This window comes from Cibotium barometz, chromosome 24 (genome assembly GCF_041138505.1).
Source record: "Cibotium barometz isolate CiBa-2024 chromosome 24, ASM4113850v1, whole genome shotgun sequence".
NCBI classification, from domain to species: domain Eukaryota; kingdom Viridiplantae; phylum Streptophyta; class Polypodiopsida; order Cyatheales; family Cibotiaceae; genus Cibotium; species Cibotium barometz.
Genome location: NC_141069.1, coordinates 28008854 through 28080942, shown reverse-complemented (window position 1 = coordinate 28080942; position 72089 = coordinate 28008854). Strand labels below are relative to the sequence as shown.

The window sequence follows — 72089 nt, the reverse complement described above, 5'->3', positions numbered from 1 at the left end:
ATCACATCCATTTCTCATTACATCTCATTCGTTCACATCTTATATTATTCATTCACATTCTGATTCACATGACATCTCATCTCATCCATTTGCTCATATCGACTTCATATCCATTCACATACATATTCGCATTCATTATTCCACATACATATCCACATTCGTACATCCACATTCACATCTACATCCATATATCCATTTTCACATCCACATCCACATCCACATCCACATTCATACATCCACATCCACATCCACACATCCATATCTACATCCATACATCCATTTTCACATCCACATTCATACATCCACATCCACATCCATACATCCATACACATCCACATCCATACATCCACATCCATATCTACATCCATACATCCATACACATCCACATCCATACATCCACATCCATATCTACATCCATACATCCATTTTCGCATCCACATCCACATCCACATCCATATCTACATCCATACATCCACATTCATACATCCACATCCACATTCATACATCCATACATCCACATCCACATCCACATCCACATCCATATCTACATCCATACATCCATTTTCACATCCACATTCGTACATTCACATCCACATTCATACATCCATATATCCACATCCATATCTACATCCATTTTCACATCCACATTCGTACATCCACATCCACATTCATACATCCATATCCACATCCACATTCATACATCCACATCCACATCCACATCCACATCCATACATTCACATCCATATCTACATCCATACATCCATTTTCACATTCCGCATCCATACATCCATATCCACATTCCACATTCATACATTCATACATCCATATCCACATTCCACATTCATACATCCACATCCACATTCACATCCATACATCCATATCCACATTCCACATTCATACATCCATATCCACATTCCACATTTATACATCCATATCCACTTATAGAATGTAAGAGAATTCTAATTTTTTGATATAAAGATTCTTTACGCATCTAATTAGGCATAAAGATAACTCTAGCAGGAATAACACTTTTATAAAAATCCTTTTATGCATCTATTTATGCATAAATTCAATTTTAAGAAAAATAACACTTTCGAATTAAAAATAAACCTTTTATGCATTTTACTATGCATAAATTTCATTTTAATGAGAATAACACTTTCAAAATAAAAATAAATCTTTTATGCATCTATCTATGCATAAATTCAATTTCAATGAAAATAATACTTTCGAAATAAAAATAATTCTTTTATGCATCTATCTATGCATAAATTCAATTTCAATGAAAATAATACTTTCGAAATAAAAATAAATCTTTTATGCATCTTTCTATGCATAAAATCAAAATTGATAAGAATAACTCTTTTGGATTAAAAGTAAAATTCTTTATGCATCTATTTATGCATAAAATCAAAATTGATGAAAATAACTCTTTTGAATTAAAAATAAAATTCTTTATGCATCTATTTATGTATAAAATCAAAATTGATGAAAATAACTCTTTTGAATTAAAAATAAAATTCTTTATGCATCTATTTATGCATAAAATCAAAATTGACGAAAATAACTCTTTTGAAATAAAACTAAAATTCTTTATGCATCTTTCTTTGCATAAAATCAAAATTGATTAGAATAACACTTGTTGGATTAAATTAAATTCATCTTTCCATGCATAAATCCAATTTAGTAGTAATTACACTTTAAGAATGAAACAATTTCTCTTATGCATCTAATTTATGCATAAAATCCATTTATGATAAAAATCACACTTTTAATATTAAAAAATTTTTTTATGCATACAAATCATTTATGATGAAAATCACTCTTTTAATATAAAAGAATTTCTTTCATGCATCCATTTATGCATAAAAATCATTTATGATAAAAATAACACTTTTAATATAAAAAATTATCTTTTATGCATATGTTTATGCATAAAAGATAACACTTTTAATATAAAAAATTATCTTTTATGCATATGTTTATACATACAAATCATTTATGATGAAAATCACTCTTTTATGATCAAAATAAAAATTTCAATATGCTTCCTTCTATGCATAGAATTTAATTCAAAAGAAAGTAACACTTTTTTAATAAAATATTTTTAGTAAGCATTTTTCTATACCTAGGATGAAAAATAACACTTTAAGAATACATATACGATGGGAATTACTCTTTTGAAATTTAAAAAAGAAAAAGAAAAACTTATTTTTCATAATTTAAAAAAATTTCGCCATAACCTCCTTTGTATGGCTGACCATTTTTTAATTTTTAACTCTCTAAAATTAATTAGAAAATTCACCAAGACTTTAAATCATTCTAATGTAAACATTTTCTACTCAAGAGAGAAACATTATGAAAAACTTGATTTTATCCATTAATCATTCATCTAGGATAAAGAATGGTTGGATTTACTAAAGAAGAGAGTGGAATGCCTTTTTTTCAATGAGGCATAACATCATATTCAATTTAGAGAAGACAAAAATCATAAAAACCATAAAAATTAAGCATACATGGGAATTTATGTACTTCCTTACTTCCATTCATCAATTAACTTCAATAGCATTAAAAAACCATTCCAATTAAGCTTCTCAAGCTTGAGACGGGTTGAGAAGAGAGAAACATTGAGAAATTATGGAAAAAGATCAAAATTCACACTTTACCTTGCAAATTGCTTGATTCTTTAATCACGGTAGAGCCCCCCAACCAATCAATTGGTTTGGTATGCTGATGGAGCCACCAATGGAGATTGAAGAAGGAGGGAAGCTCTAATTTCTTCAATTTGGAGAGAATTTTAGAGAATAGTAAAAATTATCATTATTTCAGCATAATTCTAACATAGTATAATTCTCCTATTTTTTTACAAAGGGCTCAGGTTCTATTTATAGGAGAGGGAGGCTCTAACCAAGACCAATTTATTTCTAGAAATTTTTAGCTTCAGTTCTCGGTTGAATTTAGACCAGATTTAAAACTAGTTTGGTTCTTTTTTTATTCGATTTGGTTCCTTTTTTATTCGGTTTGATCCAAAAGAGAGGAGAGATAAAAATATCACATTATTTTTGAGTATAAAACTCATTCAAGCATGTGAAGTAGGCACCTCCTTGAAGGGACTCCCCTTCCTTACACATGTGTCAAAATGGAATCATTATACCCAAAATATCTCATTTTTTTAGTAATACTCATAGTTTTTTACTAATAAACCTTGTACATAGTCAACTCTTCATCTTATGTGAGCATTTACCCATTTTTGGAGGGATTTTCTTTATTTCTTTCATTTTTCTCCTCCACACATTTGGATGAATCTGACTGGCCCCTCAAAATCTTAATTTAAAATTTTTAGAAAATCTAGACCGCCAAGATAAGGCCTTTTGAACAGATTATAATTTATTTCGAATGCACCTTCTGAAAATCTTTTTGAACTTCTGTTTTGGGGAAACATATTTAAATACGAAGATATATTTTTTCATCCAAAAATATCCAAAATCTAAATAATCTCTCTCTAGAATATTTTCTCTCTCTAGACCAAAACAGGTAGAAACAAGATCTTTGATATTTCTGAAGAGGGATTTGACTACAGGGGAAGATACTTAACATCCTCAGAGGCTAGGGAGGAATCTTACAAGCATTCCTATCATGCAGCATGTGAGTGGTAAGCAAGTGACTTCTCCATACTCTTTGCTCTTGGGTCCAAAGATCTGCACTTGTGAAGGCCGAGTCTTGTATTTGGTGTGCCAGCAGCGTATCGAGGCCTTCTATGGTTTTTTTGAGAAAGTGACGAGCGTCAAGTTTTTACAAGAACAATCCTTCTTCAACTATGCCTTGAGCTTCCAAACGTCTTCGTTTATACTGGGACTTGTGGTCTCGTCGGGTCTCTTCCTCTTCTTAGCTTCTTGAGCTTCTTGAGATTCTAGGTGTGCTGAGGTGGCCTCTTATGATCCTAGAATAGGCACACCAGTATAGCAAGTGGACATTTTGTGGTAGAGATCACAGCTAGAAAATACTCCAACCAGGGTATTGGTTGGCCAACACTTTTCAAAGACTATGCATTATTTGTTAAGGGTTGTTGATGAGTGCCAACATTTCACTAAGCCACAAAAGAAAGACATGATGCTATTGCATCATGTCATAGTTGAGCAACCTGGGGCTTTGATTTCATCGGGCCAATAAGTCCTGCTGCATGTGGCACACAAGCACACGTCATTATAGTCGCCAACCACTAATTATATTACCAATGGGCCAAAGCAAGAGCTTCAAGGAAAGCGGATGCTATGGCAATGGCTAAATTTCTTTATGAAAACATCATTGCACTCTTTGGATGTCCACTAGAGTTAGTGAGTGATTAAGGTAAACATTTCATCAATGATGTCATCAAACATGTCACTACTACATTCATGATTACACACCGTAAATCTGCACCGTATTATACACAAGCCAATGGCCAAGCAGAGAGCACTAACAAAGTCCTTATTTCAATCTTACCTAACACTATGGAGGCTCGATGCCCTGATTGGGAGTCTAAAGTCACCGTAATTTTATGGGCCTATTGCACCTCGTACAAGGTTGCAATTGGATGCACATCCTTTAAGATGGTGTATGGACTGGAGGCAGTAACGCCTAAGGAGTTCATGATTTCCCAGCTTAAGAGTGGTTATGACTAAGAAGCTTGATGGTAATGAACTGGCTAAACAGTTGTTGGTTTTGGACCAACTCGAGGAGGAAAGACAACTTGCCATGTAGAATATGATAAAACTGAACCGTGACAGTTGTGGCAAATCTACCATTGCTGAAACTTAGGAAACAACAAATATTTTTTATGAAAAGAGTGTTAGAAAATAAATATCTCATTGTTGTGGTATCATTGAAATTGTTTGGCAAAAACAATTTAAGACTCCAAGAACATGTGAATCTATATAATTTCTATATATACAAAATATAAACTTTTTAATTAAAAATCAAATATTGAAGAAAAAGAGAAAAATAACAACTAATATTTTGAACTTTTTTATAAAGTTGCTATTATGATAGTATAGAAAACAACAATTCAAGTAAACTTGACATCATAAAATAAAATATAAACTAATTATTGATATCAAGGTAGGATAGACTTACCTAAAATTGATGAGTTTTTGCTAAAAGTGAAATTTAAAATTGATAAAAATGTTAACTATAACAAGTTCAATAATAAGTTTTACAATCCTCTAATAATAAGTTTTACAATCCTCTAATAATACGGATGTGACTAGATACAATTACTTTCTCACGTAGTAACTTAGATTTAAGGTAGTGAAGACTTTAACTATAATAAGTTTTACAATGCTCTAATAATACGGATGTGATTAGATTACTTTCTCATGAAGTAACTTAGATAGAAGGTAGTAAAGATGAGTAAGAAATTTCTCATCAGATACTGTTGGGTCATCTTCTATGCTATAAACTCTGGTGTTGCCCGCCGATAGGTATCTTGACGAAGCATTCCTGGTGGTTACGTGTCCAAATCTTTGACCATTTATTATCTTGTTTATTATTAAAAATTTACAGCAATTACTAAAATAGAGTGCCATTCCGTTCAGATAATTAGGCTAATCAGCTACACTCTAACATGACTTATAGAAGTTTTGTGGGCGGATAGGGGAATATTATTTTATTGATTTGTGTTGATGAATTGCACGTGGATCATTGATATGGCGATTGGAATGCATGTTACTTCAATTCAATGGAAGAATCGACGTTGCGGGGGAATTCCGTGAGTTTAATGTTATTTTTTTCTATTGTTTATGGTTTAAAATGAGCATGAATGGAATTTTTTACAAAAATATCACATATTTTATGGTGGATATTTTTGGTAGAATGGATTCCTTGAGTTTCTAGAAATTTTAGAAATTTTTTCCCAATTTTTTAGAAAATTTTTGAGCATTTTATGATTAAAAATATATTTTTTATATATTTTTGCGAGTTTTTCTGCGGATATGCGATCAAATTTCTGTCAATTTTCTACTGAAATGCAGTAGGGGACAGCATGTTGATGCATGAAATGCTCTCCCATGTGCGTGGGTCCTCTCCGCCTCTCAATTCTGATTTTTCCTTCTTTTTTTCGTGAGAATTTCTCTTAAAAAGGTTTTTTTAAAACATTAATCATAATTAATATTAATTATGATTAAGATATGTTTAATTAAAAAGTTTAATCAAATGATTAAAGATAATCCCTGTTAATAGAGAGAGAGGGGAGGAAATAGAATGGAAGGGAGAAGAAGGAGGGGAAAGAGGGGAGAAGAAGGAGAGGGAAAGAAGGGAGAAGAAGGAGTTTTTTTTACTCCCTCCCTCTCTCCTTCCTTGCGCGCAGAGACCGGAGAGGTGGGGGGCTGCGCTGCAGCCAGCCGGCGAAAAAAATCGCCCCCCTTAAAAAAATCAAAACCAAGCAAAAGCTTAATTAAGCTTTTTTTATTTTTTTAAAATAAGTTTTTTATTATTTAAAAAAAGCTTTTGATAATATTTCAAAAAAAAGCTTGAAATCAGCCTAAAAATAGTGAGAAATTATGGGATTTGAGGAAAAAATCTTAGAAAAATTTCTAGAAATTTCTTCTTGAAACTTTTTGGCTTTTCATCTTCCGGAAAACTTTTTGGCTTTTCATATTCCCGAAAACTTTTGGCTTTCCGTTTTCCCGAAACCTTTTGGCTTTCTGAATTTCGGAAAAACATTTGACCTTCTGTATTCCGGAAACTTTTGACCTTTCACATTCCGATTTTTTTTTGTCTTTTCATTTTCCCAAAACTTTTGGCTTTCCGTATTCCGGGAAAACTGTTGGAATTCTGAAATTTTTTGACCGTTCGTATTCTAAATGCGTTCGGGATAATTTAAATTTTTTTAAAAATTCCTTAAAATTAGTGAAAAATTAGACAAATGTTATTTGAAATTTTGAAAAAATGTGGGGTTGGTGTTTGGCATGTGGTGTGTCCATTCGGGCGCCCGTGACCATTCAAATTCCTTTAAAAATATATTTTTTGACTCAATAAATTAGAAAAATCCATTAAAATTATAAATTTTCATTGGATTTGAGAATTGTCGGGCGAAAATTTCGTGAAAGATGGGATTCTCAGGAAAAATTAGGAATATTCTAGATATTGTTTGTAAAAATTCTAAAAATTGATATTTTTAAAATATCAATGGTATTTTGGCAAATTTAATTGTTAAAAATTTTCTTAAAAAATATAAGTTTGAAATGCCATAAGATAGGTTTGGTGAAATTCAAAATTATCATATTTTGAGGCCCTATAAAATTAGAAAAAATTAGAAAAAATCATGATAATTCTTTTTCTCGAGAATTTAATATTTTCGAGGGTTATTTAATGTTGAAGTACATTTTCTCGTGCTGCTGACATTAGATAGATGCGGGTTATTCGTATATTATTAATACGATTATATCTCGTATTAATGGATATTTATGTTTAGATTAATTCTAAACGATGTATTCATGATTTTTTACCATTGTTTAGCCATTCTTTTTGGACATGTTCCTTAATTTCTTTTGATGGCTATAATTTGCGTTCAAAGTGTGTTTCACCTTTTCCATGATAACTTTTTGCACTTGTTTAAGTGTGGTTTGTGCTTAATTTCTTAAGCCTAAGACAAATTATATCATGGGTTAGTTGATCGGTTTGTTTTGGTGGATTTTATTGGATGTTTTCCAAGTTTTATATGGACTCATCAGGTTCTGCCTAGATCACTTGTGTCTAGGGGTTTTTTATTGAGTGCTACACACATGTGTTTCACTTGTTTACTTTAGAGTTTTGCTTGAACAACACCATGTTCATATACTCCAGGGATTGATGAGTTGGCCACCAATTTTAATGCTTCTTTTGGCATGATTAATGTCCATTAGATGGTATGCATTGATTTTTATGATCAAGTATGGTTTTCATGGATTTAAGGAGCTTTTGTGCTTTATCCATGGTTTTATAAGGATCTTTTGATCTTTTGGATAATTTCATGTGCCTTGAAGGTAGCATTTGCCTTCGTTTTTTACACATAATTTTGGAGTATATTTCTTGTACTCTTGTACATATTCCAACTCGGATACCTAGTTGTTTATGTATCTAGGTGAGTTATTTTTCTACCCTAACTATAATGTGTTTTGGGTAGTTATCATTAGAAAGGTGCCAATAATTCAATTTCTTTTCTAATGATGTACTCAGAAGGAGTTATTCCTTGATGTAGTCTCAAGTATATAGAGACAGGTTTAGTATGTGAAAGTCTGGATAAGGCCATCTTATTCCTTTTATACAGGATTTTATTCATATTTCCTAGACGACATACTAGGGAGTTTCAAATTGTTAAGGTATGTATGGGTGGTATTATGGTGGTATGGGACGCTAGTGATCCCTCACATATATTATCTTATGGAATAATTTGGGCTCAAGATTGTTGCTTTGTTTACATCACTTAGCATGTTGTCCTCAATATTCAAAGACAGTCTCATTTTCTAAATTCACTAGAAGTTATAGTGTGGACATTCTCTAGATAAACTTATTTTATCTATAGCCTGCATGTTTTGATGAGGGTAATCTCTTTAGAGTTCAAACAAGTTTATCTTGTTGTGTTCGGATAAGGACATTTGGATTCTTCCTTTATTGGCATTTCTTTCTATAGTTCCGTACTTTAGGTGATTTATATAGTCAACCTGATTGTTTTACGGATGGACATATGTGACTCATCGAGACGCTGATGACTCTCTATGTTGATATGGGTAACTCGGGACGTCGATTATTCCATATGCAGATGTGGGTATATCGGGGCGCCGATGAATCTCTGGTTTCTGTTATTATAATATCATGTTTTCCTACTTTATTCCGAATGTTTTACAACAACGAGGAAGTTACTTTGAATGTGAATTGCTCTGATCATCCGCAATCTGATGGGCAAATAGAGCGTATGAATCAGATTGTAGAGTATATGTTTCGTGCATATGTCTCTGGAAAATCATCATATTGGGAAAAATATCTTCCAATGATGGAATTTGCCTATAACAGTTTTAAATATACGGCTATTGGTTTTAGTCCGTGCATACTTATGTATGGGTATCAACCCAGAGCACCTATTGATGTCGGTCTTAAGGACATCGAGCTTGATGCATCGAGGGATTTCTTGTGTGATATGCAAAAAATGCTGACCGAAGCTCGGGATTCTATCAGGAGTGCTCAAGATAGAGTACGGTTTTATGCTGATAGGGGACGCTCATCTCGGTCTTTTAAACAGGAGCATTGGTTTATTTTAATGTTCCTAAAGATTCTCAGACTTTGTTAATAGAAAAATGCTCGAATTTATCTCCTGGATATTGTGGTCCATTTTCGAGTTATACATCGGCACGGTTGCGTTTGAACCTCCACATGCTAGAGTTCATCTAGTCTTTCATATCAATAGATTGAAAGGGAAACTGGGAGGTGAGGATAACACATTTACTCCTCAAGAACTCGTTGAAGTCGAAGAATTATCCTATGTTCCACATGAACCTGATAAGGTTCTTGAATTCAGGGAAAGGAAAGTTTCTAGTTGACTAATCCCTGAGGTTAAAATTAGGTGGAAAGATAGGGAAATTAAGGATTCGACTTGAGAGTCGGTTGAGATTGTTTAGCGCAGTTCTCCCTCTTTTCATTGCAAGAGTGCAATGTTTTGAGAGAGGGTAAGTATGTTATATGTACATTATGTGTGCTATGTTATATGCACATTATGTGTGCATATACTAGGAGGCTAACCCACATTAGGCTTGTGAGCATGGGAACAAGTTCTAGTGGAGCATGGGTTAGGACTAACCTTAAGGGTTAAGGTTAGGGTCAGGCATCCAAGGGTCACACATGGGAAATGGAGAGTCAAGAGTCACTTGAGGGCCCTCCTATATAATAGGGGCATGGGGCACACTCAAGGGAGGCTTGGAGGCTTGGGCTTATGAGGCCAAGGCTATGTTATCGAGAGCCAAGAGTCACTTGAGGGCCCTCCTATATAATAGGGGCATGGGGCACACTCAAGGGAGGAGGCTTGGAGACTTGGGCTTATGAGGCCAAGGCTATGTTATGCTCTCTTGTTAGAGGTTCATATCTACTCATCTACCATTTCACACTATAGCTACATGCTATTGGATTGGAGTTATACCTCTTGATGGTATGGGACATCAAGGTAGAGGTATGATGTATTTCATTATTATTCATGTGTGCCTCCCTTGGGCTCGGGGGTGGTTGGGTGGTTGAGTTTATGCATGATTTATGCATGTTTATGCATAACAATTATCTAGAGAGATCTTAGGGTTTTAACAGGAAGGTCTCTAAACTAGGCAGGACTTTGGGGTTTGTACAACCTTTCAAAGAAGAAGTTATGATCATGTACTTATGTTAGCACGATTCCATGTAAACTCACATGTACACAAAAAGGGCAGGATAATAATTTCTAGCTCATCTTCTATTATCTCCAATACAAACTAAATCAAAGGGAGATAAACTTGCAAATGTCATAAACTTTAGAACATCACTAGTTTTTGAGTTTTTTCTTTCTAACAATGGACTAAATCCATGAGATAATTTCATTAAGTCTTATATAAGTACCTTCATAAGGTATATAGGGCATGCATCTCTTAAACTTGAACATATGTCCCTATGGTCATAATTTTTCAATCAACACATAATAGAAAGCCTCTAAAAAATTTGCTCTTAGATTTGCACAATGGAAATTCCTTCCTAGTTGTGCCACTATCTCTTAGCTTTAGAGGTCTTAACTTATGATTACATAAGTAAAGTATAACTTAAAACCTTCACATAAAAATTATGCTTGAGGTTTTGGGAAACTTAATTTTGACTTCACGAGCTTTAAACTTTGGCATGACTGAAGGCTTTTGGAGAGCTTAAATAATAAGGTTTTTAAATCTTATAACTTTAGAAGCTAGGCTTTATAGCTTAAAATACCTATACTATTAGCTATTAACCCATACATCTTAGCTAACTTTAGCTTGCTTTGAAATGCTAGTGGGCAACACAAAATGGAGAGGAAAATAAAGAAAACAAAAAGCCAGATGGGGGTCAACACAAGATTGTAATATAAAGCATTTTTTAAAACTTTATAAGTTTATGCTTTTTAAATATTTGAACTAAAGCTTTTTAAGCAAAGCTTCCCCACAGCTGTAGTAAAACATTCTGCAACAACGCTATGTAGAGGAGAAAAGGAAAACAGTCACCTGTGTGCCTGGAATTTTTGTCGCCCACCAAATGGAGAGAGAAGAGAAGAACAAACAAATTTAAATCTTTGATAGCCTTGAATTTCCTATTAATTAAGCTTAAATCCAAAACTAAGGCTTGTAAAAAGAAAATTGCTTTTCTCCTTTAAATTAATTTTTTGGCAAACTCCCACCATCCATTATAGATTTCTGACTCTTCTACAAGTTTAGCAATCCAACAATTGAACCCAATCCTCCTTTTGTATGCCAATTTCATCCATACAAACGGATCAACAAGAGGTTAAGAGATGGGAAAAAGCATTTTTTATCAAGAAAGGTAGTTTTTAGTTATAGATAAGAAGGTGACATAAATTAGGAGCCCTTGATCTAGTGTTAAGATCCAATGATCCATAAAATTCACATAAACCATTAAATCCCTTTACCCAAAGGTCTCTATATTCAATATTCTTTTGTCCAAAAGACTCAAGAAAGCACATGCTATTGCCCCCACGACTCAAGAAAGCACATTCTTTTGTTTGAAAGACTCAAGAAAGCATATACTATTATCCCCAAACCTTAAGAATTATTTGTACACTCCACGGATTAAATTGATAAAGGCTTGCAGGCTTTTTAAAACTATTTTTATACCCTTTAAAATAAAATAAAATAAATCTACCAGAGATTTATGCATATCTTAAAATTTTGGATTTAAACCTTCAACATATCCTTGTACTTGCCAAAGTGTTGATACCATTGAAAACATGAATCTTTCTCCAAGTAAAAATTTAAACCATATTCTCACAATACAATTAAATTAAATAGAGAAAAATAATAGAAGCATAGAGAAGCATAATAGAAGCATAGAGAAGATGAACGTAAAGACTTGAAAATACTTCACCACAAAAAACACAAGCATTGGGTGCAATATCCCCCCTACATGTGGTGGCTCCTTCTCCCACACGTGATATTTATGTCATAATCATATATTTATACATGACAAAACCTTTGCCCAATGATAAATACTAATGGGCCTATACACATAACTACTTGTGCACACATGCACATAAAATAATCTTATGCACAGATAAAATAATCTTGTGCACATTTGCACATAAAATAATATCGTACACACTTGCACATAAAATCTAGCTACATGATAGGCTAAAAATGATTAATAAAATTATAATACATAAGAAATCGACAACCATAATATTAAACCACACGTACCAACTGCATGGTACACACGGGCCTCCTCGATATAAAATAAGAAATATAATTCGTAATACTCAAGAGTAATTCTCATAACACACTGGTATAAAGAATTTGACAATAACAATTTGTTGTTTGTTAAATTTCTCATTTATTATATTGGCATTATGGGATAGTAATGATGTTGAGAGATTGGATAATCAAGATGTTCATATGGACTAATTAGACACTCAGCCATAGTTCTCATGACTTCATTTCACTACACTGATTAGACCTTTATAATTTAGATTTAGTAATACTTAGAAACTCTCCATTCATACATTTATTTGCACATTCACTCTACAAACTCAGTGCATGCTTGGGCGGTTTTTCCACACTTATCCAAATTTCATCAACTCATATAAGCAAACATGTAACTGAGATCAGTTTTGCAAACCCAAGCAAGAGGGATGTTAGGAAGTCCACTTTATGGTTAACAAGGGACGCCTAAGATAATATTATATCATGCCGGTAGTTGGTATCATAAGTGATACTACATTAATACTCACAGGCTATGATTGTTGGTATATGCATTTGGGGCTATGCTAGTGTTCTAGGTATTTGCAATGATTCACTGTGTTAAATACTGAGCTAGTGTAGTATGTTAAAGTATATGAGAGAGAGAGAGAGAGAGAGAGAGAGAGAGTATTAAGATGTAGTTATGTTAATAATATTAAATTGTGTGTGCGTGTGTTACTACGAGATATATATTATAAAAATATTAAATCATGTGTGGGTGTGGGTGTGCACGCGTGCATGCACCCCCATCACAAACCAAAAATGTGTATGGGAATTATTTTATAATGTTAAAGTATATGAGAGAGAGAGAGAGAGAGAGAGAGAGAGAGAGAGAGAGAGAGAGAGAGAGAGAGAGAGAGAGAGAGAGAGAGAGAGAGAGAGAGAGAGAGAGAGAGAGAGAGTATTAAGATGTTATATTAATAATATTAAATTGTGTGTGCGTGTGTTACTAAGAGATATATATTCTAAAAATATTAAATCATATGTGTGGGTGTGTGTGCACGCACGCATGCACCCCCATCATAAACCAAAAATGTGTATGGGAATTATTTTATAATATTAAATTGAGAATAATGACATACAAAATAGGAGAAACAAAAATTCAATTGGGAGCTTCATGAAGGTGAGTCTGTATTACCTACATCCTAAACAAACATTAAGTTAGCAAACCCAAAGGGACTATAAACATGCGTGTCTCACGGTGAAAACTCAATAAGGATACATATTTGCCTATCGTAGTAGTAGCATGGAGTGAATTGTAGTAGCCTCTCCCTTTTAAGCTTCATCGTCGAGACTTAATACAGGTTGTTTTATGGAAACGTTTCTCCCACATGGTGGGTGACTACTCTTTAATAATCGTGAAAGAGTTGCACGAGTGAATCTAAGGTGGTCATTTTGCTAGATTTGTGAGTGCTTGGGTACTATTTACCAATATGCTCGCCTAACCTGCTCACCTTTGACATGTAGTAGTAGCATGGAGTGAATTGTAGTAGCCTATCGTAGTAGTAGCATGGAGTGAATTGTAGTAGCCTCTCCCTTTTAAGCTTCATCGTCGAGACTTAATACAGGTTGTTTTATGGAAACGTTTCTCCCACATAGTGGGTGACTACTCTTTAATAATCGTGAAAGAGTTGCACGAGTGAATCTAAGGTGGTCGTTTTGCTAGATTTGTGAGTGCTTGGGTACTATTTACCAATATGCTCGCCTAACCTGCTCACCTTTGACATGCAGTGCATGGCCAATTTGATTAGCCTGGTAGTTTGCTAATAGGTAGCCACTTTATGCTTGTAAACTAGTCCTTAGTAATTTATGTGGGTTTCAATGCCACGTTTGAAAGTATTTCTTATAATACCATGTATATATAAAAGTTAAGGTGTTACTAATATAGTTTGATGTGCAAAGGTCTACCTTGATTTTTCCACTAAGAAAGCATAAAACATCATAGAAGAGCTAGAATTGCACATGGTACTCACAATAGCACATGTCACAAACGAGTGGTTGGGTATTATTTACCAGTATGCTTGCCTAACATGTTCACCTTTAACATGTAGTACATGCACAATTTGATTAGCCTCATAGTTCACTAATACATAGTTACTTTATGCTTGTAAACTAGTCCTTAGTACTCTTAACATTTTTTTGAAAGTGTGGGACCACCCACACTTGAAGATGGATAAAGCCTGTACTTTGTCCAAAGGCCATGACATCAAGGACATTCTAGCCCTCGCCACCACTACTAACACACCCAAGAAACCTTGCACACCACACCACCACAAACACATAAGATTATTCTCATTACTTGTACTCTTAATGTGTCTCTGATATTCCCTCTAACCCTCCCAAGACCTTGGAGTCCCTTGACACTCTCTCTAATAACGATACAAGTAATGAAGACTTAAATGCTTATAACAATAAACATGTATATGTATAGTAACGACCAAAGGAGACATCACCAACGACCAAAGGAGACATCACCAACTACCATAAAAAGTAAGCCAAAGGAGACATAAGATTATTCTCATTACTTGTACTCTTAATGTGTCTCTGATATTCCCTCTAACCCTCCCAAGACCTTGGAGTCCCTTGACACTCTCCTTAATAACGATACAAGTAATGAAGACTTAAATGCTTATAACAATAAACATGTATATGTATAGTAACGACCAAAGGAGACATCACCAACTACCATAAAAAGTAAGCCAAAGGAGACATTTCCAAAGGAAGAATACTATGTGGTGGTGGACTGACAACCCCCATATTCAAGAATATGTTGTCCATTGTGTATACATACGTGTTGCCCCCAAAAGCTTGTGGAAGAGTTCCTTAGATGTACCATGCAACATCATACCCCACCACGAGAGCTCTTCTAGATCTAGAGGAGTTTGTACACCCTAAAGCACCCAAGAATCCATGGTAGGAAATACTTGAAGACAAATCTTCTATGCATGATGTGACATTGTATGACATGTTATAGATCCACATGATGGTGACAAAAATGTCATTTTTGATGGATAGAGAGCCTAACATCCTAGGAGACAAGAGGTGTCTATGGAAACCCACAAGGAGTATCTAAGGAGATAATACTTGAACAAGTGAAGGGCATCTAGCCAGAGGGGAGAAAGAAGTATTGTGATAAATAGGTGTCCTAATTGAGATCCCTCTTTTACAATTCTTTATGAAAGTTTCCTTAAGAAGTACTATAATCACAATAGGGTAATAGGTGTCCCAATTGGGACCCCTCTTTTACAATTCTTTATGAAAGTTTCCTTAAGAAACTCAAACCCTGTTCTTAACAATTATATTAATCAAATCTTCGCCCTTTAATATTTTCCACTTAGTAATAGTTTACACAAAGTGCATTCTTACGAAAGTTTCTTTAAGAAACTCAAACCCCATTTTTAATTAAATCTTCACCCTCTAATATTTTCCATTCAACATTATTCTCGTCTCCAAACCTTCTTTACCACTTGTCATTCTTCACTTTTTGCCTCTCATCCAAACCTCCTTCTACCATGTCTCCTTGTACCGTATATCCCCTCTCTCTTCACACCACGTGTCACCATCTCCTCTTGCCATGTTGGTGCAACCTCTTTTTGATACATGTTAACACTTCCTTTTGCCATATTGGTGCAACCACTTTGTGATACACGTCAACACCTCCTTTTGTCATGTGTCATCCCATGCCACCTCTTCGTGCCACTTTGTTGTGTCCTCCTTTTGCTTTGTGTTACATCTCCTTCTACCATGTTTCATAACCACATTGTGTGATGTGTGTTCCCTCTTCCTTTGCCACGTGTGATGCCACTGCCCAGCATGTTTCATCCCTCTACTTTAGCTAGTTGTTGCAACCTCCTTTACCAAGTAACATAAGCATGTCACCCACATGGCATATCACTCAGGTGGCCAACTTCTAAGGCTTAAACCTTTTGATTCAATCCTAGAAAAAAGCAAAGTATAGATCTTGATGAGATCTTTGCAACTCCTATATCATCCTATAGTTATCTAAATTTACTAGGAAGTAAATCCGAATTTAGAAGATATGATATTTGATAATTATTTAATTCTATATTTTGTCACTAAGAAAAGATGATTCTAGATAGATTATGATTTGAAGCTGATTCTTAGAAATATTAACAATAGCTAACCATCTTTCTAATATTCTTGACTTAATTAGTTATAGAAGATTGAGATTGAGATTGAGATGAGATTGAGATTGAGATTGAGATGAGATTAAGATTCATTTTTTAAAATAAAAAGCATGAGAGTGAGATTGAGCTCAAGGGTTGGCAGGTGGTTATGAGCTCTCAAGAGTAACTTTCTTCAAAACTCTATTTTCTTGAAAATTTGGTTCATAAATTTATATGATTTGGAGCTCTTTTCCTTTTTCTTCTTTCTGATGAGATATAGGGTACAACACTCTCTCTTTCTCTTCATGAGATATAGGGTACAACACACCCGCTTTCTTTGAGAACACTCTCAACTTTGTCTTTTTGTTCGATCAAGGAATTTTGTGAATTAAAGAATCACATCAAAATGTCCACAACTAGGATTCACCATAATTTAAAGTGCTTTAGTCTAAACTTAATGTGGAATTACAAAACCTTTGTGTGCATAATGCATAAATGTGAGTTCTTCCTAAGTGAATGAATGCATTACTTATAAGGTCACAACAGTTCATGTTCAAGAGTAAACAAGTGTGAAAGCATAATCAAATGTGTGTGAATCCCTCCAAGAAAATCTTTCCAATTGAGTGCTTGTGATGCCTAACATTATGTGAAGTACTATAGTCAAGGCTTCTTACATAAGTGTACATTAGGCTTAGCATATTATGAAGCATTCCAAAATTTGTATGTGATGCCTCCATCATAATGCAATGTGCTCTAGTCACAAAATTGGGAAATAGGAATCCTTCATGATGAGTAAATTCGATGATGTTAGTATAGTCTACCCCAATCATAATAAAGAGTTGCAAAGTTTTTTTAAAAAAGTGGGATACTTCTAATACCCTTCAATATGGGAGTCTTTATGTGGGAATTTCAATACCCTTCAATATGGGAGTGCTTTAGTCTTGATATAAAAAAGTGGGATACTTCTAATACCCTTCAATATGGGAGTCTTTATGTGGGAATTTCAATACCCTTCAATATGGGAGTCTTCAATATTCTTCAATATGTTGAGTGCTTTAGTCTTGATATAAATATAAATGAAATTAAATATATGCAATGCTTATCTTTATACAAAGTACTTTAGTTTATGCGTTGAAATCAAGAGTAATGTCTTTGATGCCTCTATGACAAAGAGAATTGTCCTTCATCATAGTGCATAATTATGACATAGCATTATCAAATGGATGTGATGCTTGATCTCAATGAATAGACTAGTTTAGGGTAGTGCACAATTATGACACTATAAGACCAAGGTCATGTTCCTAGTTAGTTGGGCTATGAATGCTCTCCAACTAACATTTATACTTGTCTCTTCTATTCACATTGCTAAAAAACCAAGATATCTTTGCAAAACAACAAGGATTTTCATTAGTTTGATAAAGTCAAATAAACAACTTTTTTATTTTTCGTTTGATGGGTAGCTCTATGCATTAACTACCTTGAAGTTTTTGTACCTTGCAGTTTTTGTAGCTCATTACATGTGGCCATATCGAATTCTACTGTAGTGTGCATTTTCTAAAAGGTTGTATTTGCAAGTTTTCAGCTAGAAGCCACATGTCAAGCCTGCATTAAGGAGCCACCATTGAGGGGTCTAGATGCGATCTTCCGCCAGCTTAAAAGGTTTTTTGCCTCTTTAGGCTAGACTAGTGAGACGAAAGGTGCAATATATAGGGGGAGATAGGTGTAGTTGTCAGAATTGAGTTAGCTATGCTGGGACGTGAACCCGAGTCCATGGATTTAAAGGTTGCAACATATCGGCTATAGCCCATTCATCATCTCAAACTTGATGTCTTGTATTATTCTCTACTTGTGAATGTCAGAGAAAGGTGTCCAACTTAAGGGGAAGGGTCATAGCTTAAGACGAGAAGGTTGCTAATATGGCCTCAATTTAATCTTGTTTTGTAGCCAAATAAGGCCCCAAAACGTTTTTTTGGTAGTGTGGTGAAATCTTCCTCTAATGTGTTTTGTAGCCTGGTCATGGGGTGAAAGCTTCGTATGATGGCATAGTCTTTCATTCCACCCCTTAAAAGGAGAGGTTTCCCTCTAATACATATCATTTGTCATACTCCTCTCTTCTTCCTCTGTGTTCTCTGCATCTCTGCTCATTTCCCTTTACATTTATATATTGATATTCTCCCCTCATGCTGGCCTCTTTTTCTCTGCGACCTTCCTCTTACCGACCTAGCATCGCCATAGCCAGGCCTCTGTACTGTTGGATCTTTAGAAATCGACTGCCGCCATTGGGCCCAAATCAGTTATACTGTGTGTTCGATTCTGTGTCACGTAGGGTTTTTGATGGGTATGCGGATCGCATAGTTGGGGAAAGAAGAGGGTGCTATGGTGGGACTACCGCAGCAGCAGCAGGAGTAGGCGAGAAGGCGAGAGAGGGGTTGTGCAGGGGCGGCCAGGTCTTTTATGGAAACACGGAGCCGTAAGCGGGCGGAGGCCACAGGACAAAGGCCATCGCCCAACAACAACAACAACCACAGCAAGAGGGCCCGCCTTTCTGCCCCCATCGCCCCCCTCCCTCGCCCCCCCCGCCCCATTAACAACCGGCTACAGCCCATCGCCACTGTCTCTCGCTTCCAAGAGGTAAGCATGGACTCTCCCTCCCTCCCTTCCTCATCTTCTGCTTCCAAAACTGCTAAAAAAGAGCTCGATAAAGACGACGATCAAGGCCGCAAACCGTCTTTCAGAATGGATAGAGAGAAAGAGACCGCCGACAAGGGCAAGGAGAAAGAGCAGCGTGGTGGTGACCGAGAAAGGCCGGCACCCGTCGGTGATGATGACCATAATGATGTAGAGGGCAACAGTAGCCTGCAGCATAACCTGGCCTCTGCTAGCAGTGCCCTCCATGGGCTCCTCAGAAAGCTTGGGGCTGGCCTCGATGATCTCCTCCCATCCTCTAGCCCTCATCAGAGCAGCAAGCTTAAGAGAATCTTGTCGGGCTTGAGGGCAGATGGTGAAGAGGGGCGACAACTCGAGGCTCTCTCGCAGCTTTGTGAATTGCTCTCCATTGGAACCGAGGAATCCCTCGGTAGCTTCTCAGTGGACTCATTTGTACCAGTCCTGGTGGGTCTCCTAAATCACGAGTACAACCCTGACATGATGCTCTTAGCAGCACGGGCGCTTACACACCTCTGTGATGTGCTGCCGTCCTCGTGTGCAGCTGTTGTACACTATGGCGCTGTACCGTGCCTTTGTGCCCGCCTCCTGACCATCGAGTACATTGATCTGGCCGAGCAGGTATGAATAATCCTTGATATATACTCTGGTGGCTGACTGCGTGATAGCTTCTTTGGAAGCGCTTTCATGAATAATTTTTGAGTTTTGAGGAAGAAACGGTTCTTTCAGTCTCTTCAAGCTCTTGATAAAATATCACATGAGCATCCGACAGCGTGTCTTCGGGCAGGAGCGCTGCTTGCAGTTCTATCTTATCTTGACTTTTTCTCCACTGGAGTTCAGGTATAAAACTAAGGGACCAGTTTTGCATTGTATGAAAAAGTCGCGTTGTAGAAGGTTAGGTTTGTTCCAATGCTTACATCTATTACATGCCTTTTTCTATGACACTTCCCATAGAGAGTTGCCGTCTCCACTGCGGCAAACATCTGCCGGCAATTGCCCTCAGATGCATCTGATTTTGTAATGGAGGCTGTCCCCATATTGACAAACCTTCTTCAGTACCAGGACTCGAAGGTGAGCTAATGGATTTACAGGTGGTATCAACAATGCTTTATAACATGACGTATCCTATAAATTTTTTGGTGGGATTTGGAACAGGTGGTGGAGCATGCGTCAGTCTGTTTGACTCGCATAGCAGAGTCTTTTGCCTCTTCATCAGAAAAGCTGGATACGCTCTGCTCACATGGTCTGATTCCACAAGCAGTACGCCTCGTTTCTGTGAGCACGTCCAGTGGTGCCATGGTTTCACAAACTTCTCTCAGCAATTCAACATATACGGTGTGTGGCAGCTGGCCACCCATGTTTAAAATGGAGTCAGATGAGAATTGTGGTGTTTTTTTTTTCGCAAATTCCTCACGGCTTAGCTGACCCAGACAAATGACTACAGGGTTTGATACGATTGTTATCCACATGTGCAAGTGGTTCAGCAGTTGCTGCAGAGAGTCTTCTACTTCTGAACATCAGCAGCATTCTTAAGGACATCCTTGCAGGATCTGGATTGGTTTCTAGCATTTCTGTTTCACCTTCTTCAGTAAACAGGCCTCCAGAACAGGTATTTCTTTTGAGTTTTTGTTTGAAATAGTTGTGTCGGATGTTAGGTCTCTTGCTTGCAGTGTTGTCAATGAGGGTGTCCAGTGGTCATCAATTTCTCTTCCTCTCATGCTTGTTTCTGTCTCTGTATGCTGTGAAAAGAATGTCTGTATCTGTGACTCCAAAATTGTGAGATAGTGAATGAATCTCCCAAAGGCATCTTATACAGGAGTCCCTCTCCAGTCGCCTAACCCTAGAGTAACCCGAGACTGGTAAAAATTGGGAAAAATTGATATTTAATGCTGCATCGTCACATGTGGTGCTGGGTGGCCTGTTTCTCCACCAATTGGGTGCCTGGATCTACACATTTGTCCGCTGTTAATACCATTCAGGTCTGGCTTGGTTCAGCCCTGCCTCGTTCTTGAAAATACCTGTTCGAGTACTTTACTCTCTCTCTAAGAGCTTTGTTCTCTCTTCTCTCTATCCTACACCTGTCATGAAGATCTTTCAACCACCATAACTGAGCACTGTACCCTCAAACCCTAGCTGCAGCTGCTTTCAATAATTATGTCAGCAAGGGAGATATGGAAAAGGAGAGAGAGAGAGAGAGAGAGAGAGAGAGAGAGAGAGAGAAGAAACATATGGAGAAGTAAGAAATTAGGAGAGTATATAACTAGAGCTTGGGGAAATGGGATTGATGAGGAGAAGGAACAAAAGAAGATAATATTACCCTGAAATTGGGAGCTTTGGAGAGTTTATAGGGGGGAAATAGTAGGGAAACGTTTCCCCCCTACCGTTCTCCCCCTTTCCCGGCCATTTCCCACTTGAGATAAATTTTTCCTTAACGAAAAAACATTTCAGGTTGCAAGCAAAGGGGAAACACCATTTCCAGCATGTAGGGGACCTGTTTCAACAGTTTCCCATAATTGTGTGAGGGGCAAGTCGCTAGTTATCATCTAGGTTCAGGTAGGTTGCGTTCTCCCACATAATTACGCAACCCACTTGAAATATTCATTGTACAAATGTGCAGATGTGATAGTTGCTTGATTGATTCAATGAAGTACAAGTACCTTTATAGGTTACAAAGGTTCTCCTCCTGACATCATTGCTTATGTCATTATTATTATATCCCTCTAAGAGGTAGTTCACACGCAAACACACTACCTCGCTCATAAAAGTGGATTCACACACATGCAAGACCTTGATTCCCAACAACCTCCCCTCCCCCAAGGAATTACCTCATACCACGTCAAGGATAAATCTAGGCTCATGGTTTCTCATGCCAGATTCACGCACAACTCAATAGAAAACAACACATATCTTGGACTTTAAAAAGCCCATTCATCATAACAATAGTTTGCTTCCTCTGGAAAGCTCTGTCTTCTCAATGATATTGGCATCTACCTTTTTGTGAAATCAATTCTTTTCATTGTGGTTGTTTTTCCCACAATGTTTGCACTGCGTCTTATAATAGTAATCCTTCGCAACATGTGTTTCTACCACAAAGGGAATACTTTATACCTTTGAAGTTCTTCTTTGTAAAGAAGGAGTTGTCTCCCCTGCCTCTCTGTTTTTGAGCTTCATTTCTAGTTCACACACATGTAAGACCTCGATTCCCAACAATAATGTCTCCTCGTTACAAGCTCCTTGAAATTTCCGTTCTCGTTCCCAATCTCATTTCACGTAACTATGGTCCTTAGATAAGGGCTCACAACTTGCAAAGTGCTCATGCAAAAGTTAACGTCTAATCATATCCATGTGTTACACACACACATACACATACAAATACACACATATATATATCCGCATATTGGGCGTGAGCATCCCCAGCATCCCAAGTACGTTGCTGCTGAGTAGGAGGAAGATGAGGAGGTGGACCTGCAGGAGGGTGAGCGGGAATCACTTCACCTTCTGCTAGAGGAGGTGCAAGAGGACGCTCCTCAGTGTCATCCACATACAACCATACATTCTTGGCAACCAAAATACGACGCATCATATAAGCCCACATAGGGTAGTTATCCCCATTGAGCTTGTCCTTTTGAGATAGCAATCCAAAGAGGTCATTATTACTGTTGGCCATGATAATACAGCAAATTTGTCACAAGTCACCACGAGTAGGCAATGCCTAGCAAAACCGTAAGAATGCGGGAGATAAATAGCAGGATAATCAATGGACTGAAAGGGAACTCCTTCACCACAAGAAATACATATGCATGTCCCAAATTTGCAAGTGTCCTGCACGATGATGCAAATTTGTCAAAATGTCCACAATGGCATACAAATACTGCAACAAACCACAAATGTATACATGTGCCGTGAAAAACACGATTAGCTGACACCTATAAAAGCTGCAAGTGCTCAAATCCTAGCAAATCAAAGGTAAATTGGTCGAATGCTCCAAAAATGGGCTCAATGTAGAAAAGCCCTAATTTTTAGGTAGCCAATTAGACCAAATCTGAACCGGATTTGCACCTGTAAAGCTGCTAAAGAAGCAATTGTCACCTGCACCAAATGCTGTAATGCCCAAAAATTGGAGCAAATGCCCCAATGCTAAGCAAAAGTGCTTGTAATACCCAAAAAATTGGGGGAAATGTCCCATGCCAACCAAATGTGCATGTAATACCCGAAAATTTACCTGTAAATAGTGTCAATTTTTTGCAAAATCCCCAAATTTCTAGTGCAATTATGCACCAAATCTGCTGAAATCAATGCCAATGTGTACCAATGTTGCAATTGCAGGCTCAATGGTGAAAAGCCCCAAATTTCAACAAGCAAAATGTGCAATTTCAATGCCAAATCCCACAAACTTGTAAATCTGCAAATTTGTGTGGGCTGAAATTTTTGAAAAATCTCAAATGCCCCAAATTTTGTATGTTGTCAGTGCTCGCCACAACTACCAATGTTGGATTGGTACACTGGGGCAGGTACAACGAGCAGCAATACGGGTAGCACAGGGGCGGAGCAGGGCGGCGCAGATCTGAGGTAGGCGTAGCGTCATATGGCGGCGGCTACCCGTGAGGGCGACGGCAGAGGCGGTGGTGCACAGGTCTAAGAGGTGATGAACTCAGATGCAGGGCGGCGAACTTAGATCCAAAGGCGATGAACGGCGGCGAAGGCTGTGAGGGCGACGGTAGAGGCGGCGCACAGCACAGATCTGGCAGGCGTCGTAAAAACGCGAAAAAAAGAAGAAGAAAAAAGAGAATGTGGCATGTATGCACAATAGGTTGAAGTGGGAGGCAAATCCTAACCCTAATGTTGGGAGGCAGGAAGGTGTAACCCTAACCAATGCTCTGATACCAGTGTTGGGTAGGAGGGAAGCTAGCTTGCACACACACACACACACACACACACACACACAACCTCAAGCACAGAGAAACGTGAGTGTTGGAAAAGATGTACTCAATAATGATGTGAAATGAAAGTACAAGTGAGTACTAAAAGGCCTAGGGCTAAGTGCCCAACACACGTAAGTGTGTTCACACAAGGAAAAAACCTGTGTCCAATCACAGGGAAAAAGTACCAGTGAGTAAGCTGGGTTCACACCTGAACTAGCCGGGAGTGGACATGACCAACACTGAATGATTATGACTGATGGCTCGGCCTTGTTGCATGAGAACTGTGCCAGTTGCAAGATCAGAAGCATCTGTCATAACTTCAAAAGGAAGTCTGGGGTCTGCGATTGGCATTACCGGAGTTGTTGTCAATGCCACCTTTAGACTATCAAAGGCATGAGAAGCATCATCTGTCCATCGAAAAGCAGGTGCTGATTTCAAAACCTCTATCAAAGGTGCTGGAATTTTTGAAAACTTTAGGACCTTCGTGTGATAAAAATTGGCAAGACCCAAGAACGATCTGACATCATGGATATTTTGTGGTGTCAGCCAATCCTGAATAACTTGTATCTTCTTAGGATCCACAGAAATGCCTTCAGCTGAAATGATGTGCCCGAGGTACCCTAGTGATGCCTTGAAAAATTCTTTTTTGGGTTGACAAAAAGTGCATTATCTCGTAAAACCTGGAAAACTGCATGTAGGTGCTTTTTGTGCTCATCGATTGAAGCACTAAATACTAGAATATCATCCAGATAAATAATCACGAACTTGTCTAGAAATGGTCGAAAGATGTCATTCATGAGACTCATAAAAGTTGCCGAGGCATTGGTTAACCCGAAAGGCATGACCAAATACTCATAATGTCCATACTTTGTGCGGAAGGCAGTCTTGTGCTCAGCACCTTCAGGAATATGGATCTGATGATATCCGGACTTGAGATCAATCTTGGAAAATACTTTGGCATGAAGCAACTGATCAAATAATTCATCAATCCGAGGAAGAGGATATTTATTTTTGATGGTCAGTTTGTTGAGAGCATGATAATCAATGCAAAGTTGCATTGACTTATCTTTCTTTTTCACGAGCAAAACTGGTGCACCAAAGGGACTCTGACTAGGATGAATATGACCCTTGTCCAAGAGTTCCGTTAACTGGCGTTGAATTTCTTGGGATTTAGCAAAAGAGACCCGATACAGAGCACAAGTTGGTGGTGAATTGCCAGGAAATAAATCAATCGGATGATCCACAGGACGTCAAGGAGGCAAAACTGGAGGTAGTTCTGCAAGAAACAAATCCAAATGCGGGGCAAAGAAGGGTTGAGCCAAATATGCCACTTTGGAATTTTGGTCAGGCACCGTCTCTGTAGCAGAGAAAACCATTAAGAGTGTTGAAGAGCAATCGGCCTTACGAACCCACCGCTTTGCCTGTAATGCAGACAAGGTTGGTGTGGAGGGTTGATCGTGAACACCTTGGAGATCGATGTCCATACCACCTTTGACAAATTGTAAAGTGTGGCTACGAAAACTGATGATAGGATCATACTGATATAGCCATTGTTGACCCAAGATCATATCGTATCGAGACAAAGGCATAACCTCAAAATCCATCTTATCACGATATAGGTGAATACGAAAGGAAAGTCGAGGAGCCGTTGTATTGCAATTAAAACCCAATCCATCTGCCAACTCAATCTCATAAGTGTGGGTATTGCAAGTGGTGTGTATCTTCAAGCATTGCGCCACACAACTGGATCAACCATGAGCCACAAGACAACCTCCCACACGAGAATAAATAGGAAATATAGGGAAAAATATGGAGTGGGGAAAAATGAGAAAACACCTAAATCGGGCGGGCACACCCACAACAGAGGCCTTGGTGTAAATATACAGACAGGAGATGACTGCTAACACCCCCTCTCAGCTCCTGGATGTGGAACCAACCCTAGTGACTTGGAGTGCCGCCGGAGCATAGCCTAAGATAGAGACTTCGTGAAGAGGTCCACCACCCTGTCCTCCGTCGAACAGAACTCTAGCAAGATGTCATGAGCAACAATCTTTTCACGAACAAAATGCCTCTGGATGACCGTGGATTCCACCAGTGGAAACCCAATCCTACCAAGTAACCTCTGCAACCTCACCACCTCGCAAGCAGCACCACAAGCAGCCCGGTACTCTGCCTCTGTCGATGACAAGGCAAAAGTTGGCTGCCTCTTACTGCTCTTGAGCCAAGGGAAAAACTATAGCCTGATGTCAAGGTCCTCGTGTTTGGCTTCCCTCCCCAAATTGAGTCACTCCATCCTTGGAGTCCGACTCCATCCATCAATCCCTCTCCTGTGTAAAAGAGTCCAAGATCCTTCGCATGCTGCAGAAACCACAAGATACACAATCATGCCTCCCAAAGAGTCTTCTGCAGACGAGCTCAACAGCCTCATTAGAAAGCTCCCGTCCAATCTGGTATGCATCAACCTCACCACCTCGCAAGCAGCACCACAAGCAGCCTGGTAGTTTGCCTCTGTCGATGACAAGGCAAAAGTTGGTTGCCTTTTACTGCTCCTGAGCCAAGGGAAAAACTATAGCCTGATGTCAAGGTCCTCGTGTTTGGCTTCCCTCCCCAAACTGAGTCACTCCATCCTTGGAGTCTGACTCCATCCATCAATCCCTCTCCTGTGTAAAAGAGTCCAAGATCCTTTGCATGCTGCAGAAACCACAAGATACGCAATCATGCCTCCCAAAGAGTCTTCTACAGACGAGCTCAACAGCCTCATCAGAAAGCTCCCGTCCAATATGGTATGCATCAACCAGATCAATGAACCATTTTGCTTCCGAGTCAAGGAGGCATCATACGGCTCACAAGGATCAACAACTGTTACGGTGGGATGCCACATCCTGGAAACTTGTTGAAGACCATTCAAGGCCTTCGAAAACCTGTAAACCACCCCCTCTGAATCCAGAACCACAAAGCCTGGAGGATGTGCAACATCCACCTCCTTTTGCAAGTAATCAATTGTAACATGCGGAAGCTTCGGGAGAGATCGGTAACTTCAATGCTCAGAAATCAGCACACTTTTCACGACAAAATTAACGCACAAAACTGAATGAAGATGTGCAGAAAATAGAGAGAGAGAGAGGGAGAGGACACAGTATTGGGTCCCGAATACCCTCTGTAGAGCCCCCACCACGAATGGTGTATTTGCTTTATTAGAATGATGTAAATCTGAAAAGAAAGTACAGGAAACTTGACCTTTCTTGGCTGAGATAACTCTGCCCTTGACCTGTAGTCCTTCACCCCTTTGCGTTAGCAACTTCTTGGCTGTCCTGGCCCTTGTTTGCCTTAGCTCTTGGTGAATGATGAGATAACACAATGGATTTGTGGCTCACGTATTTATACTCCTCAAATAAAGCAGTCGGCTAGCTTATTATCCAGTCCATAGTTGTCAGGTACGATACCGAACGGTTCGTACAATACAATACCGTACGGTTCGTACAATACAATACCGTATGGAGTATTTTAGAAAGGAGGGAAGCATCATAGTATAGAGGAAGCTCAAACAGCCATAGATAAGCAAAAGAAAGACCATTACCTAACAAAATAAATATTTTGGGGGGGGGGGGGGGGGGGGGAATCCGTACGAGTACGTACAGTATCGTGCCGTACAGTATTTCGTACAATATGCCGTCGTACGTCGTACAGAAACAACCCTGATCCAATCGGCTGTCTCTTTTTCTTCCCACGACTAGAAAAACAGCATTAAATGCTGAATAAAATCCCTAAACTGCTGCGCATGCTCTCCCTTGACTGGCTGGCACTAGGCGCATGAGCACAAAGGGCTGGGCACTGATTGCCCATGGTTCTGAAGGCTGGGCAGCCTGTATAGGATCCCCCCATACTTGCCCTACAGTCCCCTAGGACTGGATAACCAATTGGTTCCCCTTGCAAGAGCCCTGGGACTGTCCTAAAGCACTCCTATGGCCCTCCCATGGCTAGTGGGTATAGCCAGGGCCTTCCTGGCTGTCAAATCCCGAGATCTCTCCGAGAAGGAAACCTGCAAAACAGCCATGAAAAGCAAGACAAAGCAACGAGCCCTAACCCTAGAAGGCAAAGCGGAAGAAACATATCTGGGTGTAGGCATACTCGCCACCCAACCATGACAGCCGTGAGCGAACCTCACAATCTTGGCCGTCCCCACCAAGCCACGAGCTAGAGCGTCATGCTCTTGTGAGTGCCTTGCCATCGTCCTCTTCCGGTGTCCTCTACCACCCGAGGTTGTCCCCCAAGGACGACGGCCTCGTGCGCGATGGTGCTCCTGCTCCACACGCTTTGCACTCCTGTGCTCCATCTGTCGGTGTGTGCCCAACTTGTACCCCTTCCCCCAATAAATAGAGAAGGAACGCCCAAAAAGCACACGATATCAATAGCGGACTAAAAAGCACATGTCCACCCACAACATATCATACTCTAGCTCGCCAATTTGCCTGCCCCTAGCGTGCACATGACATACTCCCCTTCCTCAAAAGAGCTCACTCTTGAGCTCAAGAAAAAGAACTCAAGGATAAGTTGTCACTCGCAACACTAGAGAAACACCCTCTATTGGTCGAAACCAATAGTCTCAAGGACAATCCGACTAAGAGATCGACGTGCTCAAGTAACATGACATGAGCGTCAATTCCTAGTCACAAAAGCCAAATCCGGAGCAAATGGATCATCTGGGTAACTCGAAGCTGACAATGCTACCAGTACCAGAGGTAAGCAACCACTATCCTAAAGAGTTATCCCGAAACCAGAAATATCTTCCATTTGACTACCATGCTTTCATCTTGATGTCCTCTATAAATTTGGTCTGGAAAAAACCACAAAACTGGGAAAACCCAGATCCTACTCTACTGAAGCCTGAACCAAGTGGAACAAAACAATAGTCTCTTCCCAAACAAGAGAAGAACCGATCTTCTAGAAAAGATCATCAATCTGTCCTTCATCACCTCGGAAGTCTAACTTCCCAAACAGACCTCAGAAAGTCTGAGTACCTTGGACATGAAAGGAACAACTGTTCCAACAGACCTGGTTATGACACAAGCTAGCATCTATCATAACTGTTTGTATCAAAAGTAAAGCATCTATCCCTCAAAAATATGGAGATAGCCTTGTGTTTGTAGGCGCAGAGTCTGAATAAAGTCTTGACAATCTGGCGTAGCCCCGTAACATGCGATGGATCATGGCGTCCCATACCACCATGATACACCCCATACCCGTGCTACGATTACTACAAAACACCAGTTTGTGGATTTGTCTCGCGATCTATCAAAAACAATAAATGCCAATGGTTGACCATGTGCCACAAACTGAAACAAGTTCTCGAAAGGAAGAACTCGGTCTAGGGATTAGACAACATCTGTGTACACAAAGAAGAACAACCTTGACCAGCATCCAAATCAAAGCATCTGTCTAAACCCAGAAAATCTTGGAAACTAAAACTTGCTTCCAAAAACTTATGCGCATCACGCAAATTCTTGAATAATCATGATTCAATAGTCTTGGTATAAGAATAGGCGGGTATACTTGGAATAGCGTGAATATCTGTACACACTCTTGCTATGTAGAGGACCATCAAAACCTTAAGGACTGTAAGGCTGAAAACGTACATATTGGGTATTGTCGCATAACCGTCTTGTCATGCCACCTGACAACGAATCCCAACATGTAAACTAAATGTCATGGCCCTGTGAAAATGGAACAGTACAAGTGTGGGCATGGTGGTTGCAGAGTCAGAATATTTTATGATTCACATGGGGGGGTGCCCGGACAGAGTTTAAGATGTGTGGACATCCCTAGGTGTGAAGGGGGGAACTAGAAACATTAAACTTTAATGTTTATTAAAGTTTGCCCCTAGGCCTTGGTGGCCCTAGGGACTTATTAAAGTTTGGGGCCCTAGGGATTAATTTGGGGAAGAGGGCCACTTTTGGAGTAAGTGTATCTCTCTCCTCTCTCTCTCTCTCTAGCTTTTGGGAAAGGAATCGTGGAGGAGCCTTCATGCGCATGTTCACAAGCATGGAGAAGTGGAAGGAAGAGGCGACTGCTGGAGATTGCTTGCTGCTGTTTTCACTGTGCAAACCAGCCGTACAGCCCTGTACGGACAGGCTGCAGGCTTCTTCTTGGTCCATGCTTCACACAGGACTTGCTGCTGATTCCTTTCTCTGCTGGATTCTCTGCGCACAGGCACTGTGCAGGCTGTACCAGCAAGTACACAGCCAGTACAGTACTGTACGGTTGCCGTACAGTGTACGGACAGCCAGGTACAGCAAGTACAACTGCTGCAGGCGGCGTAAACAGGTGCTGGACAGAACTGTGTACTCAGATTCAGGCAGGTACAAGAGTGGACAGCAGACTGTTTGTGCAAGTACAACTCTTGGCACGTATCCCGAGGTGGTACAGACGGGTACAGAGCTGATTTTCAGATCTGTATTTTCAAGGACAGCATAAGAGTGAACATCAGGAGGAGGATACAGGCAAGTACAAGCACGTGTGAAGCAGGGTTGTGGATACAAGTGCCTGCAAGTATAGATTGGTGCTGTTGCTTCCTCCAGTGCTGTTTCACGAGCTGAACTTGGTAAGCCTTGTTTCTGCTCATCTATCTCTCTTTCTACTGCTTGATGTCTGTTGCAGATATGAGTTATCTGGCCCCTTGTGAGAGGAGGGGTATGGCAGATTGACAAGGGTTGAGACAGAGTTTGGACAGCACATGTATGTTTGAGCTGAGATGATGTATCATGCACTTGAGTTATGCCAGATGTATGCCCATGGCTGGCCTGCTTAGTGATCTTGGCTGATCAGAGGGAGGCACAGTGTGTTATTTGGAGACACAGATCTGTGTGCATAGATCCTCTGTGCTGAGAAGGATTTGTGGGCCGTCAGATTGGATATACAGGTGTAAACTCTTGGCTGATCTTTGTGTTGTACTCAGCCATTCATTTTTATATAATTGAATAAAGAAATACCGCAAGGGGCGCCAAGCTTTGGGGCCAACATGTGTCGCTGTGTTTTCAGATTTGGGCACTCTAGCTCCAATCTGTGTTTTGTTTCTCATCTAGACTACAAGTGGACGGGTGATTGCTTCTACCGCACTCTGGTTTTCTATCAGAGGCCGGTTTCACTTAATCTAGATGCCCTCTATCAAATATCTGTGTAGCCACAGTGTCAATGTGTGGTCAACTATTCCTCAATCCTACATATGTAGATAAGTCTTGCCTATCAAAGCCCAAAAACCAAAACAATGGTCATTCCAATATCTGTAGGGTATTAGGTCTATGTCTTGCATGGTACAAGGCCATGACTAACTCTGTGTCCGTGAAGTTCTTGGAGTAAAAACTCCCATGTGTATCCCAGAACAAACATGTGTACTTGCATAACACGGTATAACACTGTGCTTTTATTGTTAAACTCTATCTTGCATGTTCCTTGCATGTGAAAAAATAAACACATACCTCATAACACACTAATCCAAAACTGAGATAGAATGAAGCACGTGCATCCGAACCTCACAAGTACACCACAAAGTCCCGTACACAACCTAGACATTTTGGAGAGAGAAGAATCTGAAGAGAGATCATAGAAAAACATGTCGCCATCACTTGTTGCTGTAGAGCAGCCCACTGACGGTCGTACACCTCTATCCGGACAACCTACATGTGGCTGTCCACAACCTTTGGCTGCGTGAGGTAGACCTCGGGTAACACGGATGGCCGTGGCATGTGCGGCTCTGCTAGACTTCCCTGCATCTGCATGAGTGCGTGCACACGTCATGCGTGGCTGCGTGGGAAACAGCCCCAAAAACTTGGGCTTCCTCACCCCAAAGGGGTGCCCGCCAACAAGGTACAGTCCCATGTGGGTTGCCAGAAGCCCCATCGAGCCCTGACAATCCTTGCAACCGCCGACAGTGCCATCGATAGTCCTTCCCATGTCCATAGCACAGGTGACCAGGTAAGGAACCCCCACGCGCACCATCAGCTTCGGGAAGGCAGGTGTTTTTTTTCATTAAAAAAAAAACGTACCTGTTTCTTAAAAAAAAACAGCATGCTAATTTCGGCTCTTTTTTTTTTTGAAACCGCAAATATCGATTTTTACAAAAAAAAGAATAAAAACAAACCTTAAAAAAACCAATGCTTTCTTTTGCTAGGCTTCCTCGTTTTTTTTTGTTTTCTTGGCGGCGCTTATCTTGGCGGCCAGCTTTTTTCTGGCTGCCACTTTTCTTGTGCTGCTGCCGCCTACCTTGCTTTCCTGTGCTGCCTGGTGGCCTGCACATTGGCCTCTGCCGCACAGCAGCAAGTATGCGATAGCATGCTTTTCTTCTCTCTATGCTGCGCTTCCTCGCCATGCCAGCCTTACTATGCTGCGGGTGACCCCTACTCAGCATCCCTGTGGCTACTGTTTGCACACAGTAACCCCTACGGCTGCCCTGTGGGGTTGTTAGAAGTCATCTCCTGTCTAGATTTATACACCAGGGCCTTTGTTGTGGGTGTGCCCGCCCTTATGTCATGTGCATCATAGATGCCATGGACAATCTCAGGGCTAGATCCAGAGGGGGCAAACAGATAAATAGTATGAACCAGATAGAGTCAGAGTGTGGAGCACAAGATACAGAAGTGGACAGGTTGGACTTGGAGAAAGACCAGGGGGCAGTCGGCTGAGTACAGGAGCTGTCGGCTGTACCAGGAAGCAAGGTGGCTGAAGGCGCATGATGACAAGGCAAGATAACCAAGTCGGCTGAATTAAAAGTCATTTAATGTATTCAGAACTGGCCGACCAGCAATCGGCCAGCTCCTACCTTGTCCAAGAATCCTATAAAAGGCACCAAGTGCTCATAGAATTAATCATTCAACCCACTAGGGGTTTGAGTCAGTAGGAGTCCTAGTCTAGGGCAGAATTTTGGTGTGTTATCACCTTTTCAAGAAGGCAGCCAAGGGCTGCAAGATATGTACCCTTTTTGTACCATAGTATATACTGAATTTCCAACACTTCGCTCTCTCTCTCTCTCTCTCTCTCTCTCTCTTGATACCAATTGTTGGAATTAGGGTTGCAGGAATGCACACACAACTTCAAGAAGATGAGGAAGCTTGAGCACAACACAGTAGTGTATTATGAGTGCCAAAAATGAAAGATAACAAGCCCTAGAAGATAATGGGCGTATATACAATGCACGGGGGAAAAAACCTCCTAGTGAGGGAAAAAGTGCCCCGGCGGTCCTAAGTGTGTTCACACACATCACTACTATAATATGGTTGGCAGTTGCGCGGAACCCAGTGTTCCATGCTCGTACGAAGCACATTGAGGTGCACTACCATTATGTCAGGGAGAGACTCTCTGCAGGAGAGATCAGTTTGGCTTATGTGCCAACACAGGATAACCTTGCAGACCTTTTCACAAAGGCTCTGCCTCGTGAGAAGTTCGAAGCTTTTCGCAAAGCTTTGGGCTTACTCCCTTTTGTGGATTCGTCCACATAGCTAGACACTTCCCTATACATGAGTGCTAGCTCTTGTTCACCGCATCACTCCAGGGGGGATTTGTTACCATATTATAGTAGTGATGTGTGTGAACACACTTAGGACCGCCGGGGCACTTTTTCCCTCACTAGGAGGTTTTTTCCCCCGTGCATTGTATATACGCCCATTATCTTCTAGGGCTTGTTATCTTTCATTTTTGGCACTCATAATACACTACTGTGTTGTGCTCAAGCTTCCTCATCTTCTTGAAGTTGTGTGTGCATTCCTGCAACCCTAATTCCAACATCTCTCTCTCTCTCTCTCTCTCTCTCTCTCTACTCTCTCTCTACCTGCGTTTTTGCATCAGATGGTGCGTTTTTGCATCAGAAGGTTTCCAAGAGTGTTTAGGGCTGAAAGAAGACTACCCAGAGCTTCCGCGTGTTACATTGGTATCAGAGCATCAGGCTCAGCCAAGCTAAATACTGAATCAGTCCCAGATGATGGTGTACAGGTCCAAGGTACAGGAAAGTACACGGATTCGAAGCCCAAGGTGAGAACACAGATCGGGAAGAACTCCCAGGAGGTTTGTTGGTGGTGTTCCACAGTGCCAGATGGGGATGGCAGTTCCGTGAGCCAGATAGGTTCTCAGGTAACGGTCCCAAGGGAGGTTGATCCTCCAAGGGTGATGTGAGAGTGCCAGACTTAGTTCCAGGAATGAAGACCAAGACGGTGTTCAGAGTCAGGGCAGGAATGGATTGTGGACTAGAGGAAGACCAGATGCATAGATCTTCATCAGAGACAGAGTGGTTTGGAGAACAGGCCGGGTTTTCAGAGAAAAAGGTTTGCCAGGGATGGATGATGACAGAGGGACTTCGGGACAGGATTGGGATGATGACAGTCATCCAAGAGCAGGTTGGATTCCCGTCATCAAGTTTAGCAGAGGGGGATGTCATGTGCATCATAGATGCCATGGACAATCTCAGGGCTAGATCCAGAGGGGGCAAACAGATAAATAGTATGAACCAGATAGAGTCAGAGTGTGGAGCACAAGATACAGAAGTGGACAGGTTGGACTTGGAGAAAGACCAGGGGGCAGTCGGCTGAGTACAGGAGCTGTCGGCTGTACCAGGAAGCAAGGTGGCTGAAGGCGCATGATGACAAGGCAAGATAACCAAGTCGGCTGAATTAAAAGTCATTTAATGTATTCAGAACTGGCCGACCAGCAATCGGCCAGCTCCTACCTTGTCCAAGAATCCTATAAAAGGCACCAAGTGCTCATAGAATTAATCATTCAACCCACTAGGGGTTTGAGTCAGTAGGAGTCCTAGTCTAGGGCAGAATTTTGGTGTGTTATCACCTTTTCAAGAAGGCAGCCCTTGGCTGCAAGATATGTACCCTTTTTGTACCATAGTATATACTGAATTTCCAGCACTTCTCTATCTCTCTCTCTCTCTCTCTACTCTCTCTCTACCTGCGTTTTTGCATCAGATGGTGCGTTTTTGCATCAGAAGGTTTCCAAGAGTGTTTAGGGCTGAAAGAAGACTACCCAGAGCTTCCGTGTGTTACACCTTATCAGGTGTTTTATCATTTTTCCTCACTCGTATTTTTCCCCTATTTTTTCCCATTTTTCTGAGGCTTGGGAGGGCTGCCAGGTGATGCCAGGAGCACCCCAGTGCTGGCCGACTCCATGTTGATCAGTCGTGGGCTACTGGGTTGCTGGCCGACTGGATTTCATCAGTCGTGGGCACCTGTTTGCTGGCCGACTGCATTTATGCAGTCGTGGGTCCTTTTTTATCAGTCGTGGGCATTCTTTCTGCTGGCCGACCTCCCTCTAGGGAGGTATATATAGGACCCCAGCCTCCATACCTTATTTGTACGATTCCTCGGGATCTTCTTGTGTATATAGAGCAGAGTTACACGCCTACATCTCTCTCTCTCTCTTGTGCTATTTTTTTGCCTGCGTTTTTGCCTGCGTTTTTGCTCGTGTTCCCAGATTTGGTCATCATCTCCGCTGCGTATTCTGACATGGTATCAGAGCCCTAGGTTCTAGATAGTTCTTGGGATTTGTGTGAGCAAGAGGGGGACTGTTTTGTGGCTGATTGGTGGACTGTTTCGGGCTGATCGGGAAGAGGAGAAGCAAGAGGAAGGCGGGCTGATTTGCTGGACAGCCACTTGCAGGTTTTAGTTCTTCTTTGTTCCCACCCACCCATCCTTTTCAGAGTACATCCCCGCTATGGCAGATCTGTTTGAGATGGCCGAGAGACATGTGAAGATTCCGACACTCCCCACGTTCCCGGTGGACCGTCAGTTGGACGGGAGCAACTACGGCATATGGAAGGTGATGATGGAATCCGTTCTGGAGTCTTACGACCTCGCCGATTTCATCGTTGTTGGTGTTCCACGGCCGGAAGTAGAGGAAGGGGAGTTACCGTTGATCCGCAAGGATCGGGAGGCCCAGACACAGATGTGGGATCGTGCCAACGCCAGGGTCCGTTCGTTTATCTTTCTCAACTGCACACCACAGGTAATCAATCATGTAAAGCATATGACGCTGGCCAGAGGTATATGGCAGCATTTGGCCTCACTTTACAACAGGGTATCACGCTACTGGAGCGGGCTTTCCGAGACCAGATGGTGGATAGCTTGCCAGTAGATGGCAGCAGTTGGCAGGAACTCTCCAGTACTGATGTTGGTAGTTCTTGTGTTCGTGAGTCAGAGGAAGCTGAACAGGTCACTTATGCTCTGATGTCTCGTAGTGTTCGGGACATAGAACCTTTAGTAGTTGAGGATGTTCTTTCCACGGGGACCTTTCGGAAAGCCAGGCAGGTGACAGGTGCTTACTTGCAGAAGGAGGTGGTTTCTCTGGGCTTTGTGGTTCCGGATTCAGAGGGGGTGGTTGACAGGTTTTAGAAGGCCTTGCGTGGTCTTCAGAAGGTTTCCAGGACTTGTTTGTGCACCGTAACAGGTGTTGATCCTTGTGAGCAGTGTGATGTCTCTATGACTCAGAAGCTGTATGGTTCATTGATTTGGTTGATGGGGACACCAGATTGGACGGGAGCTTCTTGATGAGGCAGTTGAGCTCATGGTTGTTTGCAGATGTCTCTTTGGGAGGCAGGATTGCGTTTCCTGTGGTTTCTGCGACATGCGAAGGATCAGAGACTCTTTTACACAGGAGGGGGATTGTTGGATGGAGTCCGACTCCACGGTTGGAGTGACTCGGTTTGGGGAGGAGACTCGAACACGAGGGGATCTACTTATAGCCCAGGAGCAGTTTTACGGAGCAGCAGGAGGTTGCATAGCAGGCTTGGGCTTCCACTGGAGGAACCTATGGTCATCCAGAGGCACTTTGTTCGTGAATAGATTGTTGCTGATGACATCTTGCTGGAGTTCTGTTCGACGGAGGACAGTACGGTGGACCTCTTCACGAAGTTGCTCTCTCAGGATTTGCTCAGGCGGCACCCCAGCTCCCAGTGGTTGGTTACACAGCCAGGAGCTGAGAGGGGGTGTTAGAAGTCATCGCCTGTCTAGATTTATACACCAGGGCCTTTGTTGTGGGTGTGCCCGCCCTTATCAGGTGTTTTATCATTTTTCCTCACTCCCCGTATTTTTCCCCTATTTTTTCCCATTTTTCTGAGGCTTGGGAGGGCTGCCAGGTGATGCCAGGAGCACCCCAGTGTTGGCCGACTCCATGTTGATCAGTCGTGGGCTACTGGGCTGCTGGCCGACTGGATTTCATCAGTCGTGGGCACCTGTTTGCTGGCCGATTGCATTTATGCAGTCGTGGGTCTTTTTTTATCAGTCGTGGGCATTCTTTCTGCTGGTCGACTGCCCTCTAGGGAGGTATATATAGGACCCCAGCCCCCATACCTTATTTGTATCATTCCTCGAGATCTTCTTGTGTATATAGAGCAGAGTTACACGCCTACATCTTTCTCTCTTGTGCTGTTTTTCTGCCTGCGTTTTTGCTCTTGTGTTCCTAGATTTGGTCATCATCTCCGCTGCGTATTCTGACAGGGGTTTCACCGCAGCCTCTCACCAGCCTTAGGGCTAGTCTATAGTAGCCTGCACACAACAGCCTTACTTGGCTGGCCTGCACATGCCTATTGCCCGCACTGTCTGGCTGCCCTGGGTGCCTTGGGCTGGCCGCCTTGCGCCCAGCCACACAGCAGTGGGTTGGCTGCTGGTTACACAAGGCTGGCTGGCCACATCTAGGCCAGCCACCATGCCACCGAACTGCCCACAGTCACGCGAGCAAAAGCAACGCAGCAGCAAATCGAGGTCAGCCCAAATCACACGAATCTCAAGGTGCTCTACAGAGCCATCATTCAGTTCAGCCTATCATCCATAGACAGATGGCCAAACTGAAAGAGTTAATCAAATTCTTGAAGAGATGCTTCGACATTATATTCAGTCTGGCTTAGCATCTTGGGAAGATTATCTACCATGGATAGAATTTGCTTACAATAATTCTCATCACATAGCAATAGGAATAAGGCCTTTTCAAGCCGCTTATGGTCATATACCAGTTGTGCCATCAAACTTTGTTCTTCAACACAAGGTGGCATTAGCAGATCAGTTAGTTCAAGAAATGCAAGATGTTCTTCTTCAAGTTCGAGATTAGATGATTCGAGTGCAAGAACAATATCAACAAGCAGCTAACCGATGTCGCTGACATGATGAATTCAAAGAAGGTGACATGGTTCTTTTGTTCGTGGCTCCTCATCGATATAAAACAGTGAAATCAGTTTTTCCAAAATTGCGACCACGTTACTATGGTCCTTTTCGGGTTTTAAGAAGAATTCTCCTTTGAGTTATAAGTTGGAGTCACCACTTTCATGGGGAAAGATTCATCCGACTTTTCACATATCATGGATCAAGAAGTTTGTACAAGGAGATTCTCCCATTCCAGATATTTCAGATTATCTTCCACAGATTGAAGATGAGCATATGATCTTAATCCGAGAAAAGATTCTTGATGTACGACAGAAAGAAACTCGGCAGAAGATTATTACAGAATTCTTAGTACAATGGAAAGACTTGGATGATTCAAATTCAACTTGGCAAAGTGATGAAGATCTACAACAGTACCTAGAATTACGTCAAGAGTTCTTTCACCAACAACAATCACTTATATAACCATGGATCTTATTTTAAGTGGGAGGAAATGTCATGATTGTGACTTAATTATCCTTAATCATTGAAAGGACACCAGTGAAGGGTCACACCTTGTCACATGGGTCATCATCAAGGGACTCGTCTCTTCAAAGGGACACATCTATTGATTAAAGGACACACCTCTACGTCCAAAAGACATAACTATTCATTCAAGAGTCAGGGATGTGCCTCTTCATTTGTACCTCTTCAGGTCCTATTTAACAAGGCCTTGTGTCTCAATGCAAACAACTTAGCTTTCCGCTCTATATGTTCTTGTATTAAATTTTAATCATGTCTTAATAGACTAGGAAGTCCTCACAATGGGATTGTCACTCCATGGTAGGACTGATATTTGTGCCGACCTTGTCTATGGGATTGTCACTCCATAGGAAGGGTCGTGCCAGGATGTGTGTTTTGCCTATGGGACTCTCACTCCATACGAAAACCAGGAATTTACATTTCTGTCGTGTCAGTTTTGTGTTCGACAAGAAATCCTTATACAAGTTTCATGAAAGGGAGATTTCGTCCATTACATGTGCACATGCATTTATGTTTGTATGCATAAACTTGTTTTCACATGACTGTTAGCCTGCTATGATGTGCCAGCACACTGGACGGGGACGCTCCTAGTGTACTGTGGGTGTGCTGTTTGCTGATGAGGAGTTGTGGCGTGTGAACAGGTGGTAAGTATTGCCCTTTTTGGCCTTTTCAAACGTAAAATCCATGAAGTAATGTAAACTTTAATGTTTATAGAGTTGGATGTTCACACACATTTCAAATAATGATCGGACACTTTCTAGTGTGGGTGTCCAAGAGCTAACCTTTGAATAAGATTTAATAATAATTAAAGCATGTATTGCATGGGAAACAATCCCCCTACACACGTGGTTGGTTCATGGAAGGGGGCGCCGATTGTATTGGAGGAGAGGGGATTGGATTCACCAACCAGCCGACTGCTCCTTGTACTCGCCTGTGTGCAGTCCTTGTATCCGCCTCCCACCCTCCACCTGGCAGCTGTTGTTTGTACCTGCCTTACAGCTGTGTTGTACCCGTCTTACAGCTGTTGTTGTATCCACCTTACAGCTCTGTTGTACTTGCCTACAACTGTTGTTGTACCCTCCTTACAGTTGTTGTTGTACCCTCCTTATAGCTGCTGAATTGCACTCACTTGCAAGTATTGTGCTTGCCTACAACACCTGTAACATGTGGTTGTTGTTGCCTTGTACACGCCTCCTTTCAGCTGCCTGGTTGCTGCTGTTTGATCCCGCCTACAGCATCTATAGCTGCTGTCCCTGTGCTTGCCTACAACACCTGTAACATGTGGTTGTTGTTGCCTTGTACACGCCTCCTTTCAGCTGCCTGGTTGCTGCTGTTTGATCCCACCTACAACATCTGTAGGTGCTGCCCTTGAACGTGTCGGCTACTGCAGCAGCATCCATCTCCAGCCCTGTCGTTGGCCACTGCATCAACACCGCTTGGTTGCTGCATCAGAGCAGGCATGTGGCTGCTTTTGTACCCATCATTGGATTGCTTTTACTGTACCTGATGGTGGCTGCCACACTTGTACCGGCTGGCTGCCCTGTTTGTACCTGCTGTTCGCACCCATTGGGAGTACAACAAAAAGGGAATGATCTTCTCTACTGAGATTTGAATTAAAATCTTTGCCAGTTACTTGTTTCTATATTTTCTTTTAAATTCAGATAAAATCAAAGTTAAGTGTTGTTTTTACAAGCTTTGTGTAGGCAAGCATCACCCCTAGCTGCCTTCACCATGGAAGGCCACCGGGATAGTGATTTTTTCCCATGATTGCTTTGACTGTTCCCTCACTTTTAGAGGAGCCAGTGAAGGTCGTGGGTATGAGGAAAAACTGGGAGCAAAGCTGACTTGGGAGCACCTGGTATTTCTTTCTCCGCGGTGCTTCATCTTGCGAGGTGTTAGTACGGGCGTGCCTGTTGGTGGATGGTCCCGAAAGACCAGTGAAGGCAGGTGTTCACCTAGTGAAGGTGGGAGAGTGCCTGTGATTTAGTCTACTCCGACAGCTGATTCTTCATTGATAAAATCTTATTGTATTTCAGTTGTTCTCACACCCCATGTTATGGAGGAATCTGGCCATGAGAATACAAACTGTATTGAGGGGGGGTTGGTCCTTTCCGGCCCCAGTGATGGTGTCAAGTGTTCTTGGTCATTTTCAGTTTTAATGTTGCTAATAATGTCCATTGTTGGTATTAGTTAAGTGATCTAAAAATGTGTATTTTGTCTTCCGATTTGTAGGCCTCTTGTAGGGAGAGGTTACAGCCACCAATTGACTGCCTCACTCGTAAGGTGGGGAGCCGTTACGTGGACTCCTATCCTGAGGATTTGTGATCCTAGCTAAAAGAAAATGAGCATTAAATTGATTAACTGCTAAATGTTCACACTTACCATCATACTTACTAAAGTTCGGTTGAGTTCGGATGACGGTAGTCGATGTCGCGTTATGCTGGCTGGTGGTACCTATGGGTGGGGAAACGGAAGAGAGGTGCTGATACTTCAGATGTATGGCCTTCTTTTTCCTTTGGTGTTCTAGTAACATGCGCTCTCGATGGAGCTCTCATTGGTGGTCCCGAGCGGCGAGTTCATCTTGACGCTAATCTTCATTGATCCTGCGTTGGGTTTCCTTATAGTCCTGTCTGTCTGTCTGCTTTTTCTTTCCGTCGTCTGGCTTCATCCTCTCGTCTTTGCTCTTCCATCTGAAAGAAGAGGGTGACGAAGTTAGGGATAATTGGAGGAGTGGGTTTTGTTGTAGTTGCCTCCAAGAGTTGGAGACGCTCCATAAGAAGTTGGTTCTGAGCTCAAAGCAGAGCTATGGTATCTGCTCTAGGTGGAAGAGCAATGTCTCCTTTGGGGGAGATGTCTTCCTGTTGATGTGTGCTCTCCTCTATAGACATGTTGCTGGAGTCGGTGGTCACGCCGGAGCGAAGTCTGATCATCCAAGGATGCCCTCACGCTAGGATGCGGTGTGTGCTCTCCTCTATAGACATGTTGCTGAAGTCGGTGGTCACGCCGGAGCGAAGTCTGATCATCCAAGGATGCCCTCACGCTAGGATGCGGTGTGTGTGGACAAGATGAATTTGATACCAATGTAACATGCAGCGGAAGTATTCGTAATTAAGGGTCCTGTCACACAAGTCTCACACCGCCTTCTTTATCCTGAGTTTCGCAAGTTTAGCAATCCACTTTTATGACTTCAAACTTTAAGAGAATTAGAGAGAGATAGATCTGAACACCAGATTGGGTCCCGAATTACCCATTGAAGGGCCCCTCCTATTGCTAGGAGTATTTGCTTTTATGACTTTGAAGACTTTGGACTATAGATAAGCCAAACGCAAGATCTCTAAAAGACCAAGAGTCGGGCTGAACTGTACACGGTTGTAGCCTATGCACTCTTCCCAATGGAATGTAAGAAGGCTGCAAATCTGAGGCTGAGATATGGGCTGATTGGGACTGGTCCAGGCTGTGAATGAATGCTGAAAATGAATGTATGAATGCGTTTTACCTTCACCGGAAGGGCTGTAGCGAAACGATGAGTGTATGGATGCTGAAAACTGTGTAGATGCTGAAAACGCTGAACCCTGAAGTGGCTGGATGCTGGATAGCGCTGCGTTTGCTGATGGAGGGCTGATTGGTACAAGCGATGATGCTCCTAGGGCTGTAGGACTGAAACGCTTGCTCCAAGTGATGGTGAATGATGAGATCTGTGAGGGCAAAAGAGACCAAAGGACCAAATATATGAAAGATTAGAGTAAAACACACAGCATGCAATGGTGATGTGAATATAAAAGATGAATCCAGTACAAGAACTCTATGTGAGACTCCGAATAAGCAGAGAGAGCTGTTGTCCCATAAAACGCAGATAACAGAGCTGGAGTGACCCTGATGAAAGCGTTGATATAAGCTTGATGCAAACGCCGAAGACAACTTGATATAGACGATGAAGTCAGCCTGATGTAGGCGATGTAAACACTGCTGTGAGCGTGATGTAGGCAGCTAGTCCAGTAGCAGTAGGCGCTGTAGGTGAACCTGATGGGCGGCGGAAATGCTGATGTGAGGCTGATATAGGTGGCGTAATCTGTCCAGCAGGAGGTGGTGATGCACACAGTGAGGTGTAGGGCGCCAAAGTCCACGTGGATTTTATGATTGTGATGAACACGTGGGAGCTCATATTTATATGAGGTAGTGGTCGGCCAACATAGGAGTAGGCAAGCATTAAAGTCGGCCCTTTTTGGGTTGGATTAAATACCTGTTTTGGGTATATTTTCACACACCTCCTCTCAGACCAAAAAGGGATCACGAGAGAAGATGAGGGAAAAAAAAAGATTTGGTTGTCGAAGATGAGTATTTCTGTGATTGACTTGAGTATAGGCATCTGGGATTGAGAGGTACTGGAAGAATGCCACAATGCAAGAGGTTTTCACATGCATGAAATGCCCAAACACAAAAAACAGAATGTTGTGCATAGGGAATGTAGGATGGAAAAAAATGCAATGCAGTGGGTTTTCACAAGAGCCGTGCCCTCATGGGGTTTTCATTGACTCAGGTGCTTGATACAAAAATGGTAAAAAAAGAAGGGAGAGGAAAATCCCCCTCTCAATGACCGGAGGGTGATGGTGGTGGACGGATGCCAATCCGATTGCGAAGACGCTCGAGAATGGGGCAGTTGACGGACTTCGTAAGGATGTCTGCTTGGTTGTCTGTCGTGGAAATGTACTAGAGTCGGATGGTACCAAGCTCAACCTGTTCCCTGTTAAAGTGAAAATGTACACCCACATGCTTGGCATGGTTAGAAAAATAGGGTTGCCAGCAAGGGCAATCGCACTCTAACTGTCGACGAAGATGGTAGAGGCGGTGTCGATGGAGATGCGCATGTCGGAAAGAAGTTGACGAAGATACATAACCTCAGTGGTGGCATCATAGAGGGCTCGATATTCGGCCTCTGCTGAAGAACTTGCAACTGTGTCTTGCTTTTTGCTAGACCAAGAGAGAGGGGCAGATCCGAGGGAGAACAAATAACCACCATGCGAACGTCGGGAATCGAGGTCACCAGCCCGCCGGTTGGAGTCCGTGTAACCGTGCAAGGTGATCCCACGACTGTAGTGAAGTCCATACAAATAGGTATCTGCTAGATAGCGAACAACCCTCATTGCTGAACTCCAATGTGGCTCCTTGGGAGCATTGAAATACTGACTTGAAATGGAAGTGCAATAGGAGATATCAGGACGAGAATTTGTGAGCCAAATAAGTTTCCCAACCACTTGTCGGTAGGCTCGCTCTTCATGTGGAGGTGAGTCCACTTTCTTTGACAGTTTAACGGTGGGATCCAATGGAATGGCCACGGGGATAGCACCATTAAGAAAATAGGAAGTGATGAATTGGAGATAGTATTTCTCCTGAGACACGAAAATACCATCAGGATTTTGGATCACCTCCATGCCAAGGAAATATGAGAGAAGACCGAGATCAGTCATGTCAAAAGTTTGTCTGAGCTGTGCCATGATATCAACCATTTTGGCTTGATGGAAACATGAAATAATTAGGTTATCGACATACAATACAAGGTAGCAAACCATCACCTGATCAGTGTGAATATAGAGATTGGGGTCACAGTGTGATGGGTGAAAACCTTGGCTGTGAAAGAATTTGTCGATGCAATGATACCACGCCCGGGGTGCTTGCTTAAGCCCATAAAGAGTTTTATGTAGGCGAAAGACTTTGTCCTCAAGACCAGGGAGAGGGAAATTCGGAGGTTGGTCAACGTAGACCTCCTCGTTAAGAATGCCATTTAAAAACGCACTCTTAACATCCATCTGATAGATTGGCCAATTATGGTGGGCAGCCAGATTGAGTAAAAGACAGATTGTGGTCATTCGAGTAGTGGGAGCAAAAGTCTTGTCGAAATCAATGCCTTCTTTTTGGCGAAAGCCTTGCATGACAAGCCGTGCTTTGTATTTGTCCAAGGTACCATCGGCTTTAAATTTGGTGTGGAAGATCCATTTGGTTCCAATGACCTTATGATGAGGGCGATCCACAAGGGACCACGTGCCATTACGGTCAATGCTTTCGAGTTCGAGTTCCATGGCCTGTTTCTAGGATGGAATTTTAATAGCATCTTTCCATGATGTTGGCTCATCATGTGCCACATCGTCTGTGGAAAAAACAGAGGCAAATGAGGCACAAGGGGCGAGTCTTGTGGGTCGACGAGGACCGTCCAAAGGGATATCAAAGGGAAGTATACCAAAATCATGCATGGTTTGTTGATACCAGGGAGGTAAAGGGTCCCTGGGTGGTTGTCGAGAGGAGGAAGCCTCCTCAAGAGGTGAAGTTGTAGGTAACTTATGGGGTTCATTAGGCACAGTCTGAGATTCTTGTTCAGTTGGTATGGGCAGCGAAAGGTGAAGTAAGTCTCGCTCATCAAAGACAATGTCTCGACGAACGAAAACTTTGTTTGATCGTGGAACGAAAACTTTGTAAGCCTTTGATTTAGAAGAGTAACCCACAAAAATGAGCAACTCACTCCTTGGCTCAAGCTTGTCCCTTGTATCATTCGGAGTGTGAGTATATGCTCGACATCCAAAGACACGGAAATGGGAAACGGTTGGCTTTTCGCCAAAGAAAGCCTCAAATGGGGTCCTGTAGGGAACAACCACCGTAGGGCAACGGGTCAGAAGATACACCGCAGTGCTGACCGATTCTGATCAGAGGCGTTCATGCAGCTCATCTCCAAAAAGCATGGAGCATGCCATATCCATGACTGTTTGGTTCTTGCGCTTGACCACTCCATTTTGTGAGGGAGAGTTGGTGGAGGTGAGTTGGTGTTGAATGCCATGATCTTGCAAGAACTGATAAATTGATGGGAGATAAATTCACCACCATTGTCACTATGAGCAGTCCCAATTGAGACGCCCATTTGATTGGTGACTAACCGAACCCATGTGAAAAAGTATTGGAAAGCTTCAGATTTAAGCTTTAGGAAAAATACCCACATGTATCTTGAATAATCATCAACAATCATCATGTAGTATAGAGATCCATTCAAGGAAGGGGTTGGGGATTGGCCACTCAAGTTGAAATGAATCAACCGGAGGATTCCCGAAGCCCGATGAGTAGCGTGTTGTGGGAATGGGGAGCGATGTTGTTTACCCAGTTGATAGGGCTGACAGACATCCTTTGTCAGTTTGAGGCTGTGTATACCTTCAACTAACTTGCCTCGAGATAGCTCATAGAGAGTGGAATAGGGTAGATGACCATAGCGAAAGTGCCATAGTCGTTCAATGTCGGAGGGAGCTTGGGTCACATAGGCCCGAACCCAATGAAACTCTGAGCCAATAGAAGATGGCTCAGTTAGAAAAGTGGACATTCGGTACAAACCATCCTTCTGAGCTTGTCCTTTGGCAACAACAAGACTAGTAGTTTCATCAATTACTTCAACAACTCTTTTGTTGAAGTAAACACCACGATTGAGTTGGGTAAGCTGGGAGACAGAAAGAAGGTTGAGACCTAAATTAGGGACAAGATAGACATTGTCCACGGTAGCCTGGTTGGGGCCAGTGTTGGTGTCAAATAAGATAGTGCCAATGGATTTTATGGGCATCATTGTGTTGTTGCCACATCGAACTTCTCCCTTAACGGGACGTTGACAAATGAAAATGTCAGCATTACGTGCCATATGGTGAGTAGCGCCACTGTTAACTACCCAAGTGACAGGATGACCACAGGGAAGAGTTGGATGGGCCTCAACAATGGGCACAGAGGGATTATCAGGTAACTGACAAATCTGAATGAGAGCAGAGGCCTTTCCCTGCGGATGACCTTGTTTAGGCCTTCGTTTCTTCCTTTTTGTGGAGTGGTGGCTATTTAAAAACACCCTCATCATCAACGTGACCAGGTATTTGGCAAGAAGTGCAAAATCTATTCTTTTTGGGAATATTTTGCTAGTAGAGAATGGGCGTGGAGGCAAGATTTTTGGAATCAGTTTGGTTGCCGGAAGATTTGCCTTGATTTCATAAGTTGTTGTTCCCTTTTCCTTGCTGTCCTTTTTGAGTAGAGGTTGTATTGGACACAAGGGCCCCCTCTTGAGTGGAGGGAGAGGATGACTTCTTGGGATGAAATTGGTCATGCAACCTAGTGAAACGCTTGGAGTTCACACTCATATAGGTTAGGCATAGGCTCTAAACTAATGGTCTGTGTGACAAAAGTAAAGAAGCTAGGTGGCAACTTGTTTAGAAGAGTGATAACCTGATCTTCCTGGGGCTTGGCAGAGCGAGTGGTGGCAAACTCGACGTTAAGGTGCCGATATTCACTAACTTTGACGGTCAGGTCATCCCCTTCTTTGATAAAGAAAATTTGAATTTGATGCTCAAGATCAATGCGACGCGTACGATCACGTGCGGCATCTCTCTCTGCGAGGTGTGCCCATCTGTCAGAGACATAGGGGAACTGTTGGAGTTGTGAATGGAACTCGGGCAGGAGGCCTTGCATGAGCTCCACTATAGCAGTGGCATTTCTAGCCTCCCAATGGCTGATGACTTCAAGAGGTACTTGAGAAGGGTGGGGTTTTGGTTCAAGGCCCTTTACTAGGTTCCAGGAACCTTGGGAAGTGAAAACTTGTTCCATAAGATTAGCCCAGGTTGTATAATTAGACCCGTTAAAACGAGTCTTTTCTGTGAAAGCATTTTTGGACATAGATACATGAAAGGAAGATGGTGGGGGAGTCCAGGAAGGCTGGTGTCCATATCCTGAGCGTAAGTGTTGAGGAGAGAAACCTGACATTCCACCAAGACCAAACATGGATGAAGGACCTGTTGAGGGTGCTCCATAAGATGGAATCAAGTTTTGGGTACTCAGCACAAGAGGAATACCAAGTTGAGGTACGAAACCTGGAGAGGGCACATAATTGGGAAAAACACCAGTGCCAGAGATGGGTTGGTAAACCACCTAATACCTTGGAATGCTGGGTGGGACCACAGTGCTAGAGGGCGTTGTATTAAAAGATAACTGGGATGGGTAGAAACCATACGTAGGACCCAAAAGAGGTGCAGGCAATGATGACTGCATGCCAACACTAGTAGGAAGAGGTATGGGTTGGGAGGGAGGGTTTTGAGTTTGAATTTGGGCAATATTCCATAACACATTAGGAGTTGGAACTGAAAGTGAACCAGAGGAGAAAACAGTGTTACCTCCTTGAACACCAGAAGTCGGAGAGTGAATTATACTCCTAGACCCTCCTCTATTAGGGTTCACAAAATGCCAGGGATGGAGGGTAGTTGATGGTACCGTTTGTTGAACCTGTGCCACAGAAGAAGATACCCATGCAGAGCATAGTTGTCTGCGAAACTAGTCCCGCTCATGAGGTACGTAAAAAACGGTACGGTACGAAACTATGCAAGCGAAACTATTTTTTTTTAATGGCCGTTTTTTTTGGGTGACCTTTTTTATGTCCGTTTTTTCTTCTTCTTGTTTTGTTTTTACTGTTTTTTATGACCGTTTGGGCAATGGGGGCTTTCTACCTTGCCACCTTCTCTCAACTTTGCATCTCTAAATGTGTACAAATATCTATTTTTCAAGTGTTTTTTAAAGTCGATCGTACCTCTATCGAACTTATTTTTCCGAAATAAAAAGTCTGTGTACTTGATTTTTGTACGAGATCATGTTGAGGAAAATAATGTACATGTAAACACTCTTAATAATGATAGGTTGAAATTTTTGCAAGAGCACAATGATTGTTTTGTTGATGAGTTACCACCCGTACGATCGGAAGATCATTGCATTGATCTTGTGCCGGGAGCTCACCACCTAATAGGCCAGTCTATCGTGTAAGTGCATCCCAAAAAGAGGAGATCATGAAGCAGGTGAATGAGCTTCTTGAGAAGGGTTTGGTTCAGCCAAGCTCTTTTCATATTATTCACCCGTCCTCTTGGTTCAAAAGAAGGATGGATCTTTTCGTATGTGTGGATTATAGAGCTTTGAATAAGCTTACTATCAAGAATCGGTTTTCGATTCCACGCATAGATGACATCCTTGACAAGTTGGATGGATCGACATGCTTTAGTCGAATTGATCTTAAGAGTGGGCATCATCAAGTGTGTGTAGTGCCTGAGGATATACACAAAACTGCTTTCAGGACAGCATTTGGGCTTTATGAGTATCTTGTTATGCCTTTTGGTCTTACAAATGCCCCGGCAACATTCAATAGAATGATGGATTGTATATTCTGTGGGTACAAAAAATTTACAGGTGTCTTCTTTGATGCCATTCTAGTCGTCTCAAAGACCAAAGAAGAGTATAAAGCTCATTTGGCCATTGTTTTTGAAGAAATCCGTAAGCATAAACTCTTCAGAAATGCAAAGAAGAGTGAGTTCTTCTTGTCAGAGATACATTATCTTGGGCATGTTGTGTCCAAAGATGGAGTGCGGATGGATCCTACAAAGATTGATGCAATTCGGAATTGGCCCGAATTGAGTTCGGTGCATGAGATCCATAGTTTTCTTGGATTATGCTGTTACTATCGCAGGTTCATTCGGCACTTTGCATGGATTGCTTCTCCTTTGCATGATTTGACAAAGATGGAGACCATGTTTAAATGGACTAATGTAGAGAGGGATGCATTCCTTAAATTGAAAGATGCAACTACTCATGGTCCAGTGTTGATCATTCCGGATTTGCAAAAGCCTTTTAGTGTGGAATGTGATGCATCTGGAAATTGCATAGGAGCTGTCCTTAATCAAGAGGGACATGCCGTGGCTTATGAGAGCCGTAGATTGCATGATGGAGAGCTATCTCTTGGCATTTATGAGAAAGAGCTCTTGGCTGTAATTCATGCACTTACTATATAGAAACATTATCTTCTTGGGGCTGATTTCACTGTGAAGACAGATCACCAGAGTTTGAGGTATTTTCTTACCCAAACTAAGTTGTCAGAGAAGCATATGAGGATGGCCAATTTCCTCTCGATGTTGCATTTTTAGATCTTGCACACCCCAGGAAAGAAGAATGTAGTGGCCGATGCATTGTCACGAAAGCCGTATGTAGCAGCTATCTCGGTTGCCTCTCATGGGGACTTGTCAGCCATGCGTGATTTGTATCATACGGATGCTGATTTTGCTACTATTTGGGCTGCTTTGATGGCTGGTCATGCACATGCCTCATATGTGATCAAAGAGGGTTATCTCATGAAAGATAATTGCCTATGTGTGGTGTCTGACATGAGGCAAAAAGTTTTGGATGAGTGCCATGCTCCTCCATATGCTGGTCATAGAGGCATAATGCCTACTACACACATGATTGAGCGGTATTTCTTTTGGCCAGGTATGCGGTAGGACATAGAGGCACATGTACGTGCATGTATCACCTGTCAAAAGGCGAAATTTGATAGGCAAAAGGCACCAGCTTTGCTTCAGCCATTGCCTATTTCCACGCAGCCATGGGAAAGTATTACAATGGATTTCATTATGGCTTGTCACGGACCCAACAGGGTAATGATGCAATTTGGACAATTGTGGACAGCTAAAGCCGAGTGGTAAGAAACTCGGTAATTTCTCAAAAGAGCTGATGCGTGATCAGGATGAGGAGTTAGATGAGAGGGGGATGTCACCATTTGTCCACCCAATTGGTCCACCCGTGCTTTCTTATCATATATGTACATTGGACTGGTGTCCACGGCAGCTGTATATGCCGGGGATTGATGCCACTCATGTGATACTGTGGACTTGGCTTTCCGTTGGGACTTTTGCCTCCGTGTACATGCCCGGAAATGCTTGGTGGATTGGTGTTCCATTGGGTCTGGTACCTCGTGTACTTGCCTGGAGCACGTCTATTTGAAAGAATGTGCACAAGCGGAAGCAAATAAACATGAGAGAGAAAGATTGCAAGCAAGAACAAGAGCTTTATTAGCTTGAGGTTACAGAGTACAAGAGCCAGCAAATAGGGCAATGTAAGATGATTGAATGAATAAAAGAGAGTAACTCTTATATACTTGTGCATGAAGCAAGTCGGCTGTAGAAACAAGCCGACAGGACCTCCACGACAGCATTAAGAAGATGCAATATTTTAACACCCCCTCTGCATCTTGAAGTGTGCAAAAAAGTCAGAAGAAAACTGATGACGAAGGTGCGACCATGGACACCTCAGCATGGCCAGTACTGAGTACACCTCGGAAAATGCACATGTCAGCTTGTTGTCTTCAGAAAACATAATGCCACTGTAAAGAGCAAAAGAAAATATGCTTGGCTCCAAACTCAAAGTAGAACTGTGAACACATCACATCTAATAACCTCGAACACATGAACATGGAACACATCCTGTCCATAGTCTCTGCTGACCTATAGTTCTAGAACTCATCCGAACCATGAAGGAAACTTGGTTGATCCTGGAACTCATCCGGACCATCAAGTGAACTTGCCTGTCTTTATACTTGGAACTCTGACATACGGGTCCCATGCTCTAGATTTAATATAAGAGAGCTTTTGAAAGCCCCCTCTCCCGCCCACAAGCCATTTCTGGAAGACAGCACGCAGGGGGATGCCCTTAGGATCAGAGCAGGACACCAGTCATGTTCTCTCCAGTCTGTGAGGCCTTGGGAGAGCTGGGGTTATCACTAGACGAGTCTGTGTCAGTGTCCTGTGACTTGTCTTTGCCCTTCTTTGAAGACTTTCCCTTGTCCTTGGCTTTGCCTTTGACTGACAATCCTTTGACAGGTGGCCTTTCTTCCCACACTTGTAACACCGACTCCGAACTTTCTTCTGCACCGTCTCGCGAGTGCCTGATCAGGTCCAATAGACGATGAAACTTTCAATTTCCCGTGTGAAACTAGGATGGATTCTGCATGGAAGTCTCTGTTGTAAACTCCACAAAAAAGAGCTGACCCAATAGGTTGACAGACCGCATTGTAGAGTAGTCCCGTGCAGATAGATCTGTCAGCTTTCTCCAAACAGAAGCAGCACAATCCAATGTTTGCACGGCGGGGGAGACCTCTGGTGAGATGGCTCGTACAAGTGCAGAGTGAGCTTTTGAGTCTTGATTCTCCCCCAAGTAGAAAGTTTTGCGAGAAACGCATCCTCCTGGTCCTGAGTCCGCTTCCTAGAGCTGGTAGGGCGTTCGGGCTTTCGTTCATGGTCCTGAACAATCTCCCAGAGTCCCTTGTGTGTGAACTAGACCTTCATCTATAGCTTCCAGTGATCATAGTTTGAACCACTGAGCTTGTCCTCCTTGTTCGTGCAGGGGGGACCCATGTCTGCCTCAAAGAAGCTATGTCTCAAACAACCTCTGTAGCTAAGCAATCTACGTGCTCTCTCAAGCACCTTTCCACATGATCCAACTAGGGACTAGTATCTGGTCGGCAACCATCGCTTCAGCTTCGTCAATAATGTCTGGTTTCACTTCGTCTTTAATATTTGAAGGGATTGGACCTACATATGGTTTGAGCCAACTGACATGGAACGCATCGTGCATGGTCCAATGCGGAGGTAACTTCAACTTCATAGACACCTCGTTTGTCTATGAGCATCGGGATTAACAGATGCACATGATTCAAAGCTTCATGATGCATACCAAAGATCCCTGCAGCCCTTTACTTGCAATTGGACGAGAAGCTCCTGCTGATCCACCACTGTGTCCTTGTTGCCTTACAGACTCTGACAAATGGATCCTCTTGATCTCTGAATGATGATCCTAATGAATGCCTAATGATCCAATTTATAGGCAAAAGATATGAATTCGTAATCAAGGCGGTTTTACCTATTTTCCCCACAAAACATTGTCCAAAAAGTCATATTTTGTGTCGAAACTATGTCCCAAAGGTGTCCCAACCATTGGGCTATGTCTTGGGCACTTCGGGGAGCTTGTAGAGTTGCGAAATCGGCCCTAAATTCACTCACCCATATTTTTGCTAATGAGAATATACATGTCTATGAGCATCAGGATTAACAGATGCACATGACATTGTTGATCTTCCTCTGGATAGGAAATGGGAATCTTCTGAAAAATAACTTTGGGCATCACTTATCCCCTTGTTTCAGCCATTGCTTCATAATATGAAGATATACCCAATCTCCTTCCAAGAATTTCACATCCCTTCTATCTTTATTGGTTTGTCGAGTGTAGGTCTCTTGCGCTTTAGGCAACCTGTCTTTGATTGATTCAAGAAGACTCCGTCAATTTGTTCTCTTCAAGGATTGAAGATGCGGTTTTGGTCAATAACAACTGGAATGGTCTTCCAAACGCTCCTTCATAAGGAGTCTTGCCAATATTTGAAGAAAACGAATCATTTCAAGGCTGCTTGAACTAAAGTCAAATAAGATTCCCACTTACCTTATTGATCATGGACATAACTTTTCAGCACGTCAAAGGCTAACTAGTTGCAAATCTTTGTCTGGTTGTTCGTCTGTTGGTGAAACACATTGGAAAAGTTCAATTTAGTACCAAAGTTATTAAACAATGCCCTCCAAAAATGACTCGTAAACTTGGTATCTCGCTCTGACACTATGGTTCTAGGAATCCCACCAATTGGGTACCAATGCGGAATGAACAAGTGGGCAACGCCCTTGGCGGTCACATTGGCCCTGCATGGAATAAGCATAACAAATTTGCTAAATCTATTAACAATAGTCAAACATTGCGTGTTACGCTTATTTTGACTGGGATGCAAATTTGTCACAAAATCCATAGATATATCTTGGAAAGGCCTTTGAAGAATAAGGAGTGGATGAAGCAACCCTGCCTTCCTCCCATGAGACGCTTTCACTTTGTGACAAATCTCATAGTGTTTTACATGAGTGAATACGTCTCGTCTCATCTTTGGCCATAGTATTGCATTTCTAGCTTCTCCAAAGGCGAATTCATGTCCATGTGACCACCAGTGATGGCATCATGGGCATAGTTGCCCTGAACGATTTCATGACACAATGGTGGCCTTTGTAAGTTTGTAGAAAAGCCAACCATCTCGTATCAAAAAGTGGCATGGTCTTATGGCGTCCGATGCTTGTTCCCACTATAATCCGTGTACGTGTGCGGCATATCATCTAGTCTCGTATCAACAAGGTCTAATCTAGTGGTTTGAATTATAGACAGTGTTTCGTCAAAGCATCGGCCACTAGGTTGGCCTTTCTTGGAAGGTACTCAATCATGCTACCAAATTGACGGTGACTCCAGTGTGCATTGTTTGAATCTAGCGCAATGCCTGATGGTTAGTGCAAACCTCAAAGTCTCACCTATAAAGGAAATGCTTCTAATGTCTCAAGGCCGCAATCACTGTGGGGAGTTCCCGATCAGACATAGTAATTCTTTTTTGTGGGTAGTAGCTTACGTGACATGTAAGCTACTTTCAATCGTGATGTTACTCGCATTAGTGATTACATGGAACGACTCATCCCACAAGGCCAGCACTAGACAAGGAGCCTATGTCAAGGCCACCTTGAGGTTCTTGAATGCCTCCAAAGCTCGTGGAGTCATTCGGATCCGTTGCCTTCTAGCGTTGACACCCTTAAGTAGATCTACGAGATCTGTCGAGAGGTCAGAGAACTTGTCGATGTGGGCAAAATATAGTTGGCATATGCCCACAAACGACCGAATATCATATGCTGACATGCGGTATCTCCCAATTGACTATCTTGGCTACTTTGGCCGGGTCAAGTGGGATACCCTCGGCATTGATAATGTATCCAAGGTAGTGAATCTCGAACAGATAAAACTCTGTCTTTTTCTCATTGACATAGAGTTCGTTGCTTTCCAACAACTTCAAAATCTTTTCCACATCAATGTCATAGTTGAAAATACATGTCATCCAAAAATATGAACACACACTTGCCAATCAAGTCTCTGAATATCCGCATCATCATGCGGTTCAATGTGGCTAGGACGTTCGTCAAGCCAAAAGGCATGACCACAAATTCATAGTGGACCCGTTCTCTACAGAAGATTGTCTCGCGGATGTGTCTCTTAACAATCCGAATCTGGTGGTATCCACTTTTCAAATCTAATTTTGAGAACACCTTGGCTCCATTTAGCCTCTCTAAAATGTAATTGATCTGAGGCATCGAGAACTTGCTTTTTATTGTCAGCTTATTGAGCGCACGATTATCCGCACACGATCGAGAAGAATCATCCTTTTTCCTGACAAAGGATTGGGGTGATAAATGGCGACACACTAGAGTGTATAAAGCCAGTGTGAAACAGCTCTTGGAGTTGGCGGTCCAACTCCGCTTCCATTGCCTTGGACAGGTTTTATGGAAGGGGGAGCTGGGGAGGGAGATTGTCCTGAAGAAAAATCTCCTAGAACTTGTCATGGATAGCTTGGTACTTCTTGGAAGCACTGGCCATCGTTTGGGCAGTTTCGATATAAATCATTGCACATTGTGGGCCTCTCCGTATTTCTCATTTAGCTCGCATGTGGCTTATGAGAGGAAAGTTCGGGATCCCTCGCTCACACTTAATGGTTATTGGGGCTTTGGACACATTTCGGGTAATTCGGAAAGTGTGCTGAACCCAATCAATGTTTGGCTAGAACTTGTGAATCCATTGAATTGCCAAAATAATGTCTACTTCTACAAGAGGGGCAACCACAAAGTCTCCCATAAATTCAATGCCCTGAATAACTAGTTCAGCACCTTGAGCTTAAAACTTGATGCTTGTTGTCGTGCTTGTGCTAAATCCCTGGACCTTCTTGTCTACCGAAGTCAACAGGAACCGAGCTCGCCGAGCGGCTTGTTCCGTGACCACATTCTTTGTGTTGCTCTTGTCAAATAAGACAACTCCTCTCTGGCCACCTATGCATCCAAACGCCTTGAGCAATTCATTGCACTCATACTCCTGGTCTTGGTCGGTCTAAAGAACTAGGGACGATTGTTGGGGTCTGTGTGGGAGCGGGGCTTGCCACAAAAGCCGTGGAGGTTGGAGTGGTAGTATGAGCAGTGGTAATCTTCTTTGGACAATCCTTAGAAGTGTGTGGGCCTCTCTTTAATTCTGAAATTTAGAATCGGTACACAGTTTTCTTGCAGCACCACCTTCTCTATCCCCATGGAGCGTGCACTTTGCTTTAATGACGACTTGTTGGACCACGAGGACAACCCTCAACCCGATGGGGAGCCTATTGCGGTTGAGCAGGATGAGGAGATTGAAGGTGTGGAAAAATCTTACTTTGAAGAGGAAATGGCCAAACTTTGAGCTAACTTACAAAAAAGCTGTATGGAACAGTTGCGGGATCAGATGATACTCCTATAGAGGGCAGCGCTTGGCTTAGCCCCAACTCTGGGCACGGTTGCAATTGTGCCTTCTTTTTATGCCGGACGCTTTTGTGGGCAAGAAAAAGGAGAGGACACAGGAGGTTGTAGACTCTTGGCTCAAGCGGTGGAATGTGCACTTTGAGTTTCATCCTTTTCCAGACGCTCGGAAGATTCAGATGGTGAGGGGTCTCGTGAAGGAGAAGGCTCTTACCTGGTGGAGAGAATTGGTGGAGAGAACTAAGGGATAAACTCACTACCTGGGTAGATTTTGAGGCATAGTTTCGCGACGACTCCAGGTTGAGGACGAATTTGATGTTGTGGCCAAGTTTGTAGACTTGGATATGCGCAACAACCAATTCTATTCATCACGTTTCTGCATGTTACATTGGTATCAGAGCCTTCTTCTTCAAGTGTAAAGATTTAACCCCAGAAAACCAGGAAAAAAAAATTCGCTTGTGTGGTTGGTTTCTAGACTCAGGAGGACCACCCTTTTCGGTGTGATTCCTATCTCTTGAAGGATGATTGGTTTTTCGCCTTCGAAAAGTCTCCCACACGCATAATGGATGGTTTTGTTGTGGTCCTAGAGGGACGTGACTATTCCCACCATGGTAAATTTCGACGAAGAGAGGGAACAAAGAAATCCAAAACAAGGAGCACCAAGCAATACTTCGGGGACATCAGACATGAGTGTGCTGCACGAGTTGTTCTAGACTATGATGCTAGCACTCACAAACTAGAACACCAAGTTGGAAGAGAAGGTGCAGATCTTGGCCCTGGAAGAAAGAACCCGTACTCCATCCCCTTTTTCTCCGTCGCCTTCTCTTTCCCAAAACTGGATAGGAGATCCTTGTCCGGGCAACCCTCCCGAAGGATTATTACCGCAACAGAGTTCGCCACTTGAATCACAGATGTGAGCATTGGAGATTCGATTGATGGAAGAACGTGAGGCAGCACAAGAAGACGCCAGACGACGCGTGGAGCACGGAAGATTTCTTGCGGCTTTGGACGCAAGAGTGCAAAGCCACAAGAGCGACGCCAGCTTCTTCCTCGAGTTATCCTCTCGAGAGGATGAACTTCAGTAAGTATAATGGTAAACTCGACCCCACGACCCTTTATTCTTAGTTGCATCTATTCAAAGCTTATTTTGTTGCTGTTAAGAAGAATGATACTGACAGAGTGATCTTTGCTAGTTGGTATTTAGAGGGCGAGGCTCCCATGGTGGACTTAGTGGGCTCATGCCCACACCAACTTCAATGTAGCAGATTATGTCTGGGACGAATTTGTCTTAGATCTTAAGAGGCAGTTTCTTTTGCCCCATTACCTTGAGCGACTCGAAGATGAGTTGGGGGCCGCGCCAAAATGCGCAACCATCTGCAGTATGCCAACAAAATTTTGAACTTATGTTTGCAATTGGGCATTTCTGATAAGGACAAGAAAGGGCAATTCCTGTATGGCATTGACATGCAAATCCAGTGGGAAGTGCGTATGTTTCAGCCATCCACTTTCGAGGATGCACTCTCACTTGCGCAAAGTGCTGAGATGAAGTACAATGGAGGAAAGCCCAAGACTTCCCAACCTTCCACTGAGAAGGCACCCGCCTTGGGGGGGAAAAGGCTGAAACCTGAGGGACAGAGCACGAAAGCCTTTGGCTCCAAGAACTCCACTAATGCGCCCAAGCTTACTCCAGACTAGAAAGCTCAGGCAAGCAGTTGAGTCTAGAAGAAGTAGCACACCACCACACCCATCCCATGTCCCCGATGGTGGGGGTGCAACTTGGTAAGAAAGGGGAGAGCAACCCCATGGACCCTATGATTATTTCTCACCCGGAGTTTGTGATCTTGAACGAGTCTACGGATAAAAAATCCGCATAGAGTAGTAGCATCCATGCGCCCTGCGTCAGATGATTGCAATTCCCTAAACCTCCCAAGATACGTGTCAGATGACATCTTCAATGGACAGAATCAGCAATTTTTCGCGACGAAGATATAACATACGATAGAGAGATATGTACAATAAAAGAGAGAAAGATAGAGAGTGAGTTGGACATAGTATTTGGTCCCGAATACCCTTTGTAGGGCCCCCACCACCACTGATGGTGTATCTGCTTTATTAGAATGATGAGAGAATAATGGAAATCTGTAGATCTTCTACTCTTGACGTTCAGCCTTCACCTTGGCTTCAGAATCCCCTTTGGCTGTCCTGGCCCTTGGAATACTTCAGCCCCTTGTGAATTATCAGATGACCAAATGAATTATTAGCCTATGCTTTTATAGTCACTTCAGATGCTGGTCGGTGGGTTGCAACAGGGGTCAGCCTGTTTATCTATCATCCCACGACCTGAATTAAATACTTTAAAGATGCGCCTCTTGCTGTTTGTTGACTGGCCGCCTCTTGCTGGGCTGTCCAGCCTGTGCATGGCTGTCCATGGGCTAGCCCAGTCTGGCGAAGCCATGAGGGCTGGCCGACTGGGCTGCCCAGTCCATAGGGCTGGCTGACAGGCCGGCCAAGCCACATGGGCTGGCCGCCTTGCTGTCCAGGCCCCTCTAGGCCTTGCCGACAGCATGCCCAGTCCAATGGGACTGTTGGGCAATGATCATGGGTCACCTAGACCCCTAGGGTGGCCTAAGCCCCACCCCTTCTGATAGGCAAGGGATACAAGGGGTAGGCCAAAGGGCTGCCCCTTTCTTCTACATGCAACTACATGCTTCCTACTTAGAGGCCTGGTATTTGGCTACAAGCCGAACATGTGGAACACCTGTCATCATTCTAGAGGGTGACTCACAGGACAGACTGGCATTGCTTCATGTGCGGGACTTGCACCCCTGACCAAGATCATGTACGGGACTTGTACACTTGACCTTGGTTGCTTAAATTGGAACCCTGTGTCATGTGCATAGTGTGTATCTACTGTGTGCTACACGCACACAAGACTAGCTTCAAGGTTGGGGAAGCTTGGAGCTAGGCAGGCTGATTGACGAGCTGAGTTAGGGATAGACTAGCGGGCGGCACCCAAGTATGGACGGGTGGGCGTCCAAGTGTGGACGCCCGATGACCAGCCAAGAGCCTATAAAAGGGTGGCCAAGGTTAGTCATTAGTGATATAGAGTCTCGCGTGTCTTTGTGAGAGCTCCATGGTCAGGAGTCTGGATCTAGTGCAGACGTGCACCTGCTTCATGCAGCCGAGGCCGGCAGCAGTCTCGAGGCCTGCAAGGGTAGCTTCGTGGCGGTATGGGACGTCACGAGGTAAGGATTGGTCGATACGTCCATCTAGTTAGCTTAGCTCGTGGCTCGGTGGGGACAGCCAAGACTTGTGGGCTTGCCCACAGCTGTCAAGGTTGGGAGGTGAGTCAGGCCTGCACCCCCCTCATGTTTGTTTGATTTGTTTGCAGGTTTTGAGTCTTGTACCAGGAGTGTTCTACGAGGAGATCCTATGGGGATTTGACACCCTGGCTGACCCGTCCCAAACTGGGGATCACAAGGGACCAGTTTCTACTCTAGGTCCTGCACCTGTTGTACACATATCCACGCGGCATTCGAGTGCAGGATGCACGTGACATCACTATCCATGTGACATGTCTGTGTAGGTGTTCTTGGATGAATCCATCTGTGGTAATCTTGAAGAAGTGGTCTCTGTAGAATTGCATCCTCGTGGGTTGCCTGGTCCTTTTGGAGGACAATGGGTGTGGTACCAATGGGTTGCCTGGTCCTCTTGGAGGACAATGGGTGTGGTACCAATGGTTTGCTCTGGATCATATGGGAGAACATCATGACTTGAAAGCTCTCAATCCTTCTCCAGTCTTCAAGGTCTGGCCCCGAGAAAGAGACCTTGTACATAATTGCTGGGGCCATTAAAGTGTGGAAGAGCCATCCCTTAGTGTTAGGTTCCTGGAAGCATGTCTGAAAGCACTGTATCTTGAGGAGGGCTAAAGGTGAGCAGCCTCTCGTCAACCTAGTGTCGGTTGTTGACCGCATGGTGAAAATGGCCAGAGAAGGTGGCTCCCACGTATACATATGATGTGGCAATATCCACAGGGTCTCCCATGTAGGAGAACTGATGTCTAGATGTTGGTGGTGTACTTAAGGAGCCACAAGGGATGCTGGTGGTGTCATCAAAGTTACCTCAGTATCACTACATCATATATATAAATGACCATTGCATCCAACATGCTAACAATACGTCATTGTGCTGGCTTTCTCATGCCAGGTCTGCCTATGTTGAGGAGTGATATTTTCTTCCAAAGCTTTGGCTCCTCTGACAAGAACTCCCAATTTTCTTTTTCCCATTAGGAAGTTTCTCACTGTGAACTTCCATGCTTGGAAGTTGTTCTTGTCCAGCTTCTCCACTGATAATCTAGGATAGATTGCCAGCAGACATGATTACGTACAACAACTTACCAAACAACACTTATAGAAACCTCTACACTTACAACAAACCTGCAATCTCCAACACTGTTACTTTAAAGGTCATAACCTTGGGAAAACCATGGTTAACCGTAAGGTCCCACTGCTCACAAAAGGTGTGTAATGCATCCAAGTGCCTTTGTAGTCACTCGGCTGAATCTGAAATGAGCACTACGTCATCTGCAGAAAATAGGAGGGGAATCAATGTGTCTGGGAGGGAGGAGGGTTCCTGAAAATGTGTCTCGAATCACTCACTCTCTCTCTGTGCCAGGGCTGCTGCACGCACACAGAGAGAGGAGAGGGGGGGGGAGAGAGAGAGAGAGAGAGAGAGACAAAGTGAAAGGGTGGCAACAACCGACATGTGATGCAAAATGGTCACACAAATACCCAAAAAAAAATGGTGCATATTTCCAACATTTTGTGTGTTGAAATGTACGGAAGGTCCCTTGGTGCTCTCAAAAAAGTGAGCTTGTGAAAAGCATCATGCATTGGGAGTTTAGTTCAGTCTTTAGGCCCCTATAGTTTCATATGCTCATGTTTGATGATCATTGAGGTTGTTACATGTTGCCCCACCTACAAATGAGGGTTTGTGGGAAGTCCATGGTATGCTGGGATAAGTGAACTGGACAGTAGCTGAATGGCTTGTAAGGAAAGTCCTTATCAGAAGTAGGATGGCAGCCTTGCAAAGCTTATCTTAGGCTGAATGTTTTTCTTTCTAAATATTTGTAATTGTATTACAGCTCTACGAAATAGTTACCCTTGTCAACGAACTGCTGCCGCCCATGCCACAACCTGCAGTCCCACTAAATGGTACGATCATGTCACGAAATGCATCCAGGAAGCAGTCCAGTTGCACCTCCACAAAAACTGATGAAGGCACCCATGTCTCTGCTCGGGAAAAGCTACTGAGGGACCACCCAGATTTACTGATTCAGTTTGGAACAGACTTGTTTCCAGTCCTAATACAGGTGCATAATGAACATGCTTCCTTTTCACTTGTATTTACCATGTTACATGTGATCTTGACATTTTTTGGGTCCTACAACAGGTATATGGGTCAAGTGTGAACCCGCCTGTTCGACATAAATGCCTTGCTGCAATGAGTAAGCTTGTGCATTTCAGCACAGCTGAGATGTTGCGCTCTCTATTTAAAGATTTGAACATTTCAAGGTAAATATCTTGAACGTTTGGCTCTGCTAGATACCCTTGAGGGCAGGTGTGAACAAAGGGCAGTCTGACTGACTGTAATGTTTGGTCTGCTGCTGCAGCTTCTTGGCTGGATTATTGGCTTTGAAAGATTCTTCTATAATACTTACTGCTCTGCAAATAGCGGAGATGCTGATGCTGAAGCTTCTGGACGTCTTCACCAAGCTCTTTGTGAAAGAGGGAGTGGTTCATGCTATTGACAACTTGATTGCTGGTGATCAAGGGAATGCATCTCTGCACCCACATTCCTCCTCCGGAAGGACTGGGGATGGCTCGGGGGGGGTTCATGATGGAAGTCCTCCTGTCAGGCCCCGACGTGGAACACGCCGTCGGGGGTCTGGTGGCTCAACTAGTGAGACAGTGCCTGAAGATCTCAAGAGTTTGAGTTTTGTGCCTGTGGGTTCACCCCCGTCGGGTGGTGTTGATGCTTCCTTACAGACATCTAAGAGTGGGCTGCGGTCTCTGGCAATATCAGCTGCCAAACATTTCAAAGAGACTCACTTTCCTGCTGATTCGGCCATTGCAGATGTTGCAGTGACAGAGAGTCTCAGCAAGCTGAAGGCTTTATGCTCAAAGCTGAATGGTGAGAATGTTCTCTGGTGTAAGGGTAAATGGAAAGGCAAAGGCAAAGTGACAGGAACATCCTCAGCAGCAAGTGATGAAGTGATGCTTACAGCCATAGCTGATATACTGGCTGAACTTGGCAGGGGGGATGGAGTTTCTACCTTTGAGTTTGTGGGATCTGGAATTGTTGGGTCTTTGCTGAGCTTCTTTTCAGGTGGAAGTCAGTGTGAAGAGAACTTGTCGGATGCCAGGCTCCATCAGCAGGCCTTGGACAGATTGAAGCAGTTCGTTACCCTTGCTATCCCCCCTGGTACTGAAGGAAGGGAGCCTCCTGTGACTGTTCTTGTGCGAAAACTTCAGAATGCTTTGGCATCTCTCGAGCGTTTTCCTGTCATTCTGAGTCATGCACCTCGGTCAGGAACTGGCAATGCAAGTGTTGCTGCAGGATTGAGTGCCCTGGCTCAGCCCTTTAAGCTGCGTCTCTGTAGGGCAGCAGGGGAGAGGGGTCTGCGGGATTACTCTTCAACTATTGTCCTTATTGATCCTTTGGCTACGTTGTTCTCCATTGAAGAATATCTGTGGCCCCGTGTGCAACGATCAGATACATCACATAAGTCCTCTGCAATAAGCACTTCAGAAGGTGCTGGTGCTCCAAGTGCAACTTCTCCAGCTACTTCAGTTCCTGCCACCAGACCCTCAACACGATCCAGGTCATCTGCAGCTGTGGCGTCAGAGGCTCCTGCTGGGGTCAGCAAGGATCTTGACAGTGCTACCAATGCTAGTTCATCAAAAGGAAAAGGGAAGATGGGTGCCCGAAGTCCAGATGAGGCCAGGGGTCCTGAGACAAGGAATGCTGCTGCAAGGAGACGGGCTGCTGCTGCCAGTTCTCCAGTGTCAAAGCACTCACAGGGGGACTCGGGAGCTCCTATTGGAAGCGAGGTAGCGGTTATCAAAACAGATGTGATGCAAGTAAACATGTTTGTCATTTGGTCTAAGGTCTTAATTTGTGTGACTGGGCAGGATGAGGATGTGGAAGTTTCTCCTGTTGAGCTAGACGAGGCGGTGGCCATGGATGAGGATGACCTCTCTGAGGAGGAAGAGGACGAGGAAGAACATGAGGAGGTACAGTTGGTGAGTTATAGGTTAACAATAGGTCATAACCGTAGGTCATGTGAGTGCTGATTCTGTTTTTGGTTCTGAAGGTTTTTGGGGAAGAGCCTGCTTCAGTTTGTGTGCGTGAGCGGGTACATGCTGTACGGCTGGGAGATGGCGGGGCTGCTGGTAATGGGGCTTCCACCAGTGCAACGGCAGGTGACACTTTGTCCAAGCCATCTGGCTTTAGCTCTGGTGTTGCAGGTATCCACCTTGGCAGTAGGGCAGCGATTTTGACAGGGGGTCTTGACACAAACGAGTTGAGGACAGGAGGTTCTCTGGCATCCAGGAACTCTCTATCTTTTGCTGCTGCAGCTATGGCTGGACTTGCATCAGCAAGTAGTAAAGGTTTACGAGCTGGTAGAGACCGTCGTTCATTAGCTTCAGCAGCCGCATCCTCTACTGCACCGGCAAGACTTGCTTTTTCTTTATCTGGAAAGCCACTCAATAGGGCCTGGACAATTTTCCAGGCCATCCAGCGTCAGGCCATTGCAGATGAGGATGATGATGAGAGGTTTACTGGCCCAGATTATTCCTCAGGGGAAGGTAAAAGGCTATGGGATGAAGTCTACACCATAAACTATCAGAGGGCTGAATGCCATTCTGAGAAGGGATGCACAGGAGCTTCAAGTAGCAGTTCATCTCCAAAGCCTGCAGCAGTAGTTCAAAGTAATTCGATTGCTGTCGGTGGTGGTACCAACAGGCCTGGGACAGACGGCTCATGGCAACAGGCTTCTTTACTGGACAGTGTTTTGCAACAAGAGCTCCCTTGTGATTTGGACAAGGCTAACTCGACGTACAAGATTCTTCTTTTGCTTCGTGTACTAGATGGACTGAATCGACTTGCTCCTCGCTTACATGCTCAAGCTGTTTCTGATGCATTTGCAGAGGGAAGGATTACACACATGAATGAGATGAGGATGTTAGGGCCTCTTGTTTCTCAGGAAGAGTTTTTGAGTAGTAAGTTGACCCCTAAGCTTGCTCGTCAAATGCAAGATGCCCTTGCTTTATGCAGTGGTGGGCTGCCTGCGTGGTGCTACCAGTTGACTAGAGCCTGCCCTTTCCTTTTCCCCTTTGAGACAAGAAGACAATATTTTTATTCCACAGCTTTTGGTTTGTCCCGTGCACTACAACGATTACAACAGCAGCAAAGTGCAGATAATCCAACCGCTTCAAATGACAGAGAGCTACGGATTGGTAGATTACAACGACAGAAGGTTCGAGTTTCGAGAAACCGGATCTTAGATTCTGCTGCCAAAGTCATGGAGCTGTATTCTGGTCATAAAGCTGTGCTTGAGGTGGAGTACTTTGGTGAGGTGGGCACTGGTCTGGGGCCAACGCTGGAGTTCTACACTTTGCTGAGTCATGATCTGCAGAAGGTTTCACTGGAAATGTGGCGGACAAGCTCAGCCACAAGTAGCGTGGATGATACGGTATCAGGTGGTGACGTTGATATGCAAGAAGCTGATTCTGAAACCTTAGATGAGAGCACTATAGTGCCTCAGGGAGGTAAACTGAACAATGGATCGGTTGTTGAAGAGGGGAATTATGTGCATGCTCCGCATGGGCTATTTCCACGCCCATGGCCACCTATTTCAGAAGGCTCCACTGATACCAGGTATGCTAAGGTGGTTGAACATTTCCATTTGCTAGGCCGGGCAATGGCCAAAGCTCTTCAAGATGGCCGTCTTTTGGACTTACCGTTGTCAACTGCCTTCTACAAACTCATGCTTGGACAGGTAGTTTTACAATGCTAAAGCGAAAAGCCTACATATTTTCATGGATTGCCTTGCTTATGGTACCTCTCACATACCACCTAACTGGCATGTTCCTGGTGTCTTGCAGGAGCTTGATCTTCATGATATCAAGTTTGTGGATCCGGAACTGGGAGCCACTTTACAGGAGATGCAAAACCTTGTTCGTAGAAAGCAGTTTTTAGAGTTGTCTGCAGGGGGCAGCAAGCAAGCCCTGCAGGCTCTGCGCTTCCGGGATGCCAAGATTGAAGACCTGTGCCTTGACTTCACGCTTCCAGGATATCCAGACTATGTACTGAAGCCGGAGGGACAAAACATTGGGGTATTGCAAAATTGGTGGACTGGTTGATTGTTTTTGAATTTTTCATATGCACACAAGTCTCACATGTCTCATGGATTCTCTATAGGTCAATCTGGAGAGCCTTGAAGAGTATATAGCACTTGTAGTGGACAGTACCGTAAAGGCAGGAATTACGCCCCAATTGGAGGCTTTTCGATCTGGATTTAATGAGGTGCATCGCAGTTTGCCACTATTTTACTGTATCTTGCATAGTGCTTTTTATAAATGCGAATGAGAGTGAACTGAACTGCTAACAGGGGTAAGAAAATCATCGTGCCGCTTGCACATTTATCTTGGCACTACCTGATAGCTTGTCTTGCCCATGTGTTGCGTGTCGGCACCAATCTAGTAGTAACAACTGAACAGGCAATTTTGAGCTGTGCGACATCCAGTAGACCAACCATCTTCTGGAGCAACCAATAGTCTGGTCTTGGCAGTCTAATTGACCATCTGTACCTCTAAAAGGTAGAGGAACCTTTGACAAGGACAAACTGCACCTTTTTTCACCTGTCTATTCCCCAAGCTTAAAACATTAACTCCATCAAGCATAATGTAGAGTCATCTTTTCACAAGAGTATATGCAGCTTTGTGTATTAAATCTTTCCTGAAGCATAAAGTATGTGTGCTTCATGATTGTGCATTATGTCGGCATCAGCGTGTTTGATAGTATGGTTGGACATGCGCAAATCCCCAAGGAAGCATGGGCGAAGATGCCAGACTGTATGATACGTTAACCAAAGCAAGAAAACTTTATAGAAGAAAACACCCCTTGATGCACCACAAAGGGACGTGCCATAGTGGTTGGGTTTCTAGGTATAAACAAATAGGTCTCGGGTTCAAATGCCAGTTTTGATGAGTTTGCTTTAATGATTACCCTAAGGTCCAGTAGCGGTCTTAGACCCTTGTCCTTAAGTCTAGACCTTGGTATAACTACGCGGTCCTTTTGCCAAGCTTTATCAATCATTATGTAGAACACTTGCACATATGTGCTAGGGTTTTTCAGATATAGAAAGAACAGTGTGGCGCAATCACACATACAACACACACACACACACACACACGAGTCCTAAGTGACTGCTTTGTATTATGTACAAGAAAGAAGTACAACTGAAATTCAAGTACAAAATGTGGCTGAGAATGAAGACGTCAAATCACAGCCCTTTGACCTACTGTTCACTCCTGGCTTAGCACTTCGCCTATAGAGAAACGCTTTGTGAAGTATGCCGCTGAGGAAAGCATATGAACATGAGGATTTGGCTACCCACGTATGTATTTGCACCAATGCTCCTTGTTGGCCAGCGGTACTGCTGTCGGCCACTTGTACCCGACTGCCACATCATCGCCATCACATGGCAGTACCACGTGTCCTGTGCTGTCCGACCCTGCTTGTCGGTTGCTATCTTATGTCCGGCTGTGCCCTACATACTCGTAGGTGTGCCACAGATTAAAAGATACATAGATGGAGCCAATAAATAACTAGGAGACATCAAATATCACAAATCTGTGGCTCTCAAGCATTGCTGCTTCTGTTTATTAGAACTTTTATAGGGGTCTTAGAGCTTTATACTAAAGTCAAGACCTTGGAATAATTAAGAGGGCCTTGCCAAGCATGATCAGTAGGAGAAATATAACGAGACATAAGATATTACAGATTCGTGGCTTTCAAGTGTGGCTGCCTCAATCGTGTTGTGGAATGCAGGTGTTTCAAATCTCGTCGCTTCAGATCTTCAATGAAGAGGAGCTCGACTACTTACTGTGTGGTTGCCGTGAAGTGTGGGCGGTGAGTGTACCTTTGAAGATGCAAGTCTTGTCTTATGTTTTGATAGGGGCCTACTTCTTCAATTTGCTTGACTGGATTCAAATTTTCCTTTCTCAGGCAGAAACGCTTGTGGAGCATATGAAGTTCGACCATGGCTACACAGCTACTAGTCCACCAATTCGAAATGTGAGTTTCTGAAACATACACAAATATTGAAGGTAGCTGTAGCACCTTTTGAGCAAATGCGAAGGTGAAGTGTGCGTGTTCCTCAACAGAAATTGTACTTCTGTTTCAGCTTCTTGAAATCATGGGGGAGTTTACCCCAGATCAACAACGAGCATTTCTACGGTTTGTGACGGGAGCTCCGCGGCTTCCGTCTGGAGGACTTGCTGCACTCAACCCGAAGCTCACCATAGTTCGGAAGGTAAGCTGTGGACTTTTCCTTTGAGCAAGCCATGAATGTAGATGATTGTTAATAAAGGTTTTGAACTACTGGAAGTGATTGCCATTGTAGCATCCGACTGGAATGAGTGGGGCGGCAGCTGTTCTGGGCTCCACTCCCCCGGGAGCATCTGCACTAGGGACACCTTTGGCAGATGGAGACTTGCCTAGTGTCATGACGTGTGCAAACTACCTGAAGCTACCTCCATATTCTTGCAAGGTAGGTTCAGTGTGGTTTAGTGACGAAGGGGTTGAGTACATTGTCTATACATGCTTTGTGCTTTTACACGGTGTAGCATGCCAATTCAGTGAAACACATTTGGCATTGCAGGAAGTTATGCGGCAACGGTTGCTGTTTGCTATATCTGAAGGACAAGGTTCTTTTGACTTGTCTTGAATGTTGGCGTCTCCTCACCAAGGATATTATGGAAGTGTACACATTGGATTGGGTGCCATGAATGACCACTTTTTAGTTTCCACTATCTTCTGCGTGCTGAACTTGACTCTGTGTCTCCTATTCAAGTTTTGACTGTGTTGCATCGCTGGTTTGGAGGTGGGTTGTGAATACCACATGTACAGAAGAGGTGTATTCGTATGCCGGATCATCTGATTTCCCCACCAGGTTATCACCACGTGTCTGATAAAAACGCCACCATATCCTGTCTCACATTCTTTGACACCCATTTGGTCATGTGGATGCTCTCTAGCCATCTTTGTAAAGAGGAGTGTATGGAGTTGCCTTGCTAGATCTCTCTGAGCAAGCAAACCGATCTCTGAGCAAGCAAACCCATCATTGGATGGGAAAATTTGATTACCTTGAGTGAGAATTCACCTCCAGTAGTTCTAATTATATGATCTCCCCAAAAATAATAATCATACGAGTTTAAAGTGGCTAACAAATACATTGTAGATGTATCTGAATTAACATCACAAGTGCTCAGAGCCACTAAATCCCGAGTGTGTGGGGGTTAGGGGTGCTTTCAAAGTAGAACTATATATCCCCTAGTTACAAGCTTTGGTGGTGGCTCCCTTACAATCAGGGAATTCCGAATTTGAGAGAGCAGGTCTACTCGTTTGGTGTGGGGATGTTTGGTGACAATAACAATACCTTATCTTTAAACTGAGTCAATGCTCTCATCAATGCTGTTTAAAGGAAAGGATTCTCCAAGTGCAGCTTCTTTTTCAAGAAAAGGATTCTCTTGAAGCTTGTTTGCCTAGCAAGGTTTGAAAATATGAGAGAGAGAGAGAGAGAGAGAGAGAGAGAGAGGGTATATATTAATATTTTAGACTGTAAAGTGCATCTTAAGTGCCACCCAAGGCTAGAGCTTTAATGGAGTAGTATTACATTGTTAAAGTGCGTGGGCTGCTATGACACAATTCTCATTTATAAGGTATATTGAAATTTCTCATATATGTATATAGGGTATTGCTCAACATATTGCTAGAAGGCCCAACAAAATACGTGTCTAGAAGTCTCTAGTGGAAGGTTTTGTGGACCCAATCTCTCATGGCCAATGAGAAAACTTTCAAACTCGAACTTTGCGAGAAGTGATTAGGCGGTTTGACTTTGAAAAAGTATGTGAGAAACTTCTTTTGAACCCTTTCCATGTCCATCTGTATGGTGGAAGAGTCAATGTCACGCCAAGTGTCAACTTCGTATAGTAGTGCTAGTGTGACTAAGGTGTCAAAAAAAGATAATTCTTAAGGGCCTGATACTTCACTTCTATCTCATTGCATACATTCTCAAATGTGTGGTATGCTTGACTATTTGTGTTTAAGTCAAGAGCTTACCTTGCCTTGTAGAAGCATGCGTCATTGAAATGCAAGTTTCCAATGTGGATACGTTCTCGCCCGTGTGGTCCTTCCTGTACTGTTACAGTGGAATGCTCATGTGGCAATGGGGTGAAGGCAGAGCTCTCAATTCCTAGATGGAGGCAAGAAGAGAGGTTCCTTTGTGATGGTTCTCTCTCACAAAAGGGGAGGATTAAAGAAGCTAATGAGGGAAACGTACTATCCAAGGAAGCATTCATCTAGCATGCATGAGTCCAATAACATGCAAGCAAGCAATGTGGGTGCACTAGCTTGTCCGTTGTCACCCCATTCACACTCGAATGCTCCTTTGTCGATGGGGAAAAGGTAGAGCTCTTATTGCCTACGTAGATGGAGGCAAGAAGAGATGGTTCTTTATGATAATTCTCTCTCACAAAAGCTGCGGATTGAATAGGCTAATGGAAGAGGGAAAGCAAGCAATGTGGGTGCGCTAGCTTGTCCAATGCATCCTCACCTCGTTTACACTCCAATGCTTTTTTGCCATTGGGGTGAAGGTAGAGCTCCCAATGCTGGTAAGAAGAGATGATAATTCTCTCACACAAAAAGTTGCAGATCGAATAATTTAATGGAAGAGGGAAACTTACAAGCAAGCAATGTGGGTGCGCTAGCTTGTTCCTGGCATCCTCACCTCGTTCACATTGGAATGCTCCTTTGTCAGTGGGGTGAAAGTAGAGCTCTCAATGCCTACCTAGATCGAGGTAAGAAAAGATTTTCTATATGATAATTCGCTCACAAAAGCTGCGGATTGAATAAGCTAATGGAAGAGGGAAACCTACAAGCAATTCTATTCTTACAAGTAAAATTCTATTTAAGCATGCATCCATCTAGCATACATAAATCAAATAGTATACAAGCAAGCAACGTGGGTGCACTAGCTTGCTGTCACATCCTCACTGTGTTGTCACATTAGAATGCTTCTTTGCCAATGGGGTGAAGGTAGAGTTCTTAATACTTAGATGAAGACAAGAAAAGATGGTCTTTTGTGATGGTACTCTCTCTCAAAAGATGGGGAATAAAGAAGTTAGTGGAAGAGGGAAACTTACAAGCAATTCTATTCAATAGGCATCCATCTGACATGCTTGAATCCAATAGCATACAAGCAAGTAAGAAGAGGGAAGAAGGGGTGCTCTATGTAAACTATTGTAAGGGAATGCTTGTGTATTACTTATTGTCAAAAATGGCACATATACAAGTGACTAATTTTCACACTAGATCGGTTAAACTTAAAAATGGTATAGTCTCTATTACTAGTCTTATTAGTGTAGTTGTTGCTAGGGTGGAATGGTATGGATGTTTCGCGATGCGCCATTAAGTTTTCATGCGAGGTTAAGTCGTATGGTTTGGGACTAATCCATAGCTCGAAGCAGAGCATATTGGTGAGAAGCTTTGGATAGCCGTGCTGGTAGGTAACTTGGCGAGATGGCATAAAAGATATAGGCGATGTAGAAGTTCTTCGTGCGAGGCCTCTTGTTGTTGAATGGTTGGGATCTTTTAAAATTAAGTAGTTGGTAGAAGCGATTCGGACCATGTGGTTGGTTGTTGAATGAGCGTTAGGACCATCGTGGAATGATTTGCATGGGTAGATGGTGGTTTGGATCTTCTCGGTGCGACATGATATTATACCCTGAGCTCATAGTGTGATACCTAGAGATTGGGTTTCTTCGTGGCAAATATATTGGCCAAGGCGAGGTTTTGGTTGGTATTGAATTGGAGTCGAAATAGAGGTTGCATGCATTGAAGCTCGTTGGAGTATGTACAACATGCACACGAGCTCAGAGAGCGATAGAGACGATAGTGATAGTTAGAATGTACTCAATAGATAATGAGCGAGTGGAGGACAACGTATTGGTAGCCCTTCCAGGGTTGACGTGGTTGCTAACACAGTGAGGATGTGTTCTCACGGGAAAAAACCCCTGGCAGCACAGGGGAAAAGGTGCATGTGATTAGCTATGTTAACACGTGAACTTCCTGGAGGCAGAAGGCTACTAAAGCTCCCTGAAGTGAATGGCGTGAACATATACAGGGTGTAGCAGAGTACCTTGGTAGAGGTAGTAAGTTCAAAGCTTGTCTGAAAGCTTCAAACTTCTCCCTAGAAAGGGGCTCGATAAATTCATTTGCCACATTGGCCTCTGTCGGCATGTAGGTCAATGTAATCTCTCCAACATGTAGCCATTTCCTCACATAGTGATAATGCACCTCCATGTGCTTCGTTTGCACATGGAAAACTAGATTCCGTGCAACTGCTAATGTGCTCTCTTTGTCAATGTAAAAGGGGTCAATTGGTCTAAAAAACCACTTAGCGGTTTTTCATGGGGCATGAATATCAAAGATGTTCATGCCAAAAATTGAGGGATAAAAACACTAGATTTATGCTATGTGGGGTGCTAATGGTGGTTAATGTAGGTCATTTGCCCTTGTTTTCTCATAAAGATGTTTTGTTGAGGTTAGGGTGCATACTATACATCTTGTGTGTTAGAGATTGACAAGTAGAGCTCTTTTGTGGGGCACAATAGGCGGCACGACTATTATTTAGGGTTTGCTTTCTTTAGTTAGTGAAACAAAACACGGCATGAATATTATTTAGGGTTTGCCCTTGTTT

General features: G+C 42.9%; 1 protein-coding gene across 4 annotated transcripts; it reads left to right on the top strand.

Moving 5' to 3' along the window:
* Window positions 1–18445: 18445 nt before the first annotated feature.
* Window positions 18446–68474, top strand: LOC147625110 (E3 ubiquitin-protein ligase UPL3-like). 4 transcript variants are annotated; one of them, XM_086818377.1, is made up of 18 exons: window positions 18709–19219; window positions 19324–19873; window positions 19982–20092; window positions 20207–20323; window positions 20408–20587; window positions 20697–20861; window positions 61185–61412; window positions 61493–61614; window positions 61713–63153; window positions 63235–63336; window positions 63417–65105; window positions 65212–65442; window positions 65528–65632; window positions 67160–67240; window positions 67337–67405; window positions 67515–67643; window positions 67734–67880; window positions 67992–68474. In XM_086818377.1, exons 2-18 carry the CDS (start codon window positions 19325–19327, stop codon window positions 68055–68057), a joined length of 5532 nt encoding a protein of 1843 aa, XP_086674503.1. In that variant the 5' UTR covers window positions 18709–19219; window position 19324; the 3' UTR covers window positions 68058–68474. The 4 variants fall into 4 exon arrangements, with proteins under 4 accessions (XP_086674500.1, XP_086674499.1, XP_086674503.1 ...); XM_086818374.1 differs by having other exon boundaries at window positions 18446–19873; XM_086818376.1 differs by having other exon boundaries at window positions 67734–68474.
* The last annotated feature ends 3615 nt before the right edge of the window (window positions 68475–72089 follow it).

Excerpts from the sequence above, each read along its gene's own strand:
- LOC147625110 (XM_086818373.1), top strand. The coding sequence starts at position 19,043 with ATGGAAACACGGAGCCGTAAGCGGGCGGAGGCCACAGGACAAAGGCCA. Across the intron at positions 20,588-20,696 it reads TCAGCAATTCAACATATACG|GGTTTGATACGATTGTTATC; the intron begins GTGTGTGGCAGC and ends AAATGACTACAG. Across the intron at positions 63,154-63,234 it reads GAGCTCCTATTGGAAGCGAG|GATGAGGATGTGGAAGTTTC; the intron begins GTAGCGGTTATC and ends GTGACTGGGCAG.